The sequence below is a fragment of the Sus scrofa genome, chromosome 9 (genome assembly GCF_054392235.1).
Source record: "Sus scrofa isolate SSC_HxYL_T2T_F1_AM1 chromosome 9, Sscrofa_HxYL_maternal_Yorkshire_Landrace_v2.0, whole genome shotgun sequence".
NCBI classification, from domain to species: Eukaryota; Metazoa; Chordata; class Mammalia; order Artiodactyla; family Suidae; genus Sus; species Sus scrofa.
In genome coordinates, this window is record NC_139391.1 from 97869231 (window position 1) to 97941319 (window position 72089).

The 72089-nt window shown below is 40.8% G+C and overlaps 1 protein-coding gene, 2 long non-coding RNA genes and 1 other non-coding gene across 4 annotated transcripts in view; 1 reads left to right on the forward strand and 3 right to left on the reverse strand.

Annotated features, from left to right (window-relative positions):
- Positions 1–667: 667 nt before the first annotated feature.
- Positions 668–28285, forward strand: LOC100623190 (ATP-dependent translocase ABCB1-like). Its single transcript, XM_084978602.1, is given in 15 exon segments — positions 668–673; positions 1235–1362; positions 1364–1394; positions 2474–2647; positions 3414–3560; positions 10796–10937; positions 11123–11224; positions 12164–12182; positions 14846–15002; positions 15992–16189; positions 17820–17906; positions 24921–25127; positions 27086–27152; positions 27155–27231; positions 28031–28285. Coding segments are annotated over 15 exon segments (1764 nt in total). The 3' UTR covers positions 28253–28285.
- Positions 8985–12858, reverse strand: LOC146400043 (uncharacterized). The gene is made up of 2 exons (XR_014816002.1): positions 10650–12858; positions 8985–10458 (listed from the first exon to the last, which is right to left on the reverse strand). It is a non-coding gene; the product is annotated as an uncharacterized LOC146400043 (long non-coding RNA).
- A 31353-nt stretch (positions 28286–59638) lies between the features above and the next one.
- On the reverse strand, positions 59639–59745 carry LOC146400044 (U6 spliceosomal RNA). The gene has a single exon (XR_014816985.1). It is a non-coding gene; the product is annotated as a U6 spliceosomal RNA (small nuclear RNA).
- A 1729-nt stretch (positions 59746–61474) lies between these two features.
- Positions 61475–72089, reverse strand: part of LOC100522818 (uncharacterized) — a 26100-nt gene continuing 15485 nt past the window's right edge. The window contains exons 3-4 of the long non-coding RNA XR_014816000.1: positions 71469–71625; positions 61475–63105 (exon numbers count right to left, since the gene is read on the reverse strand). This is a non-coding gene — a long non-coding RNA (uncharacterized LOC100522818). The remainder of the gene's footprint in view (positions 63106–71468; positions 71626–72089) is intronic.

The following is a 72089-nucleotide window of genomic DNA, read 5'->3' on the forward strand; positions in this document are numbered from 1 at the left end:
CTGTTGTACAAATTGATTCAGTTATATGTATACACACATCCATTCCTTTTCAGATTCTTTTCAAATACAGGTTATCGTAGAATATTGGGTAGAGTTCCCTGTGCTTTGCGATTGGTTAGCACTTCCACAGGGTGCATGTGCTAATCCCAAACCCCAATTCTAGCCACTTCTAAATTAATGCTTTAAGCTCTTAAAACCATCAGGTTTCTTTGGATCTGTTTAACTTCCATTTATTTCTCTGGCATTTTTTAAGGTAGAGATGAATATAATTTCATTGAAAGATAGCTGCAAATTTTAAAAGTTAAACAATGAGAAATTTAGACTCAAATCAAAATTCGTCTTCATTTGTGATCTTGAAAACTTAGCCTTAGAGATAACCCTGTTGTTTAGGTTTTGTAAGTTTCTACCAATGTCAAAAAGAGGAAAGTCTACATTTAGTTTCTAAGATAAAAAATGCCCATTGCGGATTGTGTGGGGAATGAGAAACCTCTTATCCCTAGGAGAGTGGCAGAGCACTGATGATGTTGTGAATTACCTGGTCATCAAATAACCTTGACCATCAACAGAGTTTGACAGTTGTTCAGTTCTTTAGTCTGTGTGATTCCTTCATCAGATTGGACTTGAGTGCTCACGCTGTGCTGGACACTGTGGGCTTGGTTTCTGGCACATGGTGGTAAATAGGCTACAGCTCTGTGAGGACAAGGAATGTGGAAACCTTTTAACCCACAAGTCCTCTATGGTGAAGTGTCACAGTAGAATTCAAAGATGAACTCATTTTGGGTCCAACTCTCCCCCACTCTAATAACGAAACAGCACTGTTTCTTTAAACCTCCTGTAAGTGTGCATAACAAACAGTTGAGAGAGGAAATTGCAAGTTGCTAAACATTTTGTGAACCAAAAGAAAGATATCATGTTGTTTCAGCATATTTAATGTGAATCCTTATTTACTGGCTTTAACTTTCAAATGTAATTACACCAAAAAAGAGCCGTTTTATCCTTTCCTGTAAGAACTTAAATTGCCATTTTCCTTGATAGCTGATGTTCAATGATTATTTTTGGTTGATTAACTGAACCTAACCAGCTTGTGCATATTTCTTGTTTATTCCTTTTATAGCTTACACATTTTTGCAGTGTCCAATCCAAGGCATTGGTGGTCAGTGCATATAAATTGAAGGAATGAATTTTTCCAAAGAATTGTTCATGTGTTCAACAACCAAATTTCTTCTCTCTGTAGGCCAGAGAAGGCCGGACCACCATTGTGATAGCCCATCGTTTGTCCACAGTTCACAATGCCGATGTCATTGCTGGTTTTGATGATGGAGCCATTGTGGAGAAAGGCAGTCATGATGAACTCATGAAGGAGAGGCGTTTACTTCAAACTTGTCACAATGCAGGTATACTCCAAGTCTAGCGTTTTCCCAGAGTATCTCAGGTATAAGCTGATTTTGCTGTGTTTGGTGCTATAAATCAATGTTACTTGACTTGATTGTCTTGAGAAGAGGGGAAAAAAAAAGTGGTGGTGAGGGATCAGGATTAGACCAGTATTTTGGATATTTTTTCTTTTTTTTTTAATGGAGGGTAAATAAAGAAAGATAATTAGAGAAAATTAACATTAAGAAACTTTTAAAAGTGAACTCTCCACTGTGGTAGCCACAGGCATTTGTGACTATTAAGGATTTCAGCAGTGGTTAATATTGAAATGTTTGTAAGTAGGAAATATATATCAGATTCCAATGCCTTTGTCCCCCCCCCCCCAAAAAAAGAATGCAAATTATCTCAAAGTCTTTACACTGAATATATGTTGATTTTTTTATCTTGGATACATTAGGTTAAGAATATATAAATAAGATTTATTTTCCACCTTTTTTTTGTTTTTGTTTTTGGTCTTTTTAGGGCCGCACCCAAAGCATATGCAAGTGTCCAGACTAGGGGTTGAATCAGAGCTATGGCTGCTGGCTTATACCACAGCCACAGCAACACCAGATCCGAGCCGCATATGTGACTTACACCACAGCTCATGGCAACGCTGGATCCTTAACCCACTGAGTGAGGCCAGGGATCAAACCCGTGTTCTCATGCTACTAGTTGGGTTCTTTACCACTGAGCCATGACAGGGATTCCTTTCTCTTAATTTTTTTAATGTCAGCACTGAAAAAATTGTAAGTGACAAATGTGGTTCACAGTATGGTTTATACCGTACTGTATGATGATACTGGTCTAAAGCAAATGTGATTGAGCCAAAAACACCCATAAAAAGGAAACGACTATATAATATACATGTAACGGATGTCATGTTGTTTCAGCATATTTAATGTGAATCCTTATTTAGTGGCTTTACCTTTCAAATGTAATCACACCAGAAAATAGCAGTTCATCCTTTCCTGTAAGAACTTAAATTGGCATTTTCCTTGATATCAATATTCATTGAATAAATGAGCCTAACCAGCTTATGCATATTTCTTATTTATTTTAGATAAAAGGCAATGAAATAGAATTAGAAAATGCAGTTGCTGAATCCAGTGGTGAAGCAGATGCCTTAGACATGTCTCCAAAAGATTTAGGATCCAGTCTACTAAGAAAATCCATTCGCAAGAATATCAAGGGACCACAAGGCCAAAACAGAAAGCTTAGTACAAAAGAGAGCTTGGTACGGAGAAACCTATAGAGTTGTGTCTTCACCAGTGGGCCAAGGCTGGGATAGGAGTGGGAACAAGAAGGGGGTTATCCACAAGCCTCTTGTTCTGTCCCCTAATGTGTTCTACAAATCCAAATCTCAATTTTTTATACTTAAGGTATAACTGATGGGAGTTTGCTGATGGCTAAGCAAGTTGAGGAACTGGCAGTCACTGCTGTGGCATGGGTTCAGTCCCTGGCCTGGGAACCATTGAATGCCTGGGGTGTGTCCAAGAAATAAAAAAAATACAAAGGACAATTTGTAGGACAAGAATTTTAGAAAGAGAATTTATAATGTAAAGAAACAGATTTTAATGGTCGTAAATATAAACACTTCTGTTCTTTTATCCTTACTTATAAACATTTGTGTCAGGTTTCAAATGTCAGTTTATGGAATCAGAGCAGTTACCTGGTCTAGTGATTAGGATTTGGCGCCTTTACCACTGTTGCTCAGGTTTAATCCCTGGTCTGGGAACTGAGTTCCACATTAAGCCACTGCACATGGTAGCCTAAAAAAAAAAGTTTATGAAATCATTTACTTCTTAAAAAATAAAGGAGTAACATAACAGAACATATCAACACTTTTTACAAAGTTAAACAGCCATTAATTGATAAGGAAGTAGGAATAAGATATATTCATTTAAAAATTTTTGTTCATAAGGAAGAACTGTACATGGGTTAAATCAATTAATATCAATTCTTTTCCGTATTAGTCTGTTGTAATGTTTTGTGTTCTCCAGGATGAAAATGTACCTCCTGTTTCCTTTTGGAGGATTGTGAAGCTGAATATAACCGAATGGCCTTATTTTGTGGTTGGCATATTTTGTGCCATTATAAACGCAGGTCTGCAATCAGTATTTTCAGTAACACTTTCAAAGATGATAGGGGTAAGTGTTTCTGTCCATTTGGTTTGCGTGTGTAAAGAATGAACTGTTCAGCGTTCCCATCGTGGCTCAGTGGTTAAATTCGACTAGGAACCATGAGGTTGCAGGTTCGATCCCTGGCCTTGCTCAGTGTGTTAAGGATCCAGTGCTGCCATGAGTTGTGGTGTAGGTTGCAGACGTGGCTCGGATCCCGCGTTGCTATGGCTGTGGTGTAAGCCGGCAGCTACAGCTCCAATTTGACTCCTAGCCTGGGAACCTCCATATGCCGTGGGAGCGGTGCTAGAAAAGGCAAAAGAAAAAAAAAAAAAAAAAAAAAAAAAAAAGAATGAACTGTTCTACAACTATAAATGTAATAAAATTCATTGAGTAATAAAAAATCTTAAAAAAGAAAAAAGAATGAACTATTCTTATTTTTAACTATATATAAAAGCCACAAAAAAAAAAAAACAAAAAACATGCACTTTCATATGACACTAAGCAACTTGAGCATGTAGGAATAGAAGTCTGGTTTGTGATAGGACAGCTGATATTTCGAAATATCCTTTGTTGTGTCAGTTGCTTTCTGTCTTAGAGCCCCATGAATGAGATCCCTGAAAAACAGTCCATGAAACTAAGTGACATTCCCCAACCTGCCATAATTGGACTCTTAGTAAACCTCAGGAACTGTCATAACTCTAGTGTGGGAAAAGGGTTGTCTGCATGTCTGTCATACCAGCTCAGGAGAGAGCTGCTCCTTGACATGTGCTTGTCAGGATGTGAGCAGGCCATGCATGTGCTAAGCTGAAACCAAACGTGATGGCTTCCAAAAGAATGAAGTTAACAGAGGCTGGTTGCACCTACATTTCATGAGGGTTTGTTTGTTTGTTTATGCCTATTAGGGGTCAAACCTGGGGCATGTGGAAGTTCCCAGGCTAGAGGTTGAATCAGAGCTCCAATTACCAGCCTACACCACAGCCATAGCAACGACAGATCTGAGCCAAATCTGGGACCTACACTGCAGCTCACAGTAGTATCAGATTCTTAACTCACTGAGAGAGCCAGGTTTTGGACCTGAATCTTAATGGATACTAGTTGGGCTTGTTAGCTCTAAGCCACAAAGGGAATACCAGTGATGGCATTTTAAGTTACAATATGGGCAGGAGTCTTTCTGTTTAATGGCAGACATTCAAACATCAAGCTCAGGCACCTTTGCTGTAAAGTTGGAAATGCTGTGGAGAGAGAAGTGGATCACTGCACAAAATGTAGCACAAACACTAACTTCTGATTATACTGAAAGATACATAAATATTCAGGAGTACCCAGGCCTGGCTAACTTATTTCAGGATGACATTCACATCTTTACTATCACCATTCAAGACATGTTTTCAGTGCCTGCTTTGTGCCAGCTACCGTTCTAGTTGCTGAAAAAGTAGCAGGAAGAAGATGAACCGTGTGATTACATGGTGCACAAGTTCTAGGCCAGGAGCTAGCAAATTTTATCTATAAAGGGTAGGAGAGTAAATATTTTAGGCTGTGCAGGCCATATGGTCTCTGTTACAAACATTCAACCTTGCTATTATAGTGCGGCAGTAACCCTTCAGAAACAAATTAACATAATCGTTCCATTTTATGTTCCATTAAAACTTTACATAAGATTTAGCTGGTGGCCCATAGCCACCCTACATTGGCTGGAACTAGTCCCTGTTTTCATATTTGTCTTGCAGTCAACAAATGGCATCATCAGAAGGAAAAGAAAGAAGGAAGGAAGGAAGGAAGGAAGGAAGGAAGGAAGGAAGAAAGGAAGAAAGAAAGAAAGAAAGAAAGAAAGAAAGAAAGAAAGAAAGAAAAAGAAAGAAAGAAAAGAAAAGAAAAGAAAGGAAGAAAAGGAATGAGAGCAGTTAGGAATAAGTTTGGCTACATATATGTTATAACAAAAAACTTGACAGTTGGATTTTCTGTTTTCCTCATTCCTCATGTACAATAGGCCTAGAAGTATGGTCCAGGGCTGACTTACTAGCTCCTCAAGACTGGGTAGACAACCAGTTCTCCGCCTTACCGAAGGATTATAGCACAGAGTTTAGGGTTGTGGGCTCTGAGTTAGATCCGTTAGGTGTGTATCCTTGGTTTATCACTTGCTGGCTGTATTACTGTGAACAAGTTAACTTCTCTATGCTTCGGATTCCCCCTGTGTAAAATGGTGATGGTAAGAAAACAAACCTCAAGAGGTGGTTGTGAGGATCAAGGAGAATATACATAAATTTGCTTAGACTAATGCCTGGCACAGTGTAGGAGCTCACTGATGATCAGCTAATATTTTTGTTGGAATGACTAATCAAGAAAAATTGATTTCTTCCCCAAAGCTTTTTTCATCCTTTCATTTATTTTTTATTTTTTGTCTTTTTAGGGCCGCACCCATGGCATATGGAGGTTCCCAGGATAGGGGTCGAATCAGAGCTGTATCTGCAGGCCTACGCCATAGCCACAGCAACACTGATCCGAGCAGCGTCTGAAACCTACACTACAGCTCATGGCAACACTGGATCCTTAACCCACTGAGCAAGGCCAGGGACTGAACCTAGGTTGTCATGGATACAAGTCAGATTTGTTTCCACTGAACCACAATGGAAACTCCAAAGCTTTTTCCTTTTTAAGAGATAAATCTGTCTGGGTCAGGTTAGGAATGAGGCTCTTGCAAGACTGATTTGGGCCCAGTGTGAAGGGAGATGTGTTTTCTTTCCCTGTGGAGTGTTGTTGTCTGTGTTCCTCGAGCACAGGGCCTCCCATTAGGTCTTCTAACCAGGGTCTCCAAAGGGTGGTTCTAAGTCAGCCACCCGCCCCCAGTTGTCAACCCCCCATCCTACAAAGAAGGCTAGTTCGAGAACCTTTTTTCTTTTTTTCTTTCTGGTTCACTGAAACCACATCAGCAGAGGTGCCTCCAGACACATTTCAACTCCAGACAAGTTGAACTGTCCAAATTGTAAAACAGCTAATTGCCATTTGATGCAATTTCCCATCAAAGGAACAAGAGAGTGGGAGTTCCCATTGTGGCTCAGTGGTAACAAACCCGACTAGTATCCAAGAGGACTCGGGTTCCATCCCTGGCCTCGAACAGTGGGTTAAGGATCTGGCGTTGCCTTGATTTGTGGCGTAGATCACAGGTGTGGCTCGGATTTGGCTTTGCTATGGCAGCTGTGGCTGGAAGCTATAGCTCCAATTCGACCCCTAGACTGGGAACTTCCATATGCCACAGGTGCAGGCCTTAAAAAAAAAAAGTCCTGGGTCCATTGATGAATGAATGACAGGCCCACTCTAAGCTCACAGGGAAGCAGAATATGTCCCCTTTTAGGTCTGCCCTGAAGGAGCCAGCCTGACCTCCACATACTAAGGCTCTCTTGACCCTGAATGCTGTGCTAGATGGGAAATGGGTCAGACTTTGATTGCTTCAGTGATTAAACTGAAAACCCTTTAAATATTTTCTTAACAGGTTTTTACCAAAGTTGCAGATCCTGAAACCAAATGACAGGACGGTGACATGTTTTCACTCTTGTTTCTAATCCTTGGAATTATTTATTTCATTTTTCCTTCAGATAAATGTCTACATTTTCACTTTTGTTCATTGAAAAAATGTATCATTATTCAATTGGGGGAATTTATTAAACATCTCTGTAATTTGCTTTTTAGAATTGCTCGTCTATTCACTGGGCTCTTGGCAGCCAAGTTTCTTTGATGTATTTAAAACAAAGGTGTTTTGCTTCCTCTGGCTCCCTTCCTTCCTCTCCCCACCCTCTCCTCTCCTAAGTGGAAATACTAGTCAGAGGGGACAGATTGTTTGATCTAACATGATGGTTAGAAATAAAAACTGGGATCTAAAAATGGGATTCAGGGGAGCCCTGCACATAACATTTGGATGTAGGTACTGCCGGTCAGTTTCAATACTGGAAGAAATGCTTTCGCGTATTCCAAAGCCAACAAGGAAACCCAAACCCCAGAAAGTCATGCTGGTTTTAAATATACATGAAGAGCTTATTATTCAACTTTTGCTAAAGGACAAAGAACCCTTTGAATAATAGAAGAATGTTAGTCCTGAAACAAAAGCTGTACGAAACATTTGTAAAGAGTCAGATTTTATGGCTTGCAAAGGATTTGGCTAAAAGTAAATTACAAGGAACTAAGGGACCTAAAGGCTCAGTAAGGTAAGGCAGTATGTGCTTTGGTGTTAGACACAAGCTCAAGGACTTGCCCCAGTTCCTAATTTTGTGTCCTTGGGCAAGTAAGTAACTTAAACTGACTTGTCTAAGCCTTAGTTTCCTCATCTGTAAAATAGGGATAATGGTAGCGGACTCTTGATGATTAAATGATTTAATTCATGATGGTTTCTGAGGGAAACTCAATGCTACTTCCTCTTCTCGAATTAGAAAGTCAGCGATACTTAAAAAAAAAAAAAAAACACACACACACGCAAAATGGGCATAACTGCATTTCTTCATTGGTTAGTGTGAAGATAAAATTACTGACATATGATGCCTCTTTAGAACAGTAAAAAAAAAAAAAAAAAAAAAAAAAAATTCTCTCTCCCCGTATTAGTTACTGAATCTCTATGGAAAACTCTTGCAGTAAACAAAGCTGTGAGGGTGCAGTGTACTTGATTAAGCCCTTTCCTAACTGCTTAAGAAGCAACTAGCCCCCCCCTCTTTTTGTTTTATTACTCAATGAATTTATCTGTAGTTGTATAATGATCATCACAATCCAATTTCACAGGATTTCCATCCCACAACCCAAGCACATTCCCCCACCCCCCAAACTGTCTCCTCTGGAGACCATAAGTTTTTCAAAGTCTGTGAGTCAGCATCTGTTCTCCAAAGTTCAGTCTGTCCTTTTTTCAGATTCCACATGTCAGTGAAAGAATTTGATGGTGGTGTCTCATTGTATGGGAACTAGCCCTTTCCTAATTGAAGATGATTATGCAGTGGTTATACTTTTTTTACTTGCATTCAAGGTCTGTAGCTCATAAACTCTGGCTTTTATTGGCTGGTCACGCTGTAAAAAGTGATGACATATGCAAACCAGTCACAACAACACACTTGGTTTAGAAAACATGCACAGAGATGATTTCTTAAAACAATCACATTGAAATTTACCATAAAGTCTGACTTTTTCCAGTGTTATAGTTTGTGGGATTTTCTTTTTTGCTTCTTAGGGCTGCACTTAAGGAATATGGAAGTTCCCAGGCTAGGGGGAGAATTGGAGCTGAGGCTGCCTGCCAACGCCAAATCCACAGCAACGTCAGATTCGAGCAGCCTCTGTGACCTACACCACAGCTCACGGCAATGCAGGATCCTTAACCCACTGGGCAAGGCCAGGGATCGAACCCACATCCTCATGGATACTAGTCAGGATCGTTACCACTGAGTCACAATGGGAACACCTTAATTTCATTTTATAAATATGTTTTTGTTTTTTAAGAATATGGTATTGATTTTTTTTCTAACAGCTTTTTGCATGAGGCTTTGAACTGGGTTAATGTCATATAATGTATTCACAAGTATCAGTAAAGAATAAGTGAGATTTGTGGCTCATGATTTTTAAAATGCAAATCATTCTAATGTAATCGAATGTGTCTATTTTTGAATCACTTCTGACCAGTGTAGAGGCCAGAGAGAGGAAGAACATCTTAATGTTTCTTACCGATTTATAATTTAGACTTATAATTCTACAAGTTGATCTCTTTGATTAGAGTTCCAAGGGACTTGAGAGACCCTCTTGTCCATCCTCCTTATTTTATAGATGAGGCAAATGAGACAGAGAGGTGTTTCAAGGTCCCATGCTGATGCAAGCTGAAATCTCCTTTTGTACACTGGTGTTTTTGTCTTTTCCACAGCCCTTTACTCAGTCTCCAGAAGGTAGTAAAGGGTGTATTTGTCCTAATCAAATAGCCTTATTGGGAATTACATTCAATTAAAACACAGTTGAATTGGCCCAGTGGGTAAGGATTTGGTGTTGTCCCTGCTGTTGCTTGAGTTCAGTCCCTAGACCAGGAACTTCCACAGGCTGCCCATGTGGCCAAAAAATTAAAAAGTAAAATAACAGAATTTAAACAACATGGTCAACATTTATGTACAAGGATGTTTACACAGCATTATTTTTAATAAGAATTGGAAACCTTAAAGGAATGCTTTATTAGCTGGCTGGGATATTAAGTGGCCTTTTAAATACCCCATTGTTAATGTATTTTTATTGACCTTGGTAAATGCGCTTGATATTTGGTAAGGTAAACGATAAGGCTATAAGAACAAGCATAGAACTTGAGGTCAATTTTGTTAACCAGGTATGTTTAAGGAAAAAACTACATGTAAGCTTTTACCTAAAATATACCAATATGTATCTTTTCATTACCTTCTCTACCTTTGCAATCTTTTCCAAATATTCTTTAGTTGTCTCAAATGACAACTGTACAAAAAAATAAACATTACATTAAATACATATATGTAATAACTATAAACTTAAAATGTTATCATTATAAAACAAAGAGCATGGCAGTAGAGGTAAAATACTGAGTACTCAGGTGGATTTTGCTCCTGTAAAGTGATGTGGCTTTAGGTCAGTACCTATTTAGGCTACAGCTCCTCTAACATTCACAACTAAAACTCCATTTGATAGATTACTTAGTATCCTTTTCCAGAGCATAGAAGCTCATGGGTCATGCTAAATATTATTTAACATGTGGTGTTCTTGTCATGGAGCAGGGGAAATGAATGTGACTACTATCCATGACGATGGTGCGATCCTGGCCTTGCTCAATGGTCAGCGATCTGGTGTTGCTGGGAGCTCTGGTGTAGGTCGAGGACAGAGCTTGGATCCCCCATTGCCCTGGTTGTGGTGTAGGCCAGCACCTGTAGCTCTGATTCAACCCCTAGCCTGGGAACTTCCATATGCCTGTGCAGGTGCGGCCCTAAAAAGCATATGTATATAATTTGCGATATTAAAAACACTTAATAATAAAATTAATTGTATTAATCTCTTTGATGGAGTTCAGACTCATTGTCACCATTGGCCTTTGTGCCTGTAGTGACTGGGCCCTCTCTCACACAGATTGCCACTGAAGCAATAGAAAACTTCCAAACTGTTGTTTCTTTGACTTGGGAGGAGAAGTTTGAATCTATGTATGACCAGAGCTTGCAGATACCATACAGGCAATAACCCCTGAAGAGTGGGAGGGGAGTGTGGGTAGTTTTTCAGTCATCACATTTGTTTTCTGCAAGATTACTTTTGCTGGAAGGGAGGGGACAAGTGGAGAGTCTTCTAGGAGGGAGCCAATTGGTATGCACTTACAATCATTCAAGAGAGAAATTTCAGACCCTGACTTAGGGCAGGACATGTCTGAGGTAGAAGCTGTAAGAGCAGGTAACTGATGGAATGGGGGGGGTGAATAATGAGAATGAATGATACTAAGTTGGCCTGATGACCCTATTATGTGTTCTCATTGAGAATGAGTTTGTTATGGAACATGAAATTTGAGGTATCTGTGGGTTCTAAGGACGTGATGCTTCTTGAGTTTTCCTTCCCTTCTTCTCTTTAACCTTCTCCAGTGGATGCCTTCTGTTCTCCCTTTAATGAGCTCAAGGTGAGGGCTCTAAAAAGTGATGTCAACATAGGCAAGGCCACCCTGTCTGAATCTTGTTTCTTCAATGGTGAAAGGAGAGGGCTGGGCTTAATTGATAGGTTTTCCAACTTTTTAAAAAATGACAGTAGAGCCTTTTTAAGGAAGAAAAATCATATACCACTATATGAAAGGAATAAAAGCAGAGTTGATTTGATTTGAAGCAGAAATAGGAAGCCCACACACAAGTCTGCTCTCACCTCCACATCGCCCAGTACACTGTGGCTAAAAAAATCCACACACAAAGCCTTTGTGAAGCCCTTTCTAACTCCTCCAGGGAGTTAGTGCTTCCTCCTTTCTCCCTCTAACATGTTATTCAGAAGGTACTTCCATGCATAAAAAATAATCCATGTTCACTTCTGGGTCCCTAAGGGCAAGCACATGCCTGGTTCTACTCTGTGGCCCAGCATGGTCCCTGCAGCTAGTGGGCACTGGGTCAACATGTGTTGAATGAATGTTCACTAAACAGTACAAGCATGTTACATATCCAATAGTGGGGGGAAGGAATGGAATTTATTAATCCCCCACAGACTCTTCTTGTTGTTCTTGGCTTATTTTGACTTGACCTCACACTTGAAGATGTAGTTAATTCTTCATTAAAGATGAAGACACTGAGGCTTAGAGATGAGGTAGTTTCCTAAATTCTCACAAGTGGTGACAGGAGGACCAAACTTAGTGTTTTGGAAACTCAACCCATTTTTGCCTGTCGTACCTCCGTACCCACTGCTGACCTCTCAATGGTGATGATTCAAGGACTGAGGATCAACATCAAGTAAGTGTCACAATGTCTTCTTTTCAGTAACTCTTTGAGGAAGGCACACATCTTTGGAATCACTTTTTCCATCACCCAGGCAATGATGTATTTTTCTTACGCTGCCTGTTTCCGGTTTGGTGCCTACTTGGTACAACATGGCCACATGGACTTTCAGGATGTTCTCTTGTAAGTATGGGCTTCATGTTTCTATTTCAGCTCTAGAATTCAGACCAAGGTGAGGATAAAAAACTCCACTTTGAAGCTTCATGAAGACTTTGGTGATTCAGATAATGGCATTTTATGTCTGCGTCTCTGAGTGTTATCACTGAAGCACCTTATTTCATTTGGGGAATCGGTGTCTTCCCTTCTCTCCAGTGCTGACTCACACATTTGACTTTCCCAAATCCATGACAAGGTGGGACGGTGATTCAGTGAGGTGTTTCCAGAAGGTCTGGGTGTTTGGGAAGAAGCCTAATCTGGAGCTGGTTCCTTGTAAAGGACTCTGAACAGGGCAGCCAAAGAACAGGTGTGGAGGGCTGAGTTCTGAAAGCCCTGGAGGATTCCAGGATAAATTTGATTTTCCTTGATAAGAGAAAAGCAGTTAGAAGGTAAGAGCCAGAGAAATTCAGATGTTGACAAAGGAAAGCTGAGCATGAGATCTGCTGCATCATTGTGAATGCAGCACCTCACTCAGGAGAAGACAGGCTTGGACTTATACTTCTGAAATACTCAGATATGTGGTTCAGTAGTGAAAATGTGTGGAATTTTTCCGGGTCCAGATTTGGTGATGGCTGAGCTGCTCTTTGGCGGTGTACCACAATTAGTGGCAGTACAGTTTTATGTTTAAACCAGAGTCATCTAAGTCTCGAAATATAATGTGTTAGTTTAACATTTCCATCCTATTTAGATACTGACTTCTATAAGCACTACAGTTTTTCAGGATGACACCAACAGAAGATTTAAAATTTCTGAACATCTTCCTGTTAAATAATATGCAGGTGCTATTTATAACAGTGACCAAAAGATGAGAAGCAGGCACATCACTGGTACTGGTACTTTGATTACATAATTATTTCATCTGTGGCTCAACTCTCAGGTTAAGGTACTCAGTTGATGAATGTGGCTGACTCTTGAGCATTTAGACTCAGAAAATTAAATCTTCCAAATGAAGGATAGGGGAGACCTGTCTGAAGAGCAGTGCATTTTGTTACTTTTTTTTTTCCCATTTTTGGCCATCCTGCGGCATATGGAAGTTCATGGGCTAGGTATCAGATCCAAGCCAGAGTTACAGCCTGTGCCAGATCCTTCAAACCTCCATCCTGGTGCTGCAGAAACACTGCTGATCCATTGTGCAACAGCAGGAACTCTAAGCTGTCTGTCTTAAAAAGATCCGACAGGTCTAAATGATAACAAGCCTGTAATTAATCATCTTTGTGATTTATTTAGAGATTTTTTTTTTAAAGAAGAAGACACTGTGTGCTCCATTATCACAGATATAGAGACCAAAGGAGAGGTCTGGTGTACTCACAGTATTATTCTGGGAAGCATCCTCATATTATGTCAGTTCTAGGCCCACTGTTTAAAAAGGTATTTTGATAAATGCGTCCAGAGAAGGGCAGCTGGGATGTTGAGGGTGAAAAGAGTTATTAAAGATGCAAAAGGGCCTTTTAAACAATATTCCAGTACTTGAAGGAGTGTATTATGCAAAAGCGTGTACACTTTTCTTCTATTTGAAAAGGAACTTTTTAACAATAGATTGCCTCAGTCAGATTTCCTAAAACAAAGGAGGGAAGACAACTTAGGGAAAGTGCCCTGGCTCCAAGCGTGAGAGCCAGACTTGATGTCCTGTGAGGTCCTTCCCAACGTAGAGCCACTAGGATTCCTATGTCATAGATTAAGGATGTTGATGCCTCTTGAGAGCAGCACAGTATCAGGTTCTTTGAAGAGCTCCGTTTGCTGTACAGCTTATAGGTTTTCTAAGAATTGGATGTATTTCCAGCAAAACCACCCAAACCCATTATTGCTTGACAAACATTGCTGCACAACCACCAGCCACTAATGCCCAGCGACATAGGATAATAAACATTTATTTGTGCTTTTAAGTCTGTGGGGCAGCCAGGCAGTTCTCTGCTATGGATTGGGCACAGTGAATCTCAGCTGCACTGCGTGCAGGAAGCCACAAGCTAGTTGGTTGGGGCCACTCAGCACTCTTTTGTCTGTGCCTTGTCCTTCAGCAAGCTAGTCAGTGGCAGAGGAGTGTGTGTGTGTGTGAGAGAGAGAGAGGGAAGTATTCAAAGCTTCCTGAGTCACAGCCTTGGACCTGGCAACAGTCACTTCTACCACATCCTAATGGCCATAGGAAGTCCCAAGGCCAACCCAGATTCACAGAGTAAGAAAACAAATTCCACTTGTTCTTTTTTTTTTAAGGGCCGCAGGTGTAGCATATGGAAGTTTCCAGGCTAGGGGTCAAAATGGAGCTGCAGCTGAAGCCCTACACCACAGCTACAGCAACGAAGGATCCAAGCCAAGTCTGCAACCTACAAGACAGCTCGCAGCAACCCTGGATCTTTAACCCACTGAGCGAGGCCAGGGATTTAAGATGTATCCTCATGGATTCTAGTCGAGTTCGTTACTGATGAGCCATGATGGGAACTCCCACAAATTCCACTTCTTAAATGGAGGAGCTGCAAAGTCACATTACAAGAAGGTGAGGACACAGAGATGAAACATTGAGTCATTTTCCAATCAGTCTATCGCACTGATAAAAAATGAAAAGATTTTTATTTTTGTCTTATTTTTTTACTGATATGATTGAGGCCGTGCTCTCCAGTTGAAGAAAGTGTCAACTTTCTAGCACTGCAGTCATAACTCTGTACCTTCTGACTCTCTTGTGTACAGAGTCTTCTCAACTATTGTCTACGGCGCCATGGCCATGGGGCACGTCAGTTCATTTGCTCCTGACTATGCCAAAGCCAAAGTGTCTGCAGCCCACCTCATCGTGATCATTGAAAAGACCCCTCTGATTGATAGCTATAGCACCACAGGCCTAAAGCCGGTCAGTATGATGTTGTGTTATATGATCTGCTCATAACTGATGAATGAAAGTATATCAAGAGGAAGTTTAATCAAATCTGTGATTTTTTAAATTTCCTAGTAATAAAATGAAACTTTCTAGGTCATGTGCTCTTTTTTTTTTTTTTTTTTTTTTTTTTTTGGCTTTTTGCGTTCTCTTGAGCCGCTCCCACAGCATATGGAGGTTCCCAGGCTAGGGGCTGAATCGGAGCTGTAGCCACCAGCCTATACCAGAGCCACAGCAACACAGGATCTGAGCCGAGTCTGCAACCTACACCACAGCTCACCCCAATGCCAGATCGTTAACCCACTGAGCAAGGCCAGGGATCGAACCCGCAACCTCATGGTTCCTAGTCGGATTCGTTAACCACTGTGCCATGATGGGAACTCTGGTCATGTGTTTATTTTAATAAATGCTGATAATACATGGTAACATCTAGTACATTTGTGTAGCAAAGCCACAGGAATATAGAAATACTGCCTATTTTATGCACAAATCCTGTTCAGCTTTTATTATATGTTGGTTACTATATTCTGGGGGAACAGATTTGAGTAATCACATTTGTATTGTCTTAATGAGTCATGCTATCAAAACACTGACCCTTTGATTAGCAGAGTCAAATTATTATATATAGAATGTATAAACAAGAAGGTCCTATTGTATATCACAGAAGATTATATCCAATATCCTGTAATAAACCATAATGGGAAAGAATGTGAAAAAGACTATATGTATAATGGAATTACTTTGCTGTACAGTAGAAATTAACTATAAATCAACTATACTTTAATAAATTAAAAAGAAACACTGACCCTTTTAGGTCTTAGGTATTATATTCATTTTAGTAGTTACAAACAAAACCTGATTTTAATACAGGTTCACTACCTTCTGACACCTGGAGTAGAGAGGTTTGGCTATACAATGAGCTTTTAGGATTGGAACAATCCAAATTACTGCTATTCTGATTTTAGAATACCATGGAAGGAAATCTGACATTTAATGAAGTCATGTTCAACTACCCCACTCGACCAGACATCCCAGTGCTTCAGGGGCTGAGCCTGGAGGTGAAGAAGGGCCAGACCCTGGCCTTGGTGGGCAGCAGCGGCTGTGGGAAGAGCACGGTGGTCCAGCTCCTGGAGCGGTTCTACGACCCCTTGGCTGGAAAAGTGGTGAGAACACCTTCTTTTTCAGCTCTTTTCAAGTTTTTTGTCTATAGGCCTGGATGTATTTAATTCTCATGGATAAGCCCTGGTTTTACCAACCTTTCAACAATGGTTGATATCCTAGCTTTGGTCTCTGCGTTGTGTCCACTGCCCCAGCCAATTTCTCCTGCCTTTTTCTCAACCCTGCTCCTTTCCCCTGCTCTGCAAGCAGCTGTTTTACCTTCCCTTGATTAGGTCTCAGTTGCCATGAGAAGATCCAGGAAAAATCAGTCACCAGAAAGACAGAGGAGAGGTACAGAGAGAGACAAACAGGATGGCAGCCAGGGATGGGAAGCATTCCAGCAAGAACATGGTTGGCACTGTAAAGTGCCATGGAGAGATGGGGTGAGATGAATGCTGAAAAGACATGGTAGGAGTTGGCAGTTAATGGGCTGCTTTCTGACCTCTTCAAGTTTTCTCAGTGAAGTGGTGGTGGTAGAAAACCATTGAGCGTGGCTGAGGTGTAGTTAGCAGGGGAAATGGAGACTAAATGAAAAAATCAAAGGAGGGTTCTCTGGTGGTGCAGCAGGTTAAGAATCCAGCATTGTCACTGAAGTGGCTCAAGTTGGTTTGGTTTTTGGCCCAGGAATTTACACATGCCATAACTGTGGTCAACAAAAAAGGAAAAAAAAATCAAGGCAAAATAAGAATGAGGAGGCAGAGCTCAGGGAAATGTTGCAGATGGGGAATCTCACACATTTTTAAGGCTGAGGATGAGATAAAACCATTGATGGACAGAGGACACTGAAACATCTAAGGAAAAAGATAAATGAGATAAAATATTTGGGAAGCAGATAAAGAATATAGAGGGATTCTCTTTTGTTTCTTGAACTAAAAGAATAAGTGAAGGGTCAAATTCATTCCTGCAACATCTAATAAATCTTCACTGAGTGCCTGTCAGGGATTGGCTTATGTGGTAGGAATGAGATAGGAGTCTTTTGTCAAGTAGAGAAATTTTAAATGACTATAAAGGAAAATAGGAAAAGAATCAAAGTGGGAACAAATAGAATTTAGAGCAAAATATTTTCATCATGTCAGCACTGAGTTATGGGTTGTACTCAGAGGTGATATTCAGATATTCACCACTGGAATGGCGTGGATCCTGACCAACCAGAATGGACACCTGCTTTGTACAGTCAGATTGATGCCCACCAGCTCCAAATGGTCCTCAATGAATGATGATTCGTAGGAAAATAGGATTTTCAACCTGTAGTCCAAGGCTCTTTTTGCTTTCACACAATAATTATAGTAAAGATTTCTTATTGTATTCAAGACAGTGATGCATTTACTCAGTCCATTCTTTAACAGTTACATTCTTATTTTTATTAACTTGTTTGATATTTTCTGTGAATTCCTTTTTTTTTTTTTTTTTTTTTTTTTTTTGCTGCCATGTGGCATATGGAGCTCCCTGGCCAAGATCAGATCTGAGCCGCAATCTCAATCTAAGATACAGCTGTGTCAACCCTGCATCCTTAACCCACTGTGCAGGGTGGAGGATCAAAGCAGTGTCTTAGTGCTCCCAAGATACTGCTAATCCCACTGCACCAGAGCAGGAGCTCTGTGTATTCTGATTTTATGCTTCATTTTTTGTGTTTAGGATTTGGCCAAAGAACTCTCAGTGAAGACCTTACTGACAAATGAAGCATTCAGAGGAGGAAATGTTAGCTCTCACACACTGATCAAGGTCGTTAATGGACTTTTTTTTACTTTTCTTGCCACTATGCAGAAGTTCCTGGTCCAGGGATTGAACCTGTGCCACAGCAGTGACAACACCAGATCCTTAACCCACTGCACCACCAAGGAATGCCTTAACAGACATATATTAAACAGTGTTTTAAATGTTGAGCTCTTATGAGTTATAGGGGATGGAGTCTGCCCTCAAAGATTTTGACTGAAGAGATAGAGTATATCTTTCTATGAGTTAGATTGAAGAAGACAGGCCCAGAGTGTAGAAAATAGAAACTGCTCTACTTATTTCACACAGATATATATTTAATAAGGGGAATTAGGTGCTTACAAAATCATTGGAAGGGCTATCAGAAGGTAAGTAAACACTAAAAGTTAGTGCTCCCAGACATTCACTCCCAGCGCTGCAGCTGGGATTTTGTGGCCAGGAAGTTGCAGGAAAATATGCCAATTCACAGCTGCTCCAAACCTGAAGACACAGGACCTGAATCTGGCTGTTGCCATCTGCTGGAACACAAATTAGTTTAGTACAGCTTCTGTTTCCCAGATTTTGCCTTATACATCTCACTGGTAGAGCTTCAGTTACTCCAGAAGCAGGTGGGAGTCTGGGAAACAGTTTTTCAGTATTTCAGTCCCTTGATATGTGAAAGGCAGACACAGAAGAATGTGGAAATGAATGCTGAGTATGTAGGCCAGTAACCAGCTCAAGACCACACTGATCATGCTCTGAAAACAACATATCCTCAACTGTTGCAGAAATCCAATGATTTGCTCCTGTGCATTTGCACCAGAGCTTTGAAATACTGGCAACTGCTGCCAGGCTTCTAAGTGGAAGCGTCCTCAATAAACACTAGTAAATGGGACAAGTTTTGTTTATGAACATCAATTAACGACCCTTAACCCTGTTAGTAGATTACCAGTGATGAGTTCTTACTGCCACAAAAAAATGAGTCTGTGGATTTGAGCAGTATTTGATCATAAGAGCTGAAGCAGGGACTTGACCCTGAGGTCAGGAAATCCTCATGACCATCAGTGAGCCTTGAATCACAGTCTGAGAAATACTAACTTAAGCCATGGTTCTCAAACCGTGTGCATCAGAATGACTGAGAGAGTTACTAAAGCCCACAGCCACCCTGGCTTATTCGCAAAGGTTAGGGCCTAGCCTTTTCATTTTCATAATTTTCCCAGGTAATTCTCAAGCCAACCATGGTTTGAGAACCACTGAACTTGTAAGTTTGAAAGATTTAGATCAAATTATAGAGAGTCTTGGAGCTATGGAATTATTCAGAGTGGAGGTGCCAAGTTTCGTGGGCCTGAAGGCTGTACAATTTCTGGGACACTACTTAAAAGAACACAAAGTTAAGAATAAAAAAATAGGTACAAAAGTGAAGATTTACTTAAAAGGAAAAAAAAATCACAACAAAATATTGAAACCCCCTAAGAGCAGTTTATGAGGCACCTAGAATCTAGTGCCTCATAAATGCTTACCCAAGAGTTTTCTGACTACAGCCCAGCCTCCCTCCCACCTAGAACACTGTTCAGCTCCTGGCATTTACCTGCATTTGAGGGTCACTGAAGCTTAAGTTCATTAACTTGGCTGAGACGCACTCTGGTTTGAGTTCCCCTGAACTTTCTTTTCTCCCCTTGCCAACCCACCCTACCCATCACTTCCAGAGTCCTTTCTGTAGAGGGTGCAGTTAGAAGGCTGGTGTGTGGGTATTACCCACTGGGTGCCTGGGCTAAGATGGGAGCTTTCCTCTTTTGAGGCAAGACAGAAAATATCTTTTGATTCTGAGACCCTTGTATTGCCAAAACCCAACCTGTAGCATATGGATCTGAACTCCCCCAGTAACTAAATGTGACCTTATGCAAGTGACTTAACTCTGCTCATGTCCTCATCTATAAAATGGGGACTAAAATCACACCTGCCTCATAAGCATCTGTTGTGAAGATTAGAAAGTGCATAAGGCATACTTATCACAGGATCTAGAATATAGTCAGTGCTCTTTTTTTTTTTTTTTCTTTGATGGCCGTCCCCAGGCATGTGGAGTTCCCAGGCTAGGGATCAGATCTGAGCTACACTGGCAACCTTCACCTCAACTGAAGCAATGGGGGATCCTTAACCAATTGTGCCCAGTGATCCAGATACACTGCCAATCCCATTGTGCCACAGTGGGAACTCATCAATGCTCGATATTAAATCTATGGGTTATTTCAGAGTAAGTAGTAGCCTAATGCATACTTAACATTTGATTGTTTGCATTCTTGAAAGCAGGCAATAGATGGAGGATTAAGATGGCGGAAAAGAAGGACTAGTGCTCAACTTCTCTCCTAAAAACAACAAAAGTCACAACTAAAAGCTGAGCAATCTCCATCCAAATGGACCAGAAACCTTAAAAAAGATACCCTACTCCAGAAGAAAAAGAGGAGGCCACATCAAGAGGTAGGAGGGGTTATTTCGTGATATAAACAACTCCATACCTCCTGGGTGGAAAGCTCCACAGACTGAACACTAACTGGTTCACAGAGACTCACCTACAGGAGTAAGAGTTCTGAGCCCCACATCAAACCCTCACGTGTGGGGATGTGGCATGGGGAGAAAGAGCCCCTGGAGCATATGGCATTGAAGGCCAGTGGGGCTTGTGTGCAGGAGCTCCACAGGACTGGGGGAAACAGAGACCCCATTCTAAAAAGGCACACACACTCCGATTAGACCCCTAGCCTGGGAACCATATGCCGCAGGAGCAGCCCTAGAGAAGGCAAAAAGACAAAATAATAATAATAATAATAATAATAATAATAATAATAAATAAACAAAAATAAAAAGGTGCACACGGACTTTCACATGCACTGGATCCCAGGGCAGAGGAAGGTCTCCATGGGAATCTGGGCCAAACCTGACTGCAGTTCTTAGAGGACATCCTGAGAAAACAGGGGTGAATGTGGCTTGATGTGAGGGAGGGACACTGAAGGCAAAGCTCTCGGGAATATTCAGCAGCATGCCTTTCTCTGGAAGTGGCCATTTTGGGAAAATCTGGCCCCACCCATCAGCACTGAGAAGCCCCAGGCCAAACAAAAATCAGGTGGGATCACAGCCCCGCCCCTCAATAAATAGGCTACCTAAAGATCCCTCAGGCACACAGCTGCCTCTAATCCCATCCAGAGACTAAGCCCCACCCACCAGAGGGATTAGAATCAGCTCCACCTACCAGTGGGCAGGCGTTAGTCCCTGCCATCAGGAAGCCTACAGCAAGCCCCCATACTGATTTCAGCACAAGGGGGGCAGACACCAGAAGAGAGGCTACAACTCTATTCTCTGTAAAAAGATTCACCACAACAAAAACCTATAAAAATGAAAAGACAGGGAACTGTAACTCAGATGAGGGAGAAAGGAAAAACCCCAGAAAATCAGCTAAGAGATGAGGAGATTCTTAGCCTTCAGGAAAAAAACATTAGATTGTTGATGTTGAAGATGATGCAAGACATTGGAAATAAACTGGAGGCAAAGATGGGTAACTTACAGGAAACACTGAGCAAAGAGATACAAGATATAAAACTTAAACAAGAAGAGATGCAAAATAACTGAAATAAAAAATTCACTAGAAGCATTTAACAGCAGAATACAGGAGGCAAAAGAATGAATAAGTGAGATGGAGGACACATTAGTGGAAATTACGGATGCAGAACAGAAAAGAGAAAAAAGATTGAAAACAAATGGAGAGAGTCTCAGAGGACTCTGGGACAACGTTAAACACAACAACATCCGTATTAAAGGGGTTCCAGAAGGAGAAGAGAGAGAGAGAAGGGGACAGAAAAAATATTCCAGGAGATAATAGCCAAAAATTTCCCTAACATGGGAAAGGAACCACTTACTCAAATTCAGGAAGCACAACGAGTACCATATAAAATAAACCCAAAGAGGAATACACTGAGACACATATTAATCAAACTAACCAAAATTAAAGACAAAGAGAAAATCTTGAAAGCAGCTAGGGAAAAAAAAAACAAGTAACATACAAGGGAACCCCAATAAGGTTATCGGCAGATTTTTCAGCAGAAACTCTGCAGGCCAGAAGGGAGTGGCATGATACACTTAACGTGATGAAAGGAAAAAACCTCCAACCAAAATGACTTTACCCAGCAAGGCTCTCATTCAGATTTGAAGGAGAAATCAAAACCTTCACAGATAAGCAAAAGTTGAGAGAATTCAGCAACACTAAACAACCCTTACAACAAATACTAAAGGAACTTCTCTAGGAAGAGAAGAAAAGACAGCAACAGGAAACAAAATCCACAAATGACAAGGCTCGCCAGTAAAGGTATATATACAGTAAAGATACAAAGTCATCCATGCACGATTATACCACCAAAATCAGAAATCATGAGAAGAGGTGGGTACAAATGCAGGACACTGGAGATGAACTTGCAATTAAGAGAACAACAACTTAATCTCATATATATATATAGGCTCATATCAAAACTTCAGAATAACTGCAAACAAAAAATCTACAATTGATACACAAACATGGAATCTCTGAAGAAGAAATATACCTCACAGTAAATAAGCACATAATCCACCATGAAGGGGGTCATTTGACATCATTCTTGGAATGCTGAAGTCTTCTTAGAACTGATTCTGATTTCCTCTCCATCAAAGAATTTATGATAATTATAGTTAAATAATGCAACTGTAAAATTAAATAATATAGTTCTACAATTGTATTATTAATAACCATTTCTCTCCATGGTACAATGTAAGGTCTATAATGTCTTGTTTATCACAGCACTTAAAATGGTGTAATGCCTATACTGAAGAATCAATAAGATGTAACAAATTGTGAGGACATATTTATGTAGTTACACTGTTTTTTAACCAATTTATGTATTTTATATTTTACTTATTTTCAGAGGGTGTATTATTTTTGCTATTCTAACCAGTTAAGTTATTCTCTTTATTATGTTACATAAAATATTTAATGGTATATAAGGCTTTCTTTACAAATTTTAGTTGCATAATATACACAATTTTAATAGAATGCTAATTTTTAAAGAAAAATTGAAATATAACAGAAAATACTAAATAGTAAAGATGAAAGACATACAAAATGGGATAAAGTATAGAATAAATTTCCTATTTGTCTCAGTATATTTTCCATTCCACTTCTCCAGAGGGAGTCACTTAATCTGCTTCTTGAGATCCATGATATAATAATCTGTGTGAATGTAACTGTGTTTAAATATATTTTATTTTGTAAAAAAAAATAAAAATACAATTTCACAAAATAAATAAATAAATAGGGGGAAAAAAGCAGGCAGTAGATTTAACTGTGTAAATAGAGGCAGCTCATCATTTATTGTTGTTATTGTTCATCATTTTAATTTGGCCTTTCATTGCTACAGCCCACAGGTTACTTTCCCTTACATCTTTACTGAAACAAGTATCTTTTGAGGAGTATTCACTGAGAGTTCCTTGGTCCTCCCTCAGACCCATCACCCATTCCTCAGCCACAGAAGCTCTCTGACTTCATCGGGCTCCTAAACATCTTTTCCCTCAAGAATAGGGGTTTTAAAGTGTTTGCAATTGCTGTGCATGGTGTGGGCATAAGGAGGTCCAGGAGTCTCACTGTATTCAGTGTGATGGAGAAACACATTAAAACTTGCTGAGTCCAGTCACATTTGTCTGATTACATTAGGCAGTGCCTATTCTTCTCCCAGGGGAGTAAGCGTGGGAAAAAATAATTTTTTTTGAACTGCACTTTCTTTCCTCAGATTTCGATTTTCAAGCACAGTGTTCCATCTAACAAGACCTGCCATTTTGCCACAACCTTGTATAGTTTTTCTGCGTCTCTTCACCCTCTACTTTTCACCTTCACTTAACACTGGGAGGAGCGTAGATGATGGAAGAGTCTCCATGGCACGTGGGCTTGGTACTAATAAGGTCATGGCTGTGTTTTCCATCCATCCTTGCACCTGCCAGCTTCTCAAACAGAAGCTATACTTCTCGCAGCAATTCGTACCCTACTCCTGGCCAGCCGTCTCCGAGAGGCATCCAGCCAGGCACATGGGATTCAGAAGATATATGTAGTTCAGAATATCCTCATCACCACTACTAGAAAAGCTCAAAGCGGAGTCACTGATTTCTTCTGCACTGGGGATGAACAGTTCTCTCACTTGTGCCAGGGATCTCTTGCAGAGCAGATCTTAGGGGCAAACTCATCTGCATCATAGATGAGGATTTTTATCTGCAAGGCTGTAAGAGGCACTCCCCAGGCTTTTGCAGGATAATCTGGGGAGTCAGGTCACTAGAGTAAGGGCAGCCTCTCCCTCCTACTCTTTTGCATCAGGATTATACATGTCTTTCTATCCTTTCATCCACCAACAATCTGTCCATCTGCTATAGTTCCAAGTACATCTCTCTCTCTCACACACAGACACCCAAACTGCTGACTGTCCTTCACATATTCTATGCCGAATACTGTGCCAGGTGGGCTCTGTACATGATTTAATTTACTCCTCCATTCTGTGAATTTAGGAATTATTATCATTCCAATTTTACCCAGAAGGAAACTAAAAGAACAACTCTTTAATGTTACAGCTGCCACCTCCCACACTTACTTCTATTTCATCTAATGGCTACATCCCATTCCTCAACAAAAAAACAACAAAATATCTCATAATCACTTGGCATTTGTTTTTTATTGCCACACCTGCAGCATATGGAAATTTGAATCGGAGCTGCAGCTTCTGGCCTACGCCACAGCCACGGCAACACTTGATCCGAACCACATCTGCATCCTATCCTGCAGCTTGAGGCAACTCCAGATCTTTAACCCACTGAGTGAGGCCAGGCATCAATCCCGCATCCTTAAAGAGATAACATCGGGTCCTTAACACACTGAGCCACAAAGGGAGCTCCTCACTTGGCAATTTTAATGTATGGAATAGTAATATTAATTTTGCTGAACTCTGAATGTGCTGGTCCTGAAGTGGCTCTGCGAATGCTTGATTTCAGCTAATTGATGGCAAGGAGATTAAAGAACTGAATGTCCAGTGGCTCCGAGCACACATGGGCATCGTGTCCCAGGAGCCCATCCTGTTTGACTGCAGCATTGCTGAGAACATCGCCTATGGGGACAACAGCCGGGTCGTGTCTCAGGAGGAGATTGTGCAGGCGGCCAAGGAGGCCAACATCCACCCCTTCATCGAGACACTGCCTGATGTAAGTCTCTCTGCAAATGAGGTGCTTAGGAGCCTGTGGCAGCCTCGCCACTGGGCTGACTCTCATGGGCTGGTTCCCAATGGTGAAGAGAAATGGGCAACCAGAACCCACACCCAGCTGTACATGGGCATCTGGCCACACTTCCTGCCCCCACTCGATGTCACTCGATGTACCTGCTCACCGAATGATTCTCCCTGGGAACAGCCTGACCCATGTCAGTCCATACGTGTGGGAGGCCTTTCCCTCCCAGGCTGAGTGTGGGGCCCACAGAAGCAGGCGTGGCCCTCCCTCCCCATCGCTCTGCCAACCTTCCTTCCTTCCCTCTGCCTCCTTGCAGCTCCCCCCAGCCTCAGACTCCCTCTGTGGATCAGGCCAGGGAATAGGACCCATGCCAGAAGGAAGGCTCTCTGAGTATGGCTGAGCCATTGGAGTGACCATGGTGTTGTGTCATCTCTTGCCCTCTTACACATTTCATGGACCCCAAGCTCTGCTTTTGGGGTGGATCAGTGAAACCTTCCCTGGGCTGTGGTCCCATGGACGCTCTCTGAATTCCTGGAAGTTATATAAATTGGAACTCTCCCACTCTCATACAAGTCCTATAGGTTCAATTATTTTTCCCCATGCCTGTGGCATGTGGAAGTTCCTGGGCCAGGGATCAAACCTGTGGCACAGCAGTGCGCATGCCAGGTCCTTAACATGCTGGGCCCCAGGAAACTCCTCATAGATCCTGTGTTTTGAAGTCCATGTAGTACTTGCTCATCTACCCTGCCCCCATTAACACTAGTTATGTTCTTTATTGTAAGGAAGAGCCCAGTAGCCTCAAACCAGCAGAGAAGTGAAGGATGGCAGTGCCTTATGGCCTCATCCCTCTCCCAAGATTGCCTATTCTGGAGGCTCTTGTTTGGATAACTGCTGTCACCACATCATAGGCCCCAGGAAGGGGCTTTGTTCCCTCCCCTCCTTTAACCTTCTAGCCTAACTGTGCTGTAGGCTGAAGATGAGACTCAGATCTCTCATGGCTGTAGATGTGGCCAGCAGGTGCAGCTCTGATTTTACCCCTATCCTAGGAACACCCATATGCTGCAGGAGGCAGCCCTAAAGAAAAACAAAAGTGAGGGGTCCGAGGTTTTCATAGCCAGAAAGTGCAGAACTTTCCTGAGGTGTAGCAGTGATGGATGCAACAAAGACGTTGTCTTGACTCCTGCCCAGCTGAGTGTCACCAGTGACACTGCTGTGACACGTGATCTGTTGTAAGTTCTAGCTTTCACAATGTGAGGTATATACTCTTCACTCGCTTACTGAATCAAGGATAAAATGCATCTTTTGCACACACACACACAAAGAGTTAATAGCTAAAATAAATATAAAAAATAAAATGAGCTTCCATTATTTTACTTTGCATAATCTATTAAAATCAGATTTCCTACCTCCTACCAATCTTTTTCTCAAATGTGCTAAAACTAAAAGGTTGGAAGAAACCAGCAGGTAGGAAGGTAGGAAGAAACAGTGTCTTCCTCATAAAAAATGTTGTCTTGTTTACACTAAAATGTAACTTTTAAGACACATATGTCTATGCTCAAGAAGAGAGACAGAGTTCACATTGCAGTGCAGCAGAAACAAATCGGACTAGGAACCACGAGGTTACAGGTCCATCCCTGGACTTGCTCAGTGTATGTCACAGACATGGATCGGATCTGGTGTGGCTGTGGCGTAGGCCAGCAGCTGAAGCTCCAATTGGAACCCTAGCCTGGGAACCTCCATATGCCACAGGTGCAGCCCTGAAAAGACAAAAAGAAAAAAAAAAAGAAGAGAGGTCAATTCTATCATTTAGAGCTTTGTTTTTATTGTTTAATTCTCTATACACCCGTTCTTAGCTTCTGAACCTAAACTTTTTTGTGTACGTGGAAGTGGTTAGAACTTCATCAGTTCTACTTTTCCTAACCAAACCCTCTTTACAGAAATATAACACCAGAGTGGGAGACAAAGGAACGCAGCTCTCTGAGGGCCAGAAATAGCGCATTGCAATACTCGTGCCCTTGTCAGACAGCCTCTCATTTTGCTTCTGGATGAAGCTACATCGGCTCTGGATACACAAAGTGAAAAGGTAAGCATTTAAACTGGACACATTCACAATTGAATTAGTTGTCCTTAAAAATGTATGCTTCTGTCTTCCACAGTAGAGAAGAGAACTCAGCCAGATATGTTGACTGTTGCTTTGGGGGGAAGCTCAACACTTTCTGTGGCCATCCTTCAAGAGAATGGTGACGAAGCAAGGCAGATTAGTCTAATGGCACTTGGGCTCCAAAAGACAGCCCTGGATCACTTTGTAGTGACCTAAGAAGCTGCATTCAGGAGGCACAGTCTCATTTCCACTGGTAGCATCTCCTGAGTCACTATATAAAGAAGTAGAAGCCAGTGCAGTGTTATAAGCTGACTCTACCTTAAGGTAAATATTAGCAATCTCTAATTTTTGAGAAAAAGTTGAGTATTCAGGTATCTGAAAGACAAACTCATTCTGAATTTTTTTTTTTTATCTTCAAAATATCAAAATTCAGGGAAACTATGTTTGGCCTATGCTCAGGCCTCTTGGATTTACTGTAGGGATAGACCTGAAGGAGGCTGCATGGTCAGCATACTGCTAGAAGCTTTTAAATGACTGGATGGGCTGTATTTACTGTCATAACTTTGAGAAGAAATAACTCCTGCTGGAGATTAATCCAAACGAGAATTCGGTATTCTGAAATGACAGAACCCTTGCTTTGTAGAATCTATCCATATCCACTGACACTACTGTTCAAGAAGCACTTACTGTTGCAGAAATGAATTGTGAGGATTGTGATGGAGGAGGAATTAAAGGGAGAGTATTATTATGATTGGAGTCAATTTATGTGATAATTGAACAGGTTGTCCAAGAAGCCCTGGACAAAGCCAGAGAAGGCCGCACCTGCATCATGATCGCTCACCGCCTGTCCACCATCCAGAACACAGACTTGATCGTGGTGATTCAGAAAAGTAAAGTCCGGGAGCATGGCACACACCAGCAGCTACTGGCACAGAAAGGCATCTATTTCTCCATGGTCAGTGTCCAGGCTGGAGCAAAGCGCTCATCAACTGTGATGATATGAGCTGTTATATACTGTCTAATATTTGTGTTAAAATATGGCATTTAGGAGTTCCCATTGTGGCTAACTGGTAATGAACACCAGTAGTATCTATGAGGACTTGGGTCTGATCCTTAGCCCGGTTCAGTGGGTAAGGATCTGGCATTGCTTCAAGCTGCAGTGTAGGTCACAGACACGGCTAGGTTCCAGCATTACTGTGGCTGTGGTGTAGGCCTGCAGATGCAGCTCTGATTCGACCCCCTGTCTGGGAACTTCCATATGCCCTGGGTGTGGACCTAAAAAATAATAAATAAAATAATTTTTTAAAATATGGAATTTAGTCAAAATTTAAAAAGTGAACACTTACTGGAAAAACTATGTAGAGTTACAAGTTTAACATTTCCTGCTACCACTGAAGATCATTCCATCAAGCTGAGAATCTTCAGAGACTTTACAATCGAAGGAACGGAAAGAAATATCATCAAATGGAATAAAATAATGGCTTTAATTGCATTATAAAATTTACAGAATAAAGAAGATTTTGTTAATAAAGTGTATAATTTTAATTTATATTTTCTTTTTCAGACTGTAAAGGATTACCTTGTTAAAATATTGTAGAAGTAGGAAAAAACGACTGAATGCTTGCATAAAGTGCCCATAATAAAACTAAACTTTCATATGAATTGAGTCATCTTGTATAAAATGCTTCTAAATATATCTTCTCCCAGTTGAATTTTTAAAAATTTTTATTTTTGTCTTTTTAGGGCTGCACCTTAGGCATACAGAGGTTCCAAGACCAGGGGTTAAATTGGACCTACAGCTGCCAGCCTACACCATAGCAATGCTGGATCCAAGCCACGTCTGTGACCTACACTACAGCTCATGACAACACCAGATCCTTAACCCACTGAACGAGGCCAGGGATCAAACCCACATCCTGTGGGATCCTAGTAGGGTTTGTTACCCCTGAGCCACAATTGGAACTCCTCCTCCCTCCTTAAAAACTCCCATCAATTTTTGTGGGAATGGTTAAGCAGCATAATAATTCATATTGTACATGTCTTTTCATATTGGATCCTACAAAACCATCTGGTTCCATTCTTCTTGGACTAGATCCTGCTGATTCTTCCATTTCACATTTTGCTGGATCTCAATCCAATCACACAGAGCAATACAAGATTTCAGGGGCAGATGTAGGGCAGCGGATGGATAATTATGAAGAGTATACTCTGATGTACACTGAATATTTTGCATCACTTTTATAAAGGGATATTATAAGATTTTAATATTTTTGAAGTTTTAAAAATACAATTATTCTTTTTCTGTTTTGATAATGAATCATTTTCTCCAGAAATTCGTCTCTTCCAAAGTTGATCCCTCTGGTGGCACATGTTTAAAATGTGCTATAAGTACATGGTGCAAAAGGAAAACAGCACCAAAAAATAATACTCTGACTACAAAAAGACAAGCCAAAAAGCACTATAAATATTACTGAAAGTCACAAACAGAGAGCAGTATTTTCTGTTTATTATAAACAATTGTTACCTTTAAAGGAAAAAAAAAAAATACCATCACCTCCAAGGAAAAATAGACAGAGGACATGGTCCATGTGTTTCTTCCCAAAGAAGAAACATATAAGAAGGAAAACACACACTCTCAAAGAAACACGGATTTAAGCAACAAACTCTTGATGAGTAACAGCCTCATGGCAGAAGATAACCCTACTTTTCCCCTCAACACTGCAGTTTGGAATGCAACTGTGGACAAAAGAACGTTTTAGGGAGCTGGGGGACCCAGCACCACATGCCAAGGGACCTGAGAGGAGTCCTGCTTCCCTGTGGGTAGACTAACAGGGATACAGACCTTATACCTGGCTGTGGACCCTGCAGTAGCCTGAGAACTGACTCCAGCCTCACCTTGGCCTTGGTCCAGGAGGCCCTGGAAAATACTCTCAGAAAATCACCTACAGATGAAAGAACCTTTGTACACATCTAGGTTTTGAGAAGAAAAGTTCCAGGATACCTTTGGAGCAAAATTTTGGATGCACTGGGAGTGTGAGAGGAACAATTTGGCCTGAGATACACCACCCCTCCTCCAAGGTGACAGAGCTTAGGGCCAAGAGAGATCTCAGCCTTTGACTGCTCTCTGGAAAAGTGAGAACTTGTCAGTGATACCTGGCTTCCCTATCTGTGGGAGACTGCCAAAGAAGCTCTTATCTCTCTCCTCATCCACAGTATTGAATATGATCTACATGATAGGGAGGCAGGAAAAGATGGAGAATGGCAGATAGTTCTCACCGAGGGCATTAAAGGGACACAGATCCTTCTAACTACATTCAAGAAGCTTGCCCTCAAGCTTCTGGGAATGGCTCACCTGCAGATCCCTCTGCAGGTGCTGGCCCACAGGAATTCCTCTGTTCAGTATGCCTCATTCCCATACATCCCCTTTCCCTGTTGCCAGCCCTCTATGTGTACTCCCAGTAGCAATGGCTACAGCAAGATCTGGAAGACGGCTAGTGAGCACATACAGAAGACTGGTGTGAATCTGTGGGCCAGGGAGAGATCATAAACTTGAGTTTTAGCACCACCTTTGACAAAACAAAAGGGAGGAAGCCAATACATGGCCTGGTTCATTGCAGGATCAAGAGAAGGCATATAAGCTTAAAACTCTACCATAAGAGGGAGCAGAAGGTATGGATCATCTCTACCAAGAGAAGGTCTGAGAAAGCCTTGGAATCACTAGCAGAGCTGATGGCAGATATGTCTCTCCTAAAGCCAGTTAATAAAGACAGGAGAAGGTGACTTCAGATGGGAAGATAGCAATGCAAAATTTCAACGAACATGAAAAATCAAGGAAACATGACACCACCAAAGGGTCACAATCTTCCAGTAACCAACTCAAGACATGAAGATCTGTGAATTACCTGAAAAAGAGATCCAAAAAATTGTTTTAAGAAAACTCAATGAGTTACAAGCAATCACAGAAATACAATTCCATAAAATACACAAACAAAATGAGAAATTTAACAGGGATAGAAAATATTAAAAAGAACCAGATTCTGAAGCTGAAGAATACAGTGAATGAAATGAAAAATATAATAAAGAATCTCAGTAACAGAACAGTCAATGAGAAGACAAGAACTTTGAAATTACCCAGTCAAGGTAATTGAACAAAGAAGAGAGAATGAAAAAGAGTGAAGAAAGCCCACAGGATTTAAGGAATACTGTCAAAGAACCAATTTGTGAATTATTAGTGTTCTGGAAGGAGATGAGAGGACAGAAGGCTTATTTAAAGAAATAGTGGCTGAGAATTTCCAAAACCTGGGGAGAGATTAGATCTCCAAGTTCATGAAGCTTGTAGGTCACCCAACAAAATCAACTTAGCGAGATCCTCTCCAAAACACATTATATTAAAATTGTAAAAATTTAAAATAAAGAATCTTGTGCAAACTATTACATTAGAATGGATAGGCAATGAGGTCCTACTATACAACACAGAGAATTGTGTCCAGTCTCTTGTGACAGAACATGATGGGGGATGATATGATAAAAAGAATGTATATATATGTATGACTGGTTGTACAGTAGAAATTAGCACATTGTAAATCAACTATACTTTAATAAAAAATGCAATAAAGTTAAATAAATAAAATAAAAAATCTCAGAAGTATCAAGAGAGAAAAAAAGCTTATAACATTCGAGAGAATCCCCATGAGACTATCAGTGAATTTCTCAGCAGAAACCTTATAGGCCAAAAGAGAGAGTGCAATGATATATTCAAAGTGCTGAAAAAAAAAAAAAAAAAAAAAAAAACACCTGCCAATTCAAGAACACTCTCTCCAGCAAAACTGTCCTTCAGAAATGGAGGAGAAAGACTTTCCCAGACAAACAAAAGCTAACAGAATTCATCACCACTAGAACTGCCTTACAAGAAACGCTGAAAGGAGTCCTTCAAGCTAAAATGAAAGGATGCTAATTAGTAACACGACAACATATGAAAATATGCAGCACACTGGTAACAGTATGTGTATTGTCAAATTCAGAATACTTTGATATTTGTATTATGGTGCTGTATTAAACATTATAGGACAGTATAAAGTTTAAAGGACAAGAATATTAATATCTGTAACTGGAGTTCCGGTCGTGGCACAGTCGTTGACGAATCCGACTAGGAACTATGAAGTTGAGGGTTCGATCCCTGCCCTTGCTCAGTGGGTTAAGGATCCGGCGTTGCCATAAGCTGTGGTGTAGGTCGCAGATCCCGTGTTGCTGTGGCTCTGGCATAGGCCAGCGACTATAGCTCCGATTCAATCCCTAGTCTGGGAACCTCCATATGCCGCGGGAGCGGCCCAAGAAATGGCAAAAAGACAAAAAAAAAAAAAATCTATAACTACAATGTAATAATATACAATACAAAGATAAATTGTGACATCAAAATATAAAATATACAGTAAAAGTTTACAGTTTTTGTATGCAGTATGAGTTGTTATCTGGTGTAAGAGAAACAGTTATATCTGTAAGATGTTTTATGTAAGCTTTATGGCAACCACACAGCAAAAAACTACAGTATATTCACAAAAGATAAACAGAGGAGTATCAAATCATACCACTATGGAAAATAATCAGTTCATAAAGGAAGGCAGCAAGAGAGGAAGAAAGGGATAAGTGAACTACAAAATAGCCAGAAAGTAATAAATAAGACAGCAGTAGTCAGTCTTTACCTATCAATAATTACTATAAGCATAAAAATTGATTAAAATCTTCAATTAAAAGACATAGAGTGGCCGGATGGTTAACAAAACAAGACGTAACTAAACGCTGCCTACTAGAGACTCACTTCAACTTTAAGGACTCATAGGCTCAATGTGAAGGGATGGAAAAAGATATTCCATGCAAGTCGAAACTAAAAGAGATCAGAGCTAGCTATAATTATATCAGACAAAATAGGCTTAAAGGCAAAACAATAACAAGAGACAAAGAAGGTCATTAAATAATGATAAGGAGATAGATTCATCAAAAAGATACCACAGTTATGAATACATATGCACCCAACACTGGAGCACCTAAATATATTAAGCAAATTATAAGAGATATGGAGAAATAAACATAGTAGGGGACTTTCAACAATAAATAAATCAGCTAGACAAAAAGTTAGCAAAGAAATGCTGGATTTCAACTACACTTTAGACCAAATGGATTAACAGATATGTAGAGAGCATTCCTTCCAACAGCAGCAGAATACACAGTCTTCTCAAGTACATACGTAAAATTCTCCAGGATAGATGATATGATAAGTCACAAAACAAGTAAATTTAAGAAGACTGAAATGATACCAAGCATCTTTTCCAAGAACAATGACAGAAATTTGAAATCAATAACACAGGAAAAAGCCTGGAAATTTTACAATAATATGGAAATTAACACACTCCTGAACAACCAATGGGTTAAGAAATCAAAGGGGAAACTTAAAAAATATCTTGAAACAAATGAAAACAGAGATACAACATACCAAAACCTATAAGATGCAGGAAAAGATGTTCTAAGAGGGAAGTTCATGGAGATAAATGCCTACATTAAGAAACAAGAACAATCTCCAACAATTTTATACCTTAAGAAAGTAGAAAAGAAAAACTAAGACTGAAATTAGCAGCAGAAAGGAAAGAACAAAGATCAGAACAGAAACAAAACAGAGACCAGAAAAGGAATGGAAAGAACAATGAAAATAAGAACTGGGTTTTTTTTTTTTTTTAAATATAAGCAAAATTGCCAAAACTTTAGCTGGAAAGAAAAACAGAAGACTCAAAGAAAATCACAAATCAAAGAGGAGGAATTACAACTGATGCCACAGAAATAGAAAAGATTTAGAAGAGACTACAATATAAATAGTTATGCACCAATAAATTGGATAACCTGCAATAAGTTGATAAATTCCTAGAAACACACCATAGAAAGACTGAATCATGAAAAAACAAAAAGTCTGAATAAACAAGTAATGAGTAAGGAGAATAAGTCAGTCCAGAACCTCCCAATAAAGAAAAGCCCAGGACCAGATGGTTTCACTGGTGAATTCTATCAAGCATTTAAAGAATTGACAACAATCTTCAGACTTCCAAAAAAATTGAAAAGGATGGAACACTTTCATTTTATGAAACCAGCATTATCTTGATTAAAAAGTTGGATAAGAACATTACAAGAAAAGTACAGACCAATACGTGTGATAAATAAATACACATGCAAAAATTCTCCACAAAACACTAGCAGAATGAATTTAACAATGCATTATAGGCACCTTACAGCATGATCAAGGGGGCTATATCCCTGGGATACAAGGGTAGTTGAATGTATGCAAACCAATCTGTTTATTAATAAATTAATATTTATTATTATTATTAAATAAATAAAATGAAAAATAAAAATTAGATCATCTAAATAGATGCATAAAATAATTTGACCTATACCACATCCTTTCAAGATAAAAACTCTCAACAATTTAGTTATACAAGGAACATATCTTAACACAATAATGGCCACATACTGTAAGCCTACAGCTAATATCATACTCATTGTTGAAAGGTTGAAACCTTTTTCTCTAAGACAAGGAATAAGAAGCTAAGAGTCCCTAGTCAACATACTACTAGGCATTCTCACCAGAGCAATCAGGCAAAAACAAACAAACAAACAAAAAAATGAAGTAAAAAGCCATCCAAATCAGAAGGAAAGAAAAACTGTCTTTGCAGATGACATGATCATATTCATATATAAAAAATCCTAGAGATTCTACCAAAAAGTATGTCTTATTCCCCCTGGCTTTTTTCACTTAGCATAATGCCCTCCAGGTTCACCCATGTTGCCACAAATGGTGGGATATCACTGTTTTTATGGCTGAACGATATTCCATTGTATGTACTTACCACATTTTCTTTTCTATCTTCTTTTTAGGGCCACACCTGTGGCATATGGAAGTTCCCTGGCTAGGGGTCAAATCGGAGCTGCAGCTGTCAGCCTACCCAACAGCCACAGCAATGCCGCTGGATCCAGGCCGAATTTGGGACCTACATCACAGCTTGCAGCAGAACCAGATCTTTGACCCACTAAGCGAGGCCAGGGATCAAACCCACATCCTCATGAGTACTGCAAAGGGTTGGAGATTTCATGTGGGACTTCAAGGCCTCTCCAAGGAGATAAAACTCAAAAAGCCTCTGGCTGAGATAAGAATTACCAGACCCTTATCATCCTATATCACTGTAATTGTTCCATTGTTCATAAGGACCACCTCACCCCAGCAACCTGGCCTACTCCTTCCTGCCTCCTACTAGGAAAGGTAAGTGGCTTCCTCCTTACCCACCCCTATGGGGCAATATACGCCCCCAACCAAGCAGCAAGTATATCCCAAGACACCATCCTTCCCCAACCAAGCAGCAATTGTATCAGAAGACCCCATTCCTCCCCAACCAATCAGCAGGTCAACAGGTGAATGTCAAGACCTCTCCTTGCACTCTTTTATCTCTGGCTATATAAACAGACACCACCACGTGCCCAGGATATGTGCTCCCTGATTATTAGGAATTCAGCCCACTGTGTTAACAGTGTCTCTTGCCTCAATAAACTTTTCTTTTTCGGGCTATACCTGTGGGATAGGAAGTTACCAGGCTAGGGATTGAGTCAGAGATGTTGCCCATGCCACAGCCACAGCAACTCGAGATCTAAGCCTTGTCTTCGACCTACACCAGAACTCATGGCAAAGCCGGATCCTTAACCAACTGAGTGAGGCCAGGGATCTAACCAGCGTCAGTCAGATTCATTTCTGCTGAGTCACGATGGAACTCCAAACTTGTCCTTTCTACACCTTGCTTTGAACCTGGAAAATTCTTTTTCCACTCATACGCAGAGACTAGAACATTGGGTTCTTTACCCACTGAGCCTCAATGGGAACGCTGATACCACATTTTCTTTTTCCAGTCATCCTTTGATGATACTTATATTATTTCCATATCTTGGTTATTGTGAATAACCTTAGAGTGAACATGTAGTGCTGATTTCGTTTCCCTCAAATAAATACCCAGAAGTGGAATTGCTGGATCATATGATAGTTCTATTTTCAAATTCTGAGTAACCTCCATACTGTTTTTTAATTGTGTTAAGCCACCAAATTTGTAGTAATTTGTTATAGTAGCCTCAAATCAGGGAAGCTAAACATGATGATTTTATCTTTTTTTTTTTAATAAAAAAGGGTAATGAGGCTCTGAGTTAGGCTAGTAAGAACAGAGAAGAATGGGTGGCTGTGAGAAACATTCATAGTGTAGCTTTGAAAGGTGGAGGAGGGAAAAACTGGCTAGGAAAGTCTGTGCCATTGATGGAAATGAGCAGCTCTTTTAGGAGGAAGTTTGATTTGTTCATGGGGCTTGAAGGTGACATCATAGTAGAAGGTATTTAGAAGTGTGGCCCTTGGGTACTAACTAAACACAGATGAGTACCACTGTGTACTGTCTGCCTGAATTCAACTTTGTTATTTTCCTAAGTATGTCCTAGGATTACTCATCTCTAGCCAACTCTAAACAATGATGGTGACCATTCACCAGAACCAACTTTTGAATTTAGGTCCAAATATGTTTCAATCTGTTTCCTGACACACAAAGCAGGGACCTTTGTTCCCAGGTCTCAATAATAAGAAGTCTTTTGATTCATTTTTCTTACTCTCATCTCCATTTCAGATGCCTGCTTCTAATGAACATTTGGCTAAAGGACTGTGTCTTTGGATCACTTTGTTCTTTTGTCTGGCAAAGTCCTTAGGATATACTAGAGGTTCAATAAGTGTCTGCTCTTTTGCCAAGGTTTTTTGTTTGTTTGTTTTTAACCTAGTGTGTACCTTCCTCTGGGTCAGTTTTATCCAAAATTAACAACTGGGAAGTTCCCATGTGGCACATTAGGTGAAGGATCCGGCATTGCCACAACTATAGCGTGGGTTCCATCTCTGGCCTGGAAACTTCCACATGCCACTGTTACAGTCAAAAAAAAAAAAAAAATCCAAGAAATCATTTGTTAATGTAAGGTATATTAAGAGTATTCTTGGAAGTTCCCGCTGTGGCGCAGTGGTTAACGAATCCGACTAGGAACCATGAGGTTGCGGGTTCAGTCCCTGCCCTTGCTCAGTGGGCTAATGATCCGGCGTTGCCCTGAGCTGTGGTGTAGGTTGCAGACGCAGCTCGGATCCTGCGTTGCTGTGGCTCTGGTGTAGGCTGGTGGCTACAGCTCCAATTCGACTCCTAGCCTGGGAACCTCCATATGCCGCAGCAGTGGCCCAAGAAATAGCAAAAAAGACAAAAAAAAAAAAAGAGTATTTTTATCTAAGACCATACAGTTTTACATAAAAAATATAGAGGTGAACTCATCATTACCATAAAAATTAATACCCAGCTTTACCCATTCTATCAAATAAAAGGGAAAGCCTTATGGGAACTGTTAAAAAAAAAGTTAAGAAACTTATTGGCACAACCTATATTTTAATTAAAAAATTAAGAAAAAAATAAATATGGTAATGTATAAAATTAAAAAAAAGAAATTAGAGTAGTCTCATAATAGTATTGTACCAATGTTAACATCCTGGATTTGGATTTGTATTATAGTTACTACCTGCTGTCATTCAGGGAAGCTGGATGAAGGGTACACAGGACTCTACAATTTTTGCAACTTCTTGTGAGTCTTTAATTATTTAAAAAGAAAAGGCTAAGAAAGAAATACAAGGAGTTCCCATTGAAGCTCAGAAGAAATGAATCTGACTACTATCCATGAGGATGCGGGTTTGCTCCCTGGCCTCCCTCAGAGGGTTAAGGATCCAGGGTTGCTGTGAGCTGTGGTGTAGGTCACAGATGTGGGTCAGATCTGGCATTACTATGGCTGTGACATAGACTGGCAGCTGTAGCTTCGATTTGACCCCTAGCCTGAGAACCTCCATATGCTGCAGGTGTGGCCCTAAAAAGCAAAAAAAACAAAAAAACAAAAAAACAAAACAAAAAAACCCTTTATTTATTTTTTTCTCTTTTTGCTATTTCTTGGGCCACTCCCACAGCACATGGAGGTTCCCAGGCTAGGGGTCGAATTGGAGTGGTAGCCACCAGCCTGCGCCAGAGCCACAGCAGCACTGGAGCCAAGCCGTGTCTGCAACCTACACCACAGCTCATGGCAATGTCGGATCCTTAACCCAATGAGTGAGGCCAGGGATCAAACCCGCAACCTCATGGTTCCTAGTCAGATTCATTAACCACTGAGCCACAGTGGGAACTCCAAAAAATACTTTGTTTAAAAAAAAATTGGGGGTTGTTTTGTTTTGCTTTTTAGGGCCACACCTGCTGTTTATGGAAGTTCCCAAGCTAGGGGTCTAATTGGACCTACAGCTGCTGGCCTACACCACAGACATAGCAATGCCAGATCTGAGCCGCTGCCTGCGACCTTCACCACAGCTCATGGCAATGCTGGATCCCTGACCCATTGAGCAAGGCTAGGGATCCTCATGGATATTGGTCAGATTTGTTTCCACTGGGCCACGATGGGAACTCCCAATTTATTGCTCTTAAAAAAGATTAAACAAAACATTTTCAGGAGCACCTTCTGTAACAGTTGTCCTTTGTCCCATGTGGAAATTCTAACAGCAAGGTTTGAAAGACCTGTGCCCTTGGACTTGGGAAAATCAGAATAGCAAAGAGAAAAGCAGGAATGCTTACAGATATATGCAAGAGGCAAAGATACATGATGAAATACTTTCACCTGGACTCTTTGAAAAAAGCTAGTTTTGGTCACAAGAAAACGTGACCTTTGAACTGGAAACAACATTCTTGCTTTCTCTACTAGGCAGCTATAGTTGAGTGTTTTCCCTCTCATTGACTTACTTGTTATGTGGAGAAGCCCGAAGATTCTCCAGTCAGAAAAAACCTGGGTTTCTGTTCTGGCTGCCTGTTTGTTCACAAATGAGTGTTTGGGCAAGCTGCTTATTTTTTCTAAGCCCTTATTTCCTTGCTGGAAGTTAAGGGATTTCAGAAGCCACCTCACTGGATTACTTGATCACTAAAGAATGTAATAAGGTATTTAGAACAATACTCAAAGGATGGAATATGGTGGGGAAAAAAATGTTGGTTGCTCTTCAAAATCATCAATTCTCTCACATGAAAAGGAAGTTCTATTTTGTATTATTTTTCTCTTAACAATTTTCTTAAGTGCCTACGGACTAGATACTAGGAGAATTATAAGACAAGGAGCTCACAATTTAAGGAGACAGGAAATAAGTTTAGTGATGTGTGTAGTTTCCATGACACAAGATTTTTTGGGAAACATGGAAAGAAGAGAGCCATCACTTCTCCTAGGAGTGCCCTGAGGATTAAAAAAGGTTCCTGGAGGCATCCTTGTTGTGGCTCAGTGGGTTAAGAACCCAATGCTATCTCTGTGAGAATGAGGGTTAGATCCCTGGCCTCAGAGGGTTAAGTATCCTGTATTGCTGTGGCTGTGGTCGTAGGCCAGCAACTGCAGCTCTAAGAAATAACAGCTAACTTGGTAGGAAGAGACAACAAATGCAAAGGCAGACCAAGATCACCAAACACTGCAATCTTCTAGGGCTATGTAGCAAACAGCTCTAGGTACCTGAACCGTTTCCAAAGGCAGCCACTGCTCAGGGCATATTTATAGATACAGATCTAAAGTAAAATCATCAATAAGGATTATATTATACTATTTAGAGTCTTTTTAACTAAGGTAGGGAAATGTATAGTCCTTTAAAGAAAACGCAATTAATCCAAAATGTTTAAAATATTGTCTACTGTGGTTTAAATTTGTACACTTACATTATTAGCTTCAGTTACACAGAAGATTGCACTGCACAATAAATGCTGAGTAAAGCACTGCAGCTGATTAGAGAATTTTAAGCTTAACTCAAACATTAGTTACATAAAAAATATGAGCCCTTTATTCCCCAGGTACACTGAGAAACAGAGGTGCTATTGTTATGTGAAGTGGCATTCAAGTTATAACATCTTGACCTGTATAAAACTAAGAACAACTACGCAAATGTTTTTAAAAGTAATTTTGAAAATTGACATTTGTCTCCACTGTACTTAGCTCATCATATGGTCTCTCCTTAAATCTTATTAGTCTTTCCATCCATAAGATAGGAAAATTATGACCTTGTGTGGGGAGTTTCTCTTAAAGTATTAGTTTAAAAGGTTAACAAATATTATTTTTAAATGTTTATGCATATATAGATTTAAACATATATTTTAATAATTTATTTTTTCATAAACTAATGTTAACTCACAGAAAGGGGATTCATATTTTAATTCTTGTCAACAGAACTAAAGTCAAAGGAATATGTAAGCTTTTTGCTTTTCTTTTTTTTTTTTTTTTTTTTTTTCCATTAGGGCTACACCCGGAACATAGGGAGGTTTCCAGGGGTTGAATCGGAGCTACAGCTGCCTGCCTACACCACAGCCACAGCAACATCAGGTCTGAGCCACATCTGCAGCTTACTCCATAGCTCATGGCAACGCCAGATTCCCAACCCAGTGAGTGAGGCCAGAGATCGAACACGCAACCTCATGGTTCCTAGTCGGATTCGTTTCTGCTTCACCACGACGGGAACTCCCAAGCTTTTCCATAACGTAAGAAAATTTGAAATTATAGAAAAAATGACTAAGACCTGATTTTCTATGAAAATGCATGTTAAAGGAGTCCTGAAAGGCTTTAACAATTTAATTTTTCTAAATGGTAAAGAATATGCAGGGAGAATACTGGTTGTACACAGAACCAAAGTCTATGAATACTCTGGAGTTGAGTGTGGAATATTTAGAGACTTCAAATTACTTACTCTCTCTTTGCCACAATCTGTGAAAAATATCACAAAACAGTAAGTATTTGCTGAGATAAGTATCATCCAAGTGTTTTTAGTCTACAATATACAAATGTTCACTTAAAAAAACTGAAACACATACACAATAATAAACCAAAATTCAACTCCTGACTACCCGACCTAATCAAATAACTCACTTCCAAAGTTCAAACTATTACAATATTGTTCTTGTAGAATGGCATTTTTAAACCTACAGAATTATGTAGTTATATAGTAAGGTTTTAAACCTAAACTGAGAGTATGGCCAAATTTTTTAAGGGGTAATGAAAAGCATTACTAAGTATTAATAGATACATTAAATAGGGATAGGGAGTGGGGGGAGTTTGTTTAATTTGGTTTTGCTTTCTATATTGTTCCCTTTTTTTCAGAATAGCAGTAGAAAATCACAGTATGGAAAGGCACAGTTCAAAATGTTTTTGTTTAGAGAAAAATGCACATGCCTCAGCTAGCTACTACCACTTCCCCACTCATATTTGGAGAAATTAAAAACCAAATACAAATCCATTCTATTTGAAGGCTATTGCTAGTTTTAGAGCTGTTATTGAAGGTTACCAGTGATTTAGTCCAAGATTACTTTACAAACTGGAAAACAGGAAGGTTGCATGGCTTGTTAAAGGATAAAAAAATTAACTCAATACTTCCACTAAGCCAACTTCTTCCCAACTTAAATATCAAATCACATTTGATCTGTCATATGAAAATTAAAAAATAAATTCGTTAAGAAACATGAGTGAAATACCCATGGTTTAGTAACTCAGAAAGAGAAAAGGGACAGAAATGCATAAACACTGATCTGTTCATTTTGGTGAATTTGAGTGGGGCTATTTAAAACATCCACAGAGCCTTAAGTTGACTCTTTTCCAAAAAGTAAAAGCCTTTTTGACAAAGCCTATCAAATATATCTCATTACCATAGACAGGTAATAGTTTATATGCATCATCAATTATTTAGACATGAAGAACAGCCTTAGTACTATTATCCACAAAAATAAATACACAAGTTGAGATCTAAGCCAGAAACTGGGAAATTATTTTAGCCACAACACTAAACTTACATAAAATTGTAACTAAAGTCAGCACTTATATTCATTTCACAGTAGAAAAGAATTAGACAAAAATAACAAAAATACAGCTAGCCCAGACAACTGTCCATACAAATTAGTGTGATGTGACACTGAGGTTATGTCACATAACCTCAAATGTAACTTAAATAAGATTGAAATACAAGTCCCTTTCTTCTGAACTACCTCTGATGCCAAAAACGAAGATGCAAAAGGAATAAGTAGTTCCGAATGTTGCACAGTGGGTTAAGAATTCGATAGCAGGAGTTCCCGTCATGGCTCAATGGTTAACCAATCAAACTAGGAACCATGAGGTGGTGGGTTCGATCCCTGGCCTCCCTCAGTGGGTTAAGGATCCAGCATTACCATGACCTGTGGTGTAGGTTGCAGACGGGGTTGGGATCCAGTGTTGCTGTGGCTGTGGCACAAGGCTGGTGGCTGGCTACAGTTCTGATTAGACCCCCAGCCTGGGAACCTCCATATGCCAAAGGTGCGGCCCTAAAAAGCAAAAATAAATAAATAAATAAATAAATAAATAAATAAATAAATAATCCGATAGCAGCAGTACAGGTCCCTAAGGAAGCCCAGGTTCAATCTCCAGCCCAGCTCAGTGGGTTAAAAAGATCTGGCATTGTTGCAGCTGCAGCATAGCTCACAGCTGTGGCTCAGATGCAATCCCTGCCCTAGGAGCTTCCATAAACCATGCATGTAGCCATTAAAAAAAAAAAAAAAAAAAGGAATAGTGCCCTCCACTGAAGGTAATAACTCAGTAAGTATTTACTGAGTGTCAAATGTTACAGTAGGAAGTAAGAATTAAAGAAAAAAGACAACTGAGCAAAAAGCAGACAAGATCACTGCCTTGTGAAATTTAACATAGAGTTTTATGAAATACATCACATGCATAAGCACTGTATATGCTGAAGTCTGCTTGAAAACACCCTTTTTAAAAAAATAATTCTTATTAATACATGTAAAGTTTAAAAAATAAGCCTTGCTTATTGTTCTATTTACTACCTTAAAAATAGATTTGCTTCGATGTGAAAAACCTTCTGACAACCTATCTTCCTCAAAAGGCTGCATCCCAGAAAACACAAATGGTAAGTTAAATGGATTCCATATTAATATTTAACTCTTTCTAAGTGCCATAACAGTCAACAAGGTAGGTATTCCTGCTAGGAGAAAACATCTGTCATAGTACAAGTTAGGAAAACAAAAAGTCACTCAAAGTTATAGAATATAGGTCCTGCTATAAATATCTATATTCCACTTAAGATGCTAGACACATTTTAACACAATGAAAAGAAAAAAATACAGATATCAATTGCAAATGAGAAAAAAGTTTCTTCATTCTCCGATTCTTAGCGGATTTTGAGTGGCTGATGAAGAGGAGTTTGATGGAACAAAGTAATTTTACAACTTAATGGTTCAAAGAAAGGGATGTTTAGGACTTTAATTTTTTTAACACCTTGATAAGACTTAAAGAAGATGTCAGCCTGTTAAAAGTCAGTTAATTCTGATATCAGACTGATAGAAAACATTTATGCCTTTTATGTTTCTATATTTTTAAAGTAAAGAAATACTACAATTAGAGTCGGAAAACATTTATGCAAAGGCAGACTTTGAAATAAATCACTAAGTCTCCTCCACACTTCCACTCTTGACAGCAACTGCAGAAACAGCACTAGCACTGCAATTTAGAATGGAGAGGACACTGCACACATACACACTTGGCTGGCACTCGACATTTGGGGCCCGAAATGACAACACATATGTAAGCAAGCCAAAACAGAAGGCGCTCCGATTTTGAGGCAACACAGTAAACAATCACAGTAACCACCACTTTACTAAAAGCTGGCTGACAGCTTCAGGCGCACAGAATCAAAGAGCTCTTCTTCCCGGCCCTCCTCTTCCCCACACACCCGAGAGCCCATTCAAAACACATCCTCCCCCAGCCCCGCCCCAGCCCTGCCCTCAGCAGCTCCCAGCACAGAAACTGACCGAAAGTCCGGGGCCTTGGCGGCGCCCAGCCCGGCCGGTCTCAGGACGCTTCGGGCCGCGGACGCGCGGGGCGCCGCAGCGGCTGGAGCTCCATACAGCCCGTGGTCTCCGGGACCCACAGCGGCTCGCGCACCCCGCAGCCCTCAGCCCGGGGCGCCGGCCGCCCCCGCCCCTCTCCCCGAGCGGCGGCCGCGTGGTACCTGCACACGGTGATCAGGTTTCTCCTCTCCACCGCGGCGTTGCGGGCGCTCAGGCTCTTCTTGCCGCTGCCACCCGCGCCGCGGCTCCCACCCAGGCCCCCCCCCGCCCGCCAGGCTCCGCGAGGCCATGTCGGGCTGACCCCCGCGCCCCTTTTGTCTGGTACAACCCGCCTGCTCCCACACCTGCTTCCCCAGGGACTCCCTCCGCGGGCGGCCGTTAAGGCGTGGGAGGGTCGTAGGGAAAGAGCAGGGTCAGAGAGCGGATGAGGAAGACGGCGGGGGAGCCGCCCCCGGGAATTGGCAGCTGGCTCTCCGCACCAGAGCTCCACACACACATACACAGACTCACGCGCACACACGCACGCGCCACCCCCGCTTTCACGCGCTCCTCCAACCTCCAGGCCCCTCAAATCCAATCACACACACCTGGCAGCCACTCTCGCCCCAGCCGCGGCCGCTCAACCCCGCCCTCCCATCGCCTGTCGGGCGGACCCCGCCTAGCTGAAGCCAATCTTAGTGCTCGACGAGCGGGGCCGGCCACTGGGAGCTTCAAAGCAAAGTGCTAGAGCCCCGCCCTGGCGCGTGGGCAGCTTTCCAGATGCTGGGCTCAGGCTCGCGGTCCGCTAGCTGTAAGCTGTTGGCACGCGGCGGAGCCGCGAGGTAGCTGGCCGTGGGATCGTGGGATGAGAGGCTCAGAAGTGTTCACGCGTGTTTAGACCTTTGCTCGGAACCCCACTAATGGTTGGCCTCTCTAGCTGTGATGGCTGATCATGCTCCCAGAGGCCAGCTCTCAAGTCCAGGTGCATCAGAAGCTGCAATGCCAGGGACACAGTAGCTCAGGCTCCCGCGCCTGACCTAGGGCTTGACTCCCAGGAAGGAAGCGGGGTTCCTTTTGTCCTAACGCCCTCCCTTGGCCTAGTAAACACAAATAACTCAAGGAGGGAAACTGCCGGCAGAATATTCCTCTTGGGGCGTCTAGTGGTGGGGTTTTTGACCCCCCCCCCCCCAAGCCGCATCTCTCCTGGCCTAACACCTAGCACGGGCTTCACCTGGGACTGGCCGCCCGCATAAGACGGAGCGCTGTGTGGAGTGTAGTCTGCTCGTTGAGCGGGTCTCCCGCCCTGGGCGGTGACTAGGTATTGGAGTGGATGCCATGAGCCTACCGGCAATTCTGCCTTGCGACCTGCCAGAGGCCAAGAATGCTGCCCTTGTGGTGCGTGTTTGGAACCTACTGCCTACTTTACAAAGCTTCTCCACCCCTCCAGCCTTAGCAGCAGGGAGGCCCTGGCTTTGGTCTCCTAGTCTCTGGCGCTGATCTAGGCCGGCCATTCACCACTTTTTTCATCAATAAAAAAGGCCCAGATTTTACGTGAAATCTTTATTGTGAGCTATTTCTATGGGGCTAGCTCCGTGCTAGTTTAAAATCCATTAAACTTGCACCTCTGGTTTTGAAGTTTCTGTCAAAGAAGAATGTTAGCAGGAGTTCCCATCATGGCTCAGTATAAACGAATCTGACGAGCTTCCATGAGGACGTGGGATTGATCTCTGGCTTTTATCAGTGGGTTAAGGATCTGGTATTGCTAGTGAGCTGTGGTGTAGGTTGCAGACATGGCTCGGATCTGGTGTTGCTGTGGCTATGGCGCAGGTCAGCAGCTGTGGCTCAGGTTGGACCCCTAGCCTGGGAGCCTCCATATGCCCCAGGTGTGGTCCTAAAAAAGAGAGAAAAAAAAATGTTACAGAATGGATATATAGATACAGTGCAGATATCTCTTCTTGTATATTATATAATTTACTAGAGGAAGTACTGTTACTCTATGTTGCATGCTTTTAAAAGACAGAGTTTTGGAATTCCCGTCATAGCCCAGGGGAAACGAATCCCACTAGGAACCATGAGGTTTTGGGTTCGATCCCTGGCCTTGCTCAGTAGGTTAAGGATCCAGCATTGCCGTGAGCTGTGGTGTAGGTTGCAGACGAGGCTCATATCTAGTGTTGCTATGGCTGTGTTGTAGGCCGGCAGCCATGGCTCCGATTAGACCCCTAGCTTAGGAACCTCCGTGTTCCGTGGGTGCGGCCCTAAAAAAAAAGAAAAAGAAATAAAATACAGAGTTTTGTATATTAAAGCTGTAGATTACTAATCTCTGAGATTGTAAAAATTGTTAATCTCTATTTAAAATTCTCAGGGCAATCGCTGGCCTGGGAACTTCTTCATGCCTAGGGTGCGGCCAAAAATAATTAAAGAAAATAAAATTGTCAAGACAAAGACTGAGACTTTTTATTTTTTTTTATTTTTTTAATTGTAATCAATTGTTATTTCCCCAATACATTTTTTCCTACTGTACAGCATGGTGACTCAGTTACACATACATGTATACATTCTATTTTCTCACATTATCAGGCTCCATCATAAGTGACTAGACATAGTTCCCAGTGCTACACAGCAGGGTCTCATTGCTAATCCATTCCAAATGCAATAGTGTGACCCCAAGCTCCCAATCCATCCGGTTCCCTCCCTCTCCCCCTTGGCAACCATATGTCTATTCTCCAAGTCCATGATTTTCTTTTCTGTGGAAAGGTTCATTTGTGCGGTATATTAGATTCTAGATATGAATGATATCACATGGTATTTGTCTTTTTCTGACTTAAGACTAATACGTTTTATCTACTTGGACTATTCACAGTAGAATGAAAATACATATAGGAAAAGAAATTTGTCTTAAGTAATTTACTACAATAAATATTCATATGTTGAAATTATAAGAAAACAATTTAGAAAGACCTTAAACATTATTTTATTCACATAAATAAAAGCAGGAGGGTTTTCCAATCCGTTTGTTGCCAGACATTTCTTGTCTGCTCTATGGTGATGCAGAAGCTCATAAGCAGATTTGCCCTACTTACAGTGAAACTGTTTTTTTTTTTTTTTTTTTTTTTTTTTTGGTCTTTTTGCCATTTTCTTGGGCCGCTCCCGCAGCATATGGAGGTTCCCAGGCTAGGGGTTGAATTGGAGCTGTAGCTGCCGGCCTACGCCAGAGCAACAGCAACACGGGAGCTGAGCCAAGTCTGTGACCTACACCACAGCTCACAGCAACGCCGGATCCTTAACCCACTGAGCAAGGCCAGGGATTGAACCCACAAGCTCATGGTTCCTAGTAGGATTCGTTAGCCACTGAGTCACAACGGGAACTCCGAAATTGTTGTCATTTAAACACACATTAGAACTGCATAGGGAGAAGAGTGGAAAGCCATCAGATATCAAGAAAATTCCATGCTGGTTTTTCTTGCAGGAGAGAAAGAACACATATGTCTGAAAGAGTTAGAGGAAGACAAAACTGGTTACATCAAATGGAGAAAAGTGAGGTGTCATTATTCTCAAAATTGGCTTTCTAGCCATTCAAGTACATTTTTATGTTTTTGTACTACAAATTTATATTTATGACAGAAGAATTAGTAAAACTCTTAAATAATTAGGTAATAATGTTATTTTTTTGAATGCTACTTTTAAGGGGATTCAGTTGATATTGGTACTTACTGAGCAAGATTACTCATTAAACCATTTTACTTTGTACGTATAAAGTGTCACTAAACTGCCACCTGGGGACCTTATTTGATAAAGCTTTTTCTTAATTATTCTGAGCTATATATCCTGGGTCTCATTGTTTCTTCAGGTGACTAATCTGGACATAATTAATCAATTATCTCCAATACAAAATGCGATACTACTACAGAGCCAAATGATTTTTTTTTCTTTTGTCCTTTTAGGGCTGCACCCCCGGCATATGGAGGTTCCCAGGCTAGGAGTCTAATTGGAGCTGTTGCTGCCAGCCTACACCAGAGCCACAGCAATACCAGATCTGAGCCAGTCTGCAAAGTACACCACAGCTCATGGCAACGCCAGATCGTTAACCCACTGAGTGAGGCCAGGTATCGAACCTGCACCCTCATGGTTCCTAGTCGTATTCGTTTCCAATGCGCCACCACGACAGGAACTCCCCAAATGAATTTTCACACTAGTTTTTGAACTTCTTTTGTAGCAGTATTCCCATACATGGAGAAGGGACACCAAGGCTTATTTCCAGGAAGCAGTGTTTATTCCTGCTGGCACAGGCTCAGCAGATTCATATCCAAAGACTGAGCCCTAAATGCAGCGGGCATCGCCCTATATACCCCATTGGTTTACTCACTACATCTAAATTCATTTGTTCCCCTTATATGGTGTTCTGTAAATTTTGAGCAGAGGGTTATAGATAAGCCTACAGTCATGGATACTGGTTATGCTACATTATTGCAAAACTGAGCATGCGCAGACAGATGGTGTTGCATGCTGCCTTCCCTATATTCTGGGAAGGCCCTTCTGCCTCCCCACTAAACTTTGAGCACCTATTGCAATTATTTATCTATCCAAGTATTTGCACAAAGATTATTCAGAGATGTAAAAAACACAATAAAAATAGTGAAAACAGCACATGCCCAAGTTAACCTACAAGAATTCTGTGTAACTGAAAGGGCAGATCATGCTCATTCATAATTTTCCCTACCTCCTTGTTCTCTCCATCAAAAAAGACAAAATTACAACTGTAACATATAAAATATCCTCAACTCTAAAATGCTATAAGCAGGAGAGATTACCAAACAATCATTTATTGTAATCTCAAAGTGTTACTGCGCTGCAGTGTATCAGCTCTTGCGACAGCCCTGTGGCTGTAGCGTACTAGCTCCAGCAGCTCTGGCTGCAGTGGATCAGCTCTTTTACCGGGTGAGAAACCAAAGGAGCACTGAGTTGGAGAACTCAGGTTTATTATGCAGGCGGGCTCAGGGGAGATCGCTCTCCTGAGTCTGAGCCCGGAAGAAGGGTTTCACAAGGCTTTTATGGGCTACTAATTTGGGGTCCATGCTTGGCTAGTTGGACCAGGGTGACGTCAGGCAAGGTAGTAGATGTGGAAACAACTTTACAGAAGCAGATGTGTGGGGGAGGGGTGGTTGGGGCAAGTTGGCTAGACTTTGCTTAGTCATCATGGCTGGGGTCTCTCCTTTCTACATTTTTATTGGGACATTTTCTCCTACAAAAGAAGACTTTCTATGTATTCCCAAACCCAGCAGTCATCCAGAAAAGATTTTTTTTTTTTTGCTTCTTTAGGGCAGCACCAGAGGCATATGGAACTTCCTAGGCTAGGGGTCGAATCAGAGCTACAACTGCCGGCCTACACCACTGCCACCAACGCAGGATCTGAGCCTCATCTGTGAGACCAGATTCTTAACCCACTGGGAGGCTAGGGGTGGAACCCACAACCTTGTGTTTCCTAGTCGGATTCGTTTACGCTGTGCCACGATGGGAACTCCCAGAAAAGATTGATAAAATTGAAGAGACAATTTTTCTTTTTAGTCCATGAACACATAAACACAAAGGAAAAATGACAGACTGAAAAAATACATTTGAAATCCACATTATATATGAAAAGCTAATTTCCTTTTATGCACAATGCTCCTGCAGATCAGTAAGCAATTTCCATAGAATAATGCAAGTGGAAGCCAAATAGGAGAGACTAAAAGGGAAGTGAGAATCACAAAACTCTATTATAAAGTTATTGTAAAAGGGGAGAAAAAGGGATGACGTGGGAAAGGTGGTGCTGAAACTGGGCCTCTGTCTACAGGTGTGAATAGAAATGCTGGGACAGAGTTTTGGGTGAAGGAAGAAAAAAATAGCTTTTATTGCTTTTCTAGGCAAAGTAAGCCACAGCAGGCTAATGCCTTAGAGACTGTGCCCCTCCTGGGAGAAAACAGGAGACTGTCTTACAGTTTGGGAGTGGAAAATAGGGCTGCAAATAAGAATCAGGTAAGTGCAAGTTTGTATTCTTCAAAGCTGGTTTTTAGTGACCCTGGCATTGGTTCTGTTTGTCCTCCTTTCTGGAATGAAGAATGCTTCTTCAAGCAGTTAACATCTTTCATTTGTTGAGGGTTTTAGGTCTACAGAAGAGCTCAAAGATGTTGTTATGTATCCTTTGAGGGGGAACCAGGGCCCTGGCCCAAGTCAGCACTATTGTTTCTTAACTGCTCCTCCCTGGTCATAGCATCCACTCCCTTCCATGATTAGCAACTGTTTGAACATACGCCTTGGAATTCAGGGAAGGTCATGGAAGCTGAAGCTCATTTCTTAAAAACATGGCTTTTGTGTCCAGGCACCCCATGGGGCCCTGCTCTGTTACAGAGGGGAATGCTGAGTAAAAGAATGATGATATATTATTCCTTTTGTGTTGTTACTTTTCATGGAAGTGACTTGAGCACTTTTTAAAGCTGATGGAATGAATTCACTAGGAGGAAAACAGCAGTGCAAGAGAGAGAGAAAAATGATCATAAGTGAGAAAGTGGAAAAGCTTTGGGATCTAAGGTACAAGTGGATGGATTTAACCAAAGTGAAGCTTTGGTTAAAGGTACTAATTCTCAATTGTAACCACAGAGAAGCTTGGAAGTATGGGTGTAAGTATAAGTAGTTTTAAGCTTTTATTGTTAGAAAGTTGAGGAAGTTTTCTTGTGATAACTTCTGCTTTATCTGCAAATTAAAAGACCAAGTCACTAGCTGAAATATTCAAACAGTTTTTCTTTTAGTGAGTAGTAGAATAAGTGGACTAATGAAATTTACAACTCCTGGCAATGTTTGGGGACCAATTTAAAATCGGTGATGATGAATTTACAATGACAGATAATAATAAAATTCATTAAATAAAAAAATGGAGAAGCAATGAGATCCTGCTGTATAGCACTGGGAACTATACCTAGTCATTTATGATGGAGCATGATAATGTGTGAAAAAGGAATGTGTATGTGTATGTGTGACTGGGTCACCTTGCTGTACAGTGGAAAATTGATAGAACAATGTAAACCAGCTATAATGGAAAAAAATAAAAATCATTGAATTTACAATGAGACACAATCCATCCTATTGTGTGACTTTCCTTGATATTGCTAATGACTTAGTCATCTTAGGCTGTGATAAAAAAAAATACCATAGTCTGGGTGGCTTACACAATATAGATCTGTTTTCTCAAAGTTCTTGTGGCAGGGAATTCCAAGACCACAGTGCCAGCCAATTTGGTTCCTGGTGAAAACTCTCTTTCTGGCTCATAGGTGGCGCCATTTCCCTGTGTGCACATGAGACTTCTGTGTGCAGAGGGTGGATTAGGGGGTGAGTGAGAAAACTCTCTGGTATCTCTTCATAGAAGGGCATTATTCTCATTACCATGGCCCATCCTCATGACCATCTAACCCTAATTACCTCCCAAAGGCATGATTTCCAAATACCATCACACTTGGGGGTTAGGGCCTCAATGTATGAATTTGAGGGATTATTCACAGTATTCGGAATAATTAGACTGCTGGCATTCAAATAATAAGGAAGATTTTTATTTTATGCAGGAATGTGATTTTTATGAGAAGGTAAAGCCATAAATACAACGAAGTTTGGGATATTATCAGTGTGATTCTAAAACGCTTTAGGTTGGATACAGAGGGAAAGAAGAAAAGAGACACATGATGGGGGTTGGGGTAGAGAAGAGGCATCCAAGGACTGGATGATCTGTTGAGTTCCAACAATAATCATATGGATTTGGTTACACAAACATGCTAGGAGAGGAGATTAGAGATTGTGGTCAGAGAGTGATATGCAGGAATGAGTTTTGGAATTAGAGCAGTTATGGGTGATGACAAAATTTAAGGTTTGTAACCACTGTAATATGTGCCAGTGGAGGAGTGGAAGAGTAGAGCTGGTGATGAAATGAGGTAAAAAATATCATAAGTCAGAGTGTTGAATGACCATTTATATTGTTAGGAAGTCATCAGAATTATGGCAGGATTTAGAACACAGAAGAGCTGTTATTTTCAATAATTCAAGTCAAGGGCAGCAACTGGGAGATTGGTAAATGACAATACTGTCAAATCACCTAAGCCTCAAGGATTGAGAGCAAATTTTGTTGGCTCGCTTGCTTTTTATAAAAGAGGGTGGAGAAGTAATGGTGTAGGAAGTGGCAACAGAAACCAGAAAGAACACTCTTCCTCTGGGCCTGAGGTATAAAAGAGATGAAACTATTTCAAAGCAAAAACATTTGTTTGAGATTTTGACAAGGGAAGCACAGTCCTCAGGGGAGATCCATGCTTCCCTTGAGGAAGGAGGGTGGAGGGTCCAGTCAGAAGAAGTGGAGGATACAAGACAGTATTGGTCATACAGCAAAAGTTCCAGAGGGCATGATGGAAGAGGGTGGCAGACGAGGTCCACGGCAAGGATGTACAAAACATGTTGGTACAATAGGGTGTGGATGATGAGGCTGGCATCACAGGCTAACTGTTCTTTGTGAAAAGGCTTACGCTTTGAATAAAGGCTGATCAAAACAAGATGGAGTTGATCTTACAGTTTCTTTGATGAGAGCCACATGGGCTTTTCTCCCTTTTTTTTTTTTTTGAGGGGGGGTCTTTGAGAGGTGTGTTAATAAACCACAAATTGCAGACTCCAGACACTGCATGGATTATATTATTAATCTTCAGAGTCATTCTCTGATGCAGGTAGTTATATTCTCCCATTTACAAGCTGGGAAACAGACTTAGATCAAGCAACATGGTCACACAATAAGTGGCAGAGCTGAGACTAAAATCTTGATCTATTAGATTCAAATGTATATATTAATTCCATTCTTTTTTTAACACATTTACTACCTTTTTGAGAAAGTAGCTCCAGGTAAGGCTTATACACAAAACCCTGGCTTTGCACACATAGTTCTTAGGAGTCATGAAATGTTGTAGGAAGTGACCAAATGCATTCTTTAAAGAATATAGGATCTTGGGAGAGTTGACAGCACCAAAGCTCAGGCTTCCATAATATTTTACAAGAAGTGTAGGATGAGTTTCACCACTGGAGCCGGCAGGAGAGTCACCTGATCCACTTAGGAAGGGCAGCAGTTCCTCCATTTCTCTCCTCACACTTACCCTTTTTTTTTTTTTGGACTAGTATGACATAAGCAAAATCTAGGGTGAGTAAGAATGTGGCGGATACCATTCGGCCATAAAAAAGAAACAGAAACAGATGCATAGACAAGGAGAACAGACTTAAGGTTGCCAGGGAGGTAGGGATGGGGGAGGAATGGACGGGGAGTTTGGGGTTAGCAGATGCAAACTATTACATATAGAATGGATAAACATCAAAGTCCTACTGTATAGCACAGGGAACAATATTCAATATCCTGAGATAAACCATAATGGAAAAGAATATAAAAAGAATGTATACACACATACATATATATAAAATAACCAAATCACTTTGCTGTACAGCAGAAATTGATACAATATTTTAAATCTATACTTCGATTTAAAATTTAAAAGAAAAAAAAGAATGTGGTGGATATTGGAACTGTAATTGGTTAAGAAAGACTGGAGAAGAGGTGTCAAGAGAGAAATCTCAAAGGGGTAATACAAGCCAGAATTCAGATACCCTTCCTGTATGCAAGAGTATGGACTATACCATTTAGGCAATTGAGAGGCACTGAAAGGTTTTAGTCAGGAAAGTGTCACAGTCGGTCTATTTTTCTAGCAACTTTAGAAAGATTTTGGAATTTGAATGGGAGGGGATTAAGATCAGAGGCAAAGAGCAGTTTTATTTTTTAAGAGTAATTCCTCATTTTTGCCTTCATTCCTAAGCCTCCTATTAACTCACAGTCCAATTTTATTTTTTCATTAATTCAACCTATAGAAATTAAGCCGCTACTCTGGACACAGGCTTTGGGGATTATGGAAGTGAACAGGATAGACAGAGCTCCCTTATTAATGAGTATAGCAGGAGGACACAAACAAATTATAAAAATAAAAGGAAAGGCGTTCCCTTCATGGCTCAGTGGTAAATGAACCTGACTAGGATCCATGAGGATGTGGGCTCGATCCCTGGCCTTGCTCAGTGGGTTAAAGATCTGGCATTGCTGTGAGCTGTGCTGTAGGTCACAGATGTGGCTCTCATCCTACATTGCTGTGGCTGTGGTGTAGGTCGGCACCTGTAGCTCCTATTTGACCCCTACCCTGGGAATTTCCATATGCTGCAGGTGAGGCCCTAAAAAGCAATAAATAAATAAATAAATAATTGGATGGATGGATGGATGGATGGACGGATGGAAGGATTTCCCACCGTGGCACAATGGGACTGTTGGCATCTTGGGGGTGCTGGGATTTGGGTTTCATCCTAGGCCTGACACAAGGGGTTAAGGACCCGGCATTACCACATCTGGCTGCAACAGTGGCTCAGATCTAATCCCTGGCCTGGAAACTCCATTTGCCTTGGGGTGGCCAAAAAAGGGAAAAAAAAATTTTTTTAAAGGCAAAGCCAATAGTAATTGTTATGAATATTTAAACTGGCTGAATTTTAACACATTTAAGTTTGCTTTAGTTTAGATTACAACACTCTTCTTATGCAATGAACATTCACCTTGAAGAGTATCTTCGTTTGATCTAATGCTTTGTAATGCAAGGTCGTGAACAAATTTTGAAATTCTACAAACCGGAAAATGTTGTAAGCTACAGTACATAAATATCAGTCAGGTTTTTTTCTTTCATCATAATGTAACTTTTTTTTTTTTTTTGGTTTGGGGTGGAGAACTAAGTCTATAAATAAAAAAATATTAAAGAATTTCCAATGGTTTGGTTAAAACGAGGAGCCATCGTGGCCCACCAAAAACAAATCTAACATCCATGAGGACACAGATTTGATTCCTGCTCTTGCTCAGTGGGTTAAGGATCCCAAGTTTGGTGAGCTGTGGTGTAGGTAGCAGACTCAGCTCAGATGTTGCTGTGGCTGTGGCGTAGGCCAGCAGCTGTATCTCCCATCAACCCCTAGCCTGGGAACCTCCATATGCCTCGGGTACCACCACCACCACCACCACCACCACCAAAACGAGGAGCAAACAAGTATAGGATATTAAATATTAACCTGAACCCAAATGACAGCTTAACAGAAGTCAAGTTTTTATAGGTTAACAAACAAAAATAAGTTTCTTTTTTAGATCCAATTTTCAATTAAGGAAATTCAGGTTTTAACATCTGAAGGAAAAATTTCTTTTTGGCCACAAAGGTTGTTTTTTTGTTTTGTTTTGTTTCGTTCTTTTTTACTGCACCCATGGCATATGGAAGTTCCTGGACCAGGGATTAAATCCAAGCTGCAGTTGCAACCTGTGTCACAGATGCAACAATGTGAGATCCTTAACCTACTGCACCACATCAGGAACTCAGCGTGGCTGCCAATTTTTTATGGGTTAACAACAAAAGTAAATTTATTTTTTAGAGCCAAATTTTCATTAAGGAAATTGATATTTTAATATCTGAAGGAGGAGTTCCCACTGTGGTGCAGTGGGTTAAGGATCTGGTATTGCTACGGCTATGGTGTGGGTTGTGGTGGAATTGGATCCCTTGTCTGGGAACTTCTTTATCCCCCAGCTGTGGCTGAAAAAAAAAAAAAACTGAAGGAAGGCTGCACCTGCAGCATGTGGAAATTTCCAAGCTAGAGATCAAAACTGCACCATCAGCAACCCAGGCCACTGTGGTGGCAACATGGGATGCTTAACCCACTGCACCCCAAGGGAATTCCTGTTAACCCCAAACTCTTAATTTATCCCTCCTTCCTTTTCCCCTTTGATAACCGTAAGTTTGTTTACTGTGTCTGTGAGTCTGTTTCTGTTTGCATCATTTTTAAATATTCTACATACAAGTGATATCATATATTATTTGTCTCTCTCTGACTTGCTTCACCTAATATGAGAATCTCTAGGTCCATCAACAATGCTGCAAATGACATTATTTCATTCTTTTTTATGGCTGAGTAATGTTCCGTTATATATGTATATGTATATACATATATATGCTTCATCTTCTTTATCTAAACGTCTGTCAATGGACATTTAGTTTGCTTCCATGCCTTGGCTATTGCAAATAGTGCTGCTATGAATGTTGGGGTGCATGTATCTTTTCAAATTAGAGTTTTCATCTTTAAGATATATGCCCAGAAATGGGATTACTGGGCCATACAGTAATGCTATTTTTAGTTTTTTTAAGAAACGCTGTTTGCTTTTAAACACATGTCCAGGTGTTCCCTTTTATGGCTCAGAGCCTGGTTATGAACCTGACTAGTATCCATGAGGATGCGGATTCAACCCTGGCCTCACTCAGTGGGTTAAGGATCCGGCCTTGCCACAAGCTGTGGTGTAGGTAGCAGATTTAGATCACATCTGGCATTGCTGCAGCTGTGGCATAGGCTGGCAGCTGCAGCTCCAATTCAGCCCCCTAGCCTGAGAATTTCCATATGCTGCAGGTGTGGCAGTAAAAAAATAAAATAAACACATGTCCAAATTATCTTGGTAGGTGGTATGAGGTAAAAATCTAAATTAGAGGAGTTCCTGTCGTGGCTCAGTGGTTAACGAATCTGACTAGGAACCATGAGGTTGCGGGTTCAATCCCTGGCCTTGCTCAATGGGTTAAGGATCTGGAGTTGCCTTGAGCTGTGGTATAGGTCGCAGACTCCACTCGGATCCCACGTTGCTGTGGCTGTGGCATAGGTCGGCAGCTACAGCTCCAATTAGACCCCTAGCCTGGGAACCTCCATATGCCATGGGAGCGGCCCTAGAAAAGACACACACACAAAAAAAAATAGGTCTATTTTCATTAAATAGCCAGTTCCTCAAACACAGTTTATTGAAAAATCTTTCTTTACCACTACTTGTGATACTTTTTAAACTGCATGTTATTTTCTAATATATAAGAATTTATTTCTGAGTCATTCTGTTTCCATGACCTAATTCTCCAGTTTGTGCCACTGCCACAATGCTTTAATCATACCAGAAAATGCTCACACTCTCTTAATATTTTTTTCATTAGATGTAGACATCTTTCATCTTTTTTAATTACTCAATGAATTTATTACATTTATAGTTGTACAATCATTATCACAATCCAATTTTATATCATTTCCATCCCACACCCCCAGCACATCCCCCCACCCCCTGAACTTTCTCCTTTGGAAACCACAAGCTTTTCAAAGTCTGTGAGTCAGTATCTGTTCTGCAAAGAAGTTCATTGTGTCCTTTTTTCAGATTCCACATGTCAGTGAAAATTTGATGTTGGTGTCTCAATGTCTGACTGACTTCACTTAGCACGATCATTTCTGGGTCCATCCATGTTGCTAAAAATGCCATTATTTTGTTCCTTTTAATGGCTGAGTAATATTCCATTGTGTATATGGACCACATCTTGATCCACTCCTCTGTCGATGGACATTTAGGTTGTTTCCATGTCTTGGCTATTGAAAAGAGTGCTGCAATGAACATTGGAGTACATATGTCTTTTCGAATCATGGTTTTCTCTGGGTAGATGCCCAGGAGTGGGATTGCTGGATCAAATGGTAGTTCTATTTTTAGTTTTCTAAGGAATCTCCACACTGCTTTCCACAGTGGTTGCACCAATTTACAATCCCACCAACAGTGTGATAGGGTTCCTTTTTCTCCACACCCTGTCCAGCATTTATTGTTTGTAGACTTTTTGATGATGGCCAATCTGGCTGGTGTAAGGTGGTACCTCATAGTGGTTTTGATGTGCATTTCTCTAATGATGAGTGATATTGAACATCTTTTCATGTGTTTTTTGGCCATCTGTATGTCTTTTTTTTTTTTTTTTTGTCTTTTGTCTTTTTGTTGTTGTTGTTGTTGTTGTTGCTATTTCTTGGGCCGCTCCCTCGGCATATGGAGGTTCCCAGGCTAGGGGTTGAATCGGAGCTGTAGCCACCGGCCTACGCCAGAGCCACAGCAACGCGGGATCCGAGCCGTGTCTGCAACCTACACTACAGCTCAGGGCAACGCCGGATCATTAACCCACTGAGCAAGGGCAGGGATCGAACCCGCAACCTCATGGTTCTTAGTCGGGATTCGTTAACCACTGCGCCACGATGGGAACTCCTTTTTTTTTTTTTTAATTTAATTTAATTTAATTTAATTTAATTTTATTTTATTTTATTTGTATGTCTTCTTTGGAGAACTGTCTGTTTAGATCTTCTGCCCATTTTTTGGTGGGGTTGTTTTTCTTTTTTTTTTTTTTTGGTATTGAGGGGTAGGAGATGTTTATAAATTTTGGAGATTAATCCCTTGTCAGTCAATTCATTTGCAAATATTTTCTCCCATCCTGTGGGTTGTCTTTTTGTTTTGTTTAGGGTTTCTTTTGCTGTGCAGAAACTTTTAAGTTTAATTAAGTCCCATTTGTTTATTTTTGTTTTTACTGTCATTACTCTAAGGGGTGGATCTGAGAAGATGTTGCTGTCGTTTATGTCAGATAGTGTTTGGCCTATGTTTTCCTCTAAGAGTTTTATAGTATTTGGTCTCATATCTAGGGCTTTAGGACATCTTTCATCTTTAGATTTTGAAATAGTATTTAAGTTTTAGAAACTAAGTGACATGAATTCATTTTTATAACTATTATGTTCTATAAGGAAACACATTTCAGGAGTTCCCTTGTGGGTTGGGGATCTGGCATTGTCACTGCTGTGGTATGAATTCAGTTCCTGGCCCAGAAACTTCCAAATGCTGCAGGTGTGGCCAAAAGAAAGAAATACATTTCAAATATTTATCGTAGGGAGCTTGAATATTACCTCTTAGATCAATGTCTAAGACAAACTGCTTCAGAACTTCATAAATGCTAAGACATCTGGAAATAAGATAGTGAATCTACTATCTGCAGAAAATCAGTTGGAAATACAACGTTGTTATCATTTCATTGAGTACATAATAGCTTATTATTAACTTAAAAAATAGTAACTTATCTACCTTGAGAAAAATCTACACTTTAGGCTGGAATTTTACTTTCTTACTATACACCATGCTTAGGCCAATGATAATCTCCACTATATTATGTAAAAACATAGTCTTCCAGCAATTCATTAGTGAAAATTATGGGCTTAAGGAATGTCTAAATGCTGAGGAAACAAATCTTAGTATGTTATACTCATGCCTCCCCATTTTCCAATTTTCCCAGATGCTTCCTTTAAGGGAATAACCACATAAATCCTAAAATCCTCTTGATATACAAGACTTATTTAGAAAGAGTAGATATTTTTCCTTTTTAAAGTCTAATTTAATTTATATCCTGGGTTGGACTGCCTCATCAGAACAGATCAGGCAAATTTTTATGAACTTTTTAAATATATAATGATTTTTTTTCATTATAGCTGGTTTACAGTGTTCTATTTTCTGCTGTACAGCATGGTGAAAAAATACGGAATTCTTCATAAATTTGAGTGTCATCCTTATGCGGGGACCATGCTAATGTTCCCTGTATCATTCCAATTTTAGTATATGTGCTGCTGAAGCGAGCGCAATTTTTATGAATTTTAATTATAATATTGAAATTCTTGAAGCAAAATTTTCTTACTAACATATAGATTAAGAGTTCTTTTATACTTTTCTTTTTTTTTTTTTTTTTTTTTTTTTGTCTTTTTTGTCTTTTGTTGTTGTTGTTATTGTTGTTGCTATTTCTTGGGCCACTCCCGCAGCATATGGAGGTTCCCAGGCTAGGGGTTGAATCGGAGCTGTAGCCACCGGCCTACGCCAGAGCCACAGCAATGCTTTTATACTTTTCTTATGAACCCTGCTATGAACCTAATATTTTGGATGAAGGACTCTAGGAAGAATACCCTGAGTAAATAACAACTACATGGACCATGGATTACTTTCCAGGATTTTGTCTGTCCTTTCTAAATTCTAGAATTTCATCATGTAAGATACTAGTGTTCCTTCAAAATCCTAGAACAAGTATACAAGATACTCTTGTAATCTACATTCAAGAAAACGTGGAGTGAGAAAGTCAAATATCAAATAATGATATCATATATAGAATGTAAAATATGATAAAAATGAACTTATTTACAAAATGGAAACTGACTCACATACATAGAAAATAAACTTCTGGTTACCAAAGGGGAAAGGGATGGGAGGGAGATATACATTAGGAACTGGGATTAGCAGATACAGATAAACAACAAGGCCCTATTATATAGCACAGGGAATTCTATTCAATCTCCTGTCATAAACCATAGTGGAAAAAGGAAAAAATGATCAAGGAACACATGGAATTGTGCCATCCAGACACATAGACTAAGGTATCCTGCCATCACTCCTAGGCTGACAGCAATTATGAAAAACTCTTCTCACACACACACACTCCGCCCACAGAGACTCTGACAATATCTTTCTGGATTTAATTGCCAATCTTCCCATGTCCCAAGGCTATGCTAAAAGCCATGTCATTCAGAAACTATCTTTGAAAGCTGTCTAGCAAATTATTCATACTCCAGCTCCACAGTTTTAACAGGCCTAATTTAACATTTAAGAAAATTTTTGCAAATATGTAACAATCGCTGATGCAGTTTGATTTGAAGTTTTCATGAATTTGAATTGCTTTTCTTGGCACATTGATGGAGACCATTTTGTTTTATTTTGTTTTGTTTTTGTCTTTTTAGGGCCGCACCCTCAGAATATGGAAATTCCCAGACTAGAGGTTGAATAGCAGCTGTAGCTGCCAGCCTACACCACAGCCACATCAAGGCCAGATCCTTAACCCACTGAGCAAGGCCAGGGATCGAACCTGCCTTCTCATGGATACTAGTTGGATTCGTTACCACTGCGCCACCATAGGAACTCGTGTGGAAACCATTTCTAGTACACTTCCAACAACAAAACATTCACCTCAAATATTTATTCTCAAACCGTAGTACAGCTGTATTTAACATTAACTTCTGTGATTTATTTAGGGAAAAGATCAGATGTGGATATATAGGCTTAAAACAAAAAGGGATACCCTTAAGTAGCAAAATATCTGCCTGAAAAAAAAGGATCTCAGTTTTGCTTTTCAAGCACTTAATGTCATTTTGAAGGACATGAGAAACAGAGGAGGAAATACAAAAGTGGTTAAGATGTGGGTTCCAGAACTGAAATTTCTGTATGGGATCTTAGATTCAAATTTCTGTTCTGCCAGTCAGTGACTGTGGTATTTCACAGCTTTTTAACATCACTGAGTCTTAGTTTCCTCTTATTTACTTATTTTTGCCTTTTTTTTTTTTTTTTTTTTTTTTTTTTTTAAGGGCTGCACCTGCAGCATATGGAAGTTCCCAGGCTAGGAGTCCAATCAGAGCTGCAGCTGCTGGCCTACACCACAGCCTCAGCAAAGGGGGATCCAAACTGCATCTGCAACCTACACCACAGGTCACCACAACTCAGGATCCTTAACCCACAAACAAGGTCAGAGATCAAACCCACAGCCTTATGGATACTAGTCGGGTTCCTAACTGCTGAGCCACAAAAGAAACTCCATCCTCTTCTTTAAAATAAATATAATTATAGCCTCCCTGTGCCAAGATTAAGTATGAAAACATCTGATTAAGAGCTTGATAATGGTCATTATCTTGGTCTTCTTTCCAACAATACATCAGGAGGTCTTTTGAGGGCAAGGATTAACACATTTCTCTTTATACCTGGAGTGATCACTAAAAGTGCTCAATAAATATGTTAAATTCTGTCTTCATGGAATTCTTAGCTGTGAGGGAACCATCTGCATGCAGCATGCTATAAAAAGTTTGTAAAGAATTTATTTCTTATGACACCAGATTACCAGGGATAGTATAGGGTAGCAAAGAATAGGGAATTCCTTACAATACTGGTCACAAATCTCGATCATTTAAAAATCTCGGGAGTTCCCATTGTAGCATAGCAGGAAACAATCCAACTAGTATCCATGGGGATGCCAGTTTGATCCGTGGCCTCTTTCAGTGGGTCAGGGATCCAAAGTTGCCATGAGCTGTGGTGTAGGTCGCACAAGTGGCTCAGACCCTGAGTTGCTGTAGCTGTGGTATAGGCCAATAGCTGTAGCTCCAATTGGACCCCTATCCTGGGAACTTCCCTATGCCTCCGGGTGCGGTCCTAAAAGGTTAAAAAAAAAAAAAAAAGAAAGAAACTCAGAGTTCCCATTGTGGCTCAGATGGTTAAGAACCAAACTAGTATCCATGAGGTTACAGGTTCTATCCCTGGCCTGCCTCAGTGGATTAAGGATCCTGCATTGCCATGAGCTGCAGCGTAGGTTGCAGACATGGCACGGATCAGGCATTGCTCTGGTGGAGGCAGGCAGTTGCAGCTCCAATTCGTGGCCCCCTAGTCTGGGAACTTCCATACGCCTTGGCGTGGTGCTAAAAAGCAAAACAAAAAACAAAATAACCAAAAAACGAAACCCCAAATTTCCAAAACTTTCCCGTCTATAAAGGTGATTTGCTATATGCATAACTAAATGCGATTCGTTTATACCTTTGTAATTTTTTTTACATAGAAAGTCATAAATCAAAAACTGTTCTGAGGGAGCGGAAGAGGCGGGACTGCTGGGTGAGGCGTTGAGAACTTACCAAGGCGCCGGAGGAGGCGTGGGCGGCTGCAGCTGCAGCGGAGGCGGTGAGTAGGGGGCCAGCCTCCAGCTCAAGCTCTGGGACAGATGGACGGAGGAGACTCCACGAGAAACAGAGGAACTTAGGGTCAGCAGTAGTGGCTGCTGGCCGCTGCTTCCCGGCCTCTGCCTCTGCAGAAGCGTCAGCCCTTGCGGCTGGAGACGCGGCTGGGGCAGGCCTGAAGGTCACGGCCATGGAGCCCACGTGTTTCTGCCCGCGCAGCTGTGAGTAATCCTCCCTCTCCAGTCATCTGCACGTTAAAATGGAGGGAATTTCTTTGGTTAACCTGGGTACTAATACGCTGGAGGCCATCGCTCGGGAGATGTGTGGAGACCTCATAGAGGGTGGAATCGGAGCTGCAGCTGCCAGCCTACACCACAGCCACAGCAAGGCCATATCTGAGCCACTTCTCTGACCTATACCATCTATCCAGCCCATGGCTCCGATTTGGTGTTTTTATGCCAGGTCACTACCCGTCTCCCACTTCAGGAGCTGAAGTGAACTCTGGAAGAACATCATGGCTGTGCAGGAGGCTGTGGTTTGAAAGCCGAGCCCTGAGGGGAGCTTTTCCAGCTGCACTTGATCATGTGAGTGGGGAATTCCTATCATGTTGGCAGGTAACGACCCGGACTAGTGTGCATGAGGACTTGGGTTGATCCCTGGCCTCACTCTGTGGGTTAAGGATCCTGCGTTGCTGTGAGCTGTAAGCCTAGGCTGGCAGCTGCAGCTCTGATTAGACCCCTAGCCTAGGAACTTCCATGTGCTGGCAGGGGCAGCCCTAAAAAGGCAATAATAATAATAATAATAATAAATGTGAATGGGTTAGTCCTAGGAATGAAGGAGCAGGACTAGGTCCTCTCATCAGACTGTGCAGTATTCTGTCACATGCCCCTGTTCCTTGGGTTGTGCAGTCAGGGAGCTCTGTTACAGTGAGCATCTAGACTGTCACCACTTTCCCTGCTCCTCACAAGGGCCTAGTCCTTTACACTCGGTCCCCTTTGGACCTTCTTGATAGCAAGAGGTGTCCTTTTGTTGTTGGAAGTCAGGGATCGCCCCCAGAAATCCTGTGGCCTTAGGGGGCAGGGAAAGATGGGAAGTGTGACCCACACATCAAAACTTTCTCCATGTGACTCCCTAATTGAAGGGTGTGAAGGTGTAGAGGGCTGGAGCCCCAAGGTGAGTGAGCACCAAGCTACTTTATTTGAAATGCTGTCTTACCTCATTTTGTGTCCCAGTAAGGGGTCCAGCCTTATTTGTGGGCTTGGACCCATGTTCCTCCTGTCCTCTGCTCCACTGCCTAACTAGTGCATTTCATGACCCTGGGTGCTGCCTGATACTCTGCACTCACACTGATCAGTTTCGGTTTCTCTCTTGATGTTCCTGCTTATGAAGCCTGCCCAGTTTCCCTTTTCTTGACTTCCGTTAAGTTTGTTTTGTTTTGTTCTGTTTTCTAGTTTTTCTGAGGGCTTCAAAGAATCTTAGGGCTTCCTCTAATGGGATTGGGATGGGAAGAGAATGTCATTTTTTTGTGTATGAAAAGCAGTGTCAGGCCTGTGCCTTTCTCCAATGGGACTGCCTTGCTGGTCTTCCTTCCTGCCGTGGTGTCTTACCTCTTGAGGAGTTAGAGCTTCCCTCCACCACTTGGATACTGCCTTTTAGGACATAAACAGAGAAGCAGTAAAGGCTGACTGACTCACACAGGGATGCAGTGAGTGCTGATCCATTTTCTTTAGTCCTTACTGTCCATGGACTTGCTATCCCTTCCTTATCCCAGAAGGGACTTTTTGCCCTGTGTGGCCTGATTTGGGTTACATACTCTAGAACGCTGGGGGAACCATAGAAGTAGGGCCTCAAGACTGTCTATTATTGCATTCTCCCCCTGGAGTCGTCCTGCTCACGGTCAGGACCTAGCTGCAGATTCATCTTCAATCCTAGAATTGTAATCATTGTTTAAAAAGTCAAACTTGGCAAGCGCTAAAATAATTTTGGGATATCTGCCCTTGACTTCTTTTTTTTTTTTTTTTTTTTTTAACACAGACATCTTCTAAGGGGATGTGGTCTAAGTGAGACTCTAGCCTACTTACAAATAATGTCTGGGAAACAGGCTTAAGGTAAGGAAAGCCATGGTCCATTCTTCCTTCAGGGAGGGAGCTCACACTGTGACATTACTGTTTGTTTTCTGGCCTTTTCTCCTGGTTAGAGGAGGAACATGTGGACATAGTTTTGAGTAATGGTTAGTTTATATTACCTCCCTCTTGGTTTGTGTTTTTGTTTTTTGCCCCCATTTTTAGGGCAGTAGCCCCCTGTCCTGGATGAGTATGAGGTGGAGTAGGTCCAACAGATTCCCTAAGGGGATGCGTCTGCAACCTACACCACAGCTCACAGCAACACCGGATCCTTAAAACACTGAGCGAGGCTGGGGATTGAACGTGCATCCCCATGGATACTAGTTGGGTTCATTACTGCTGAGCCAAAATGGGAATTCCACAACTCCTTTCTTTTTTCAGGAGAGAATGCTCCCTATTTAGAGTGGACAGTGGTCAGGAACTCTCCCTTTCCCTGCATATCTTTCTTCTAACAGCAGAATTCCTGTCCTTCTCTCCTCAAGTGTATTGATAACCCTGTCATTCTATTATGTATCTGGGTGTGTACGTATGAGTGTGTGTGTGTCTGTGTCTGTAGGGGGGTTGGGAGAAGGGTTTCTTTACAAATTCCTGTAGTTTGTGGCTTTTCCTTCACAATTAGTTCCCATCACTCCATGTCCCCTGGGGGCCATTGCCTGGTATCATTTGGGAAGTGTAGTGAAGCTTATCACTGTCCTTTGATTTGAAGAGCTTTAATTTTGCATAAGTAGTCCATCCTATACAGCTTGCTAACCAACTTTGTACTCTTCTTGCTCCTAATGACTGCTGGTGTAAATAAACTGCATCTCCCCATTGGTAAATGAATAAACAAAATTTTTTAAAATGAAAAAAATTATTCTTTCAGGAAACCTCATGAGGTTCATTTATTTACAACGTGTACACAAAACTGAAAGTCAAATATGCATAGGTAAAAGCATTTCAAAAATGCCTGTATCTTTTTTTTTGCCTTAGCATGTGGAAGTTCCCAGGCAGAGATGAAACCCATGCCATAGCTGTAACTGGAGCCACAGAAATGACAAGGCTGAATCCTTAACCTGTTGTGCCATGAGGGACCTCCACCTAGAGATTTTAAAAAATGTATGAATATACTTTTTACTTCATAGTTTCAGAAAGATGGGTTTTTTTTTTTTTTTTTTTTTTTTTTTGGTCTTTTTGCCATTTCTTGAGCTGTTCCCGCGGCATATGGGAGGTTCCCAGGCTAGGGGTCCAATCAGAGCTGTAGCCACCGGCCTATGCCAGAGCCACAGCAACGTGGGATCCAAGCCGTGTCTGCAACCTACACCACAGCTCAGGGCAACGCCGGATCGTTAACCCACTGAGCAAGGGCAGGGATCGAACCCGAAACCTCATGGTTCCTAGTTGGATTTGTTAACCACTGCACCACAATGGGAACTCCCCCAAGATGGGAATATTTTAACTTCACTGAGTCTTAGTTTCCTCATCTATAAAGGAATCTTTCTGAGTTCCTTTGAAAGAGTGGCTCAGGGGGTTAAGGATCCAGCACTGTCACTGCTGTGGCACTGGTTACTTCTGTGGTGTTGGTTTGATGATCCCTGGTCCCAGAACTTGTGCATGCAGAGGACATGGCCAAAAAAAGGGGGTGGGGGGGAATCTTTTTGCAAATGTTAAATGAAAGTAGTGATGTTTTGCAGTTAAGACCTTGAAATACTGTTCTACAGATGTGGAAAGAGGAGCACCCAGTAGGCTATATAAGGAAGGAAGAAGTGAGGGGATGAGCAATGATATTAATTTAGTCATTGTTTCATTCAGTAAATAGTTACTGAGTGCTAACTATGCTTCATTTGCTGGGAAACAGAAGAACAAATCTGAGATAGGCTCACCTTCTAGAGTTTATATCTCAATAGAAAGACACATTTAGTAATGAGCAAAAATTGCAACTATGGCGTATATTAGTAGGGAGAAGTGCAATGTACTTTGTGAACTACTGTCAGAGTGACCAAATCTAATCAGGAAGCATAGAGAACGCTTCCCTCAGGAAGGGACTTCTGAACTAAGCCAGAAGAATCAATCAGTTAGCCAGGTGACAGTATGTATGTGTGTATGTATGTGTGTGTGCGTGTGTTTCCATGCACATGTATGCTGGGCACTTGTGAAGGGTGGGAGAAGGCAGAGAAAGAAAGCTCCAGGAGAGTAGGCAGGAGGAGCCTGGTGCACAGCAAGCCTCCAAGGAGCTGACAGAGGCCAGTGTAGCTGGATCATGGAGGAGCAAGGAGAGAAGCAGCCTGTAGCTAGAGATGAGTTGAACCTGACAGCACTGCAAGTCTCACCTGGGGGTGTGACATGGTCATATGTGCATTTTTACAAATTCCTTTGGCTGGTGCATGCAGAGTGAATTAGAAGGGTTCTAGAATGGATATGGAGACACTAGGTAGGAAGCTCTGAGAGTAGCCCAAGAAAGAGAGGACGGTGGTTATAATGATTTGGACAAGGCTATTGTCACTGCTGAGAAGAGAATGGATTCAGATCTGACACAGAAAGTAAGGGAGAAGGGGTGCCAAAGCTGACTCTTCCCTTCCCCCACCCTGGGTTTCTGGTAAAAAGTAAGCAGTGGTGCTGTGTACTCAGAGGTGCATGCTGAGAGTGAAGCCAAGTTGGGGGCAGAATCAAAAGTCCAGGGCTCAGTGTGAGACATGTGGAGCCACTCAGGTGACAAGTCCCACAGCGGGATCTTTAAATGTATTGCTTTTAACAGAAACAAAGATGATGAAGACCGAGGAAATCTTGACTTTGGACTAGCAAGAAGGTTTGCCTTTGCCATTAGATGAAAAGGTAATAGGATAATATTCTTGGCTTGGATGAACATGCTTTGGCTGTAATACAGAGTAATCAATAAAATGAAAGGAACAAAGCTAGAAGTGGTAGCAGAACATTAATCACAAACTAAATTTCCAGTTCCTAGAAAAGGACACTTCAGTGTGACGGCAGTTAGTAGGAACATAATAACTACAAGGTCACGGAATGCTATTTCAAGCAACAGAGACAATACAGTCAAATATTTGGCAGGATTACAGAATTCCTCACTGGGAAGGACTAACTCAAGGGAAACTAACTAGAAGATAAGAATCAGAATTCATCAGTGTCTCAGGAAAAGGTTGTACAATAAATGACAAGTTTTGCAATATTTTACACTACTTCGATTAGCATCGTGTCCTCATTTTCGTGTCAATATTATTTAAGGTATTTTAACGGGTAATTTAATTATTAGTTACAACAAATTGCAGCTTATAATGAGCAATATCTTTTTCCACCCATTTTCAAGAATTGCACTGTAAAATAAACCCGGGCCTTAGTTGGCTAGTTTTGGAATCCCAGATATTTAGACTGCAGACATTACTAAGGCAAATAGATAGAATGTACTCTAGGACCTAGAACCTTTCTCCTGGGTCCTAAAAAATTGGTAGTTAAAACAGTTATAGTTTGTTTGGTCAAGGGCAAAAATACAGTAAAGATGAAAGAAACTTCACCCCAAGGTGAAGTAAAAAAAGCCGGAGAACGCAATGGAATACTACTCGGCCATAAAAAAGGATGACATAATGCCATTTGCAGCAACATGGATGGAACTAGAGAATCTCATCCTGAGTGAAATGAGCCAGAAAGACAAAGACAAATACCATATGATATCACTTATAACTGGAATCTAATATCCAGCACAAATGAACATCTCCTCAGAAAAGAAAATCATGGACTTGGAGAAGAGACTTGTGGCTGCCTGATGGGAGGGGGAGGGAGTGGGAGGGAGCTTGGGCTTATCAGACACAACTTAGAATAGATTTACAAGGAGATCCTGCTAAATAGCATTGAGAACTATGTCTAGATACTCATGTTGCAACAGAAGAAAGGGTGGGGGAAAAACTGTAATTGTAATGTATACATGTAAGGATAACCTGACCCCCTTGCTGTACAGTGGGAAAAAAAAAAAAAAAAGCCGGAGAGTCTGATCTTGCCTGTCCCCTTTCCATGCATCCCATACTAGCCAATCTGAAATCCCCATTAGAATCCCCTGTCAATAGATAGAAAGAATAGCAAATTCAGTGTCAGAAACCCCATGTTGTTTACTTGACCCTTTTTCTGATTCTCTGGCCTTCAGTCAAATTCACTAACATTTCAGGGACTCTGTGTAATAAAAAGACCTGCATAAGATGACCTTTAAATTCTCTGACAAGCCTAAGCATCTGTGAATCTAGAAGGAAACACTGGAGCATGAGAATTACTCTGCAGTAGAAACCACTTGACAGAAATAATTTAAAAAGTATTATTATTCAAGGATTCCCAAGATCTTAACTGCACCACTCAAAACTTTCCTAAGCTCCATCCTATCTTGGCTCACAAGAGGTCATCCTACTTAAAGCTGTAATCTTTCCCTGACTGGTTCACTCAGCCTCCTTCCACTGTTCTGTTTTCAGAGCCCAAAGCATGTTTCATCTTTTCACATGTGAAATCACTTATATTCTATGCTTTTGCTGATAATGTTTGTCCCTCACACCAAATGTGTTTTACCTGGGCAGGGATTTGTGTTTGTTCGTAGATGGTTGCCAACCATCTAGAATAGCACAGGACATATAGAAGGTACCCAGTTAATATTGTTGAATGGATTCATGAGGGAATTCTCAATACAAATTTAAAATGAAACATTTTCTAACTAATTGTAAAATCAGATCTAACCAACTATGCATTGGTCTGTTAGCACAAAGTTCCTTCCACATGAAAGTATATTTTAAATAGATATGTCTTTAATACAAACTTTTTTAAAGTGAGTGAACATCAGCTGATTGAACCCATTTGACCTGGTTCCCAGGAGACAGTTTGTTTAAGATCAGGCAAGTTCAAAGTCAGTGAATCATAAAGCAATTAAAACACTAAAAAGGAAATGATATTTTTATGAACTCTGGTAGTTCAGAAACCATTTAGAGCAACATTTTTGCAGTGTTAGGAATTCCTCACTGCTGATGTCTGAGGGCAAAAGGTTTGGCTATAAAGTAAGAGAATGATTAAACATATATACTAGGATATATGTTTAATAAGCATATAAATAATAAATAATAAATAATAAACCCAAATAAGCATTGAACGTGGAAGGAATGCCCCTGTAGGAATAATCTTGAGCACAAATTCACTGAGAACACAAGAAAATTTCTTTATAGCCATGTTTTATTTTTCGCTGGAACTCCTCTCAAGTAAGTCACCCGCTAGCCTATTAAGTTATTCACTGAACAGAATGAAGTGTTCAGAACCTAGACATCCAGGTACTAAGCTAACTGCTCTACATTTACTGCCTCATTTTAAAAATGTGGAATTTTAGTTGGAGTAAGAATAAATACATTGTCCAATGTCAAATAACTAAAATGTGGCTCGGATCCCGCATGGCTGTGGCTGTGGCATAGCTACAGCTCCTATTGGACCCCTAGCCTGGGAACCTCCATGTGACACAACCCCCCCCCCCAAAAAAAAGTTGTTAGCTTCATAGGGTTTGTGAGTATCAAAAACAGAAACCAAAAAAGCAGCCCTAAAAAGACCCCCCCACAAAAAAGTTGTTAGCTTCATAGGGTCAGTGTGTATCAAACAGAGAAACCATTAATAATGACATAACATGAATAGCTTGATGAGCCTTTCCCAGGATGTAAATGCCTGTTCATAAACCCACCAAACCAACAACATGTGAGTTTACAGAACTACTTAGGAGGGTGACTTGTAGATTTCAGTGTCCATAAAAAATAATCACCTGAGGCACTTGTTAAAAAAAACAAAAATGAAGAATTTTAGTTGCAATAAGAATAAATACATTGTCCAATGTCAAATGACCATAACTTAAACTTAGTCTGTACTGTGTAAGGTTAAAGTCCATGTTCTTTGCAGTGCTAGACCGTATCCTGTTTCTAAAACTTAAATTTATCGGTATAAGTCACAATTTGCTGCTCTTGAGGACATTTGAAAGATATTTTAGTAGACTCTGAAGACAAATGCCCCCAAAGTTTCAAATTGTGTTATTTCTTGACAGGCATCATTGAAATTAGTTCATAGTTTCCTTGGGTATTTACTTTGAATAGGATAGTGATCAATGGAGCTATAAAAGTTCAGTTTTGTTTGTAAAAACAAAAGACACCCATCATGTATACTAAAATTATGCTAAAAATGTTCACCTGTGGAAACACACATACACAACTCCAGGGACTTTGTGCTCATTTCTCTTCCCACCACTCGCATCTAGCAGACTCTGGCCACATAGGGCTCAATACACATTTTAAGTAAAGAAAAGAAAGATCAAGAAAGAGTTTCTCCAGTAAAGTGCATCCTTATTTGTTTGGCCATGCTTTAAAATGTCAAATACTGCCATTAATGGGAATCTAAGTCCATTCAACAGACAGAAATTGAGTGCCTTCTATCTGTGTCATGCTTTGTACTAGGCACCAGCTGTAGGGCTTAGAAAAAGATGCAAGATTCCTACCCTTACCGAGTGCACTCTTCAGAAGAATGGCAAGTCCTTATTTGGTCTTTGCTCCTCATTATTATCTTCCTCAGGTCAAGGTACGTGATGGTTAGTCAGGAAAAGTAGCTCTAGGCTTTAGATCTTGTCCATAACTCTGAGGTTGATAGGGAAGCACAGCTTCCTTAAAATAAAACAGAGACATGTTTCACAGACAGTGGATGACAAAACCAAAGCTAGAATCCAATTATTTCAGTCAATCTTAGATTTTCTTATCACTTTAAGAACTCTCTCTTTCTGTTTTTTTCCCTTGCTCCTTTCTCTCTTTAAAAATATGTTAAAGGAATTTTCAGAAATATGAGAAATACTCAGAAATAGGAAATTTTTAAAGAAATGTAGAATATTGGGAGTTCTCCATGTTACTTGTTTTAGCCAGTTAACTTTGCCCTTCACTAAATGTGGCCATTTATTCCTTAGTAAATAGCAACACCCACTGAAAGAACATGGTAGGGAATTCCCATTCTGGCTCAGTGGGTTAAGAACCTGACTAGTTAGTATCCATGAGGATGTGGGTTTGATCCCTGGCCTTGCTCAGTGGCTTAAGGGTCTGGCATTGCTGCAGGCTGCAGCATTGTAGGTCACAGATGC